The 72,089-nt window shown below is 35.6% G+C and overlaps 4 pseudogenes; 3 read left to right on the top strand and 1 right to left on the bottom strand.

The window, feature by feature from the left end:
* The first annotated feature begins 16,968 nt into the window (after nt 1-16,968).
* On the top strand, nt 16,969-18,945 carry LOC143641077 (E3 ubiquitin-protein ligase RNF139 pseudogene; annotated as a pseudogene).
* Nucleotides 18,946-24,929: 5,984 nt separating this feature from the next.
* On the bottom strand, nt 24,930-26,175 carry LOC143641106 (inositol polyphosphate multikinase pseudogene; annotated as a pseudogene).
* Nucleotides 26,176-50,225: 24,050 nt separating this feature from the next.
* LOC143641104 (testis-expressed protein 30 pseudogene) lies at nt 50,226-50,903 on the top strand (annotated as a pseudogene).
* Nucleotides 50,904-61,524: 10,621 nt separating this feature from the next.
* Nucleotides 61,525-63,194, top strand: LOC143641098 (mRNA cap guanine-N(7) methyltransferase pseudogene; annotated as a pseudogene).
* Nucleotides 63,195-72,089: the final 8,895 nt, after the last annotated feature.

Below are 72,089 nucleotides of genomic sequence, written 5' to 3'. Positions count from 1 at the left end.
TCTTCAGGGGATGCTAAAAGCTGTTTGCAGTTAAAAATGATTATTCTTGTGTTGTCTATAGGTAATCAGGTTGAACAAGAATTTGACTACCCTCTACAATTTCTCTTATCTTTACATAGTAATGACATTTTTAAAGAAAATATTGCCCAGGGTACTAAAAATTGAAATAATATATACAACAATGTTCTTATGATGCTTTCATATTATATTTTGTGGTGCTAAGAAGATATGTGACCCATTTCCTCACACGGGAAGGAAGATGTGTGGCTGCGGCATTAAGGAAGAAAATGATGAGGTACCTGGAGGCAAGAGGCTCTTGCTTCAAAGAAAAAAATAATCATATTTCACTGTCTAATTTGGATAATTGGGCTTTTTGCTTTTGTAAGAAAATATTTAATTAGATATTTCATGAATGATCATTTTATGAATATAGCAAATAAGAAACATCATCTGCTTCATGAAGAGGAGGCCAGCTAGTGACTAGACTTGCACAGCAAGTGCTAAATGTTGTGAGGCATGTGTCCAAAATGTGATAGGAAAGGCATTCAATGAAGTCTAGGAAGAAAATGAATCAAAACACCATTATCTGAGAAGTCATTCATCAAATTAAACTGAAATATAAGTATGACTTGGCTCTAAAAATAAGGGAAAAGAGCATGAAGTAAATACGTACTATCAGTATTCACTAAGAATTTTGACTAACTTTCTTCTTCTTCTTCAAAAAAAAAACAATTCTCTTTGATCTTAGGCAGGACACTAGATGTGACCGATGTGAGTGGAAATGACATGTTTTGATTGTGGACAGCAGCAATTAACGGTCATTGTGCAATATTTCATACTTTTTTTTCTTGGTACAATGAAATCTAAAGACTCAGCTTGAAATAGAAGCTCCTCACAACAATGCAGTTTCCTTACATCAGGATCACCTGAAAGTATGATGAGAACACACTTCACCATGCCTTGAATATGCAGCATTGGGAATAAAATTTGTGGCCTTAAGCTCCTGACATGTTAGAGGTATTTGTCAGTGTGGCTCAGCTTACCTTGATGGTTACAAAAATGACTTCTGTAAATGATGAATAATTCAGAAACAGGAAGTAGAGTGACAAGAAATACTGTTGGGACATCAGGACTAAATCATGAAACATTTTGCTTGCTAATTTTGATGAATTTGATTTTTATCTTGTGACTACATTACTGACATAAATTGACTGATGTATTGTTGGCATATATAAAGGTTCGCAATCTTGGCATTGCTGACATTTTGGGCTATATGTTTCCCTGATTTGAGGGACTGTCCTATGTATTGAGGATATTTAGTTACTTCTCTGGCCTTTGTATACCAAATGACAGTTGTGTCCTCCTTCTCACTTGTACAAGCCAAAAACATTCCCATACATAGCTAAGGATCCTTCAATGGGCAAACCCATCATCATTTGGGAACTAAAGGCATATAAGAGAAAAATGGATGTAAGATAAAAAACAAAGATTGACTATCATACCATAAAAGACCATTCACATTTTATAAACTAGTGGATGATAATCTCAAAGTTTTGTAAAGACTTCTTACATTATAGCATTGAATGTGGATTGCAGAGGGTTAATGTCAACCGTGAGGGTACTCCCTTGGAAGTGTATGGACATCCTTTGGTTGCCAAAGAATTCTGAAAGTTCACTTTGCTCTAGTACTGTTCTTACTTATATTTCCTACGAGTGTGGCAGACTTCTATGTAATAGTTGATTGTCCTACAATATTAAAACCAACCAGTATTCTGAATTTAAGAGAAAATTTTCTGAATTTATTATACATGGCTATTCCATAAAGAAACTTGGACTTAAATACATGAATGATCAATGGAGGGAATTTGAGAAGTGTTTCATTCATGCAATAGGGCTGGCTGGAATTACAGTCTATTTTAATTAGGTAAATGCTGATGTATCTTGTGACATAGAACAGAGTTAAGAACTATGGATCTGGATATTAATGTTGCACCTGCATTTATGTCTTCATAATTTTTTTCAAGATTTTATACTTCATTTCAATTTAATTGTTCATACAATAAGGCTAATGGTATTCTGTCCCACATGATTACTTTAAAAGTTAAGAAAGATAATGGTATGATTGATAAAATTAGGTCAACTGAATATAGATACAATTGTTTGCCTGTGAGACTCCTGGGATTTTTCAAGTATAATTATATTTAATTTGTTTAATACTTAAGTAGAGCTAAATTTTTTGGTTTTCTTATTCTGCATCTTATGTTTTGCAGGTCTTTGATTTTATGACATAAAAATATCTGGTTCTCCCAAAATTCCTTCTTTGCTCTAAATTACCTCTGCTACTTTGCTCTTATTTCTTCTCCTCTCACAGAGAACAAGGGATGGATAGATACTACATATCTTCAAGCAACTTTGGTATTTTATCCAATGGCATTCAAAAAGTCATTTAATCACAAGAATTCCACCCTATAAGAATATATAAGCAAAACCCCTAATTTTAAAAGATGATCTCTCTAACTAAGAACAGAGTAGGGACAAACAGCATGAGAAGAAGATTAACATTAAACAGGGATGAGAGGTGGGAGGGAAAGGGAGAGAGAAGGGCAATTGCATGGAAATGGAAGGAGACCCTCAGGGGTATACAGAATTACATACAAGAGGAAGTGAGGGGAAAGGGGACAAAAATATAAGGGGGAGAAATGAATTACAGTAGAGGGGGTAGAGAGAGAAGAGGGGAGGGGAGGGGGGAGGGGGATAGTAGAGGATAGGAAAGGCAGCAGAATACAACAGACACTAGTATGGCAATTTGTAAATCAGTGGATGTGCACCTGGCAACTGATGTGATTCTGCAATCTGTATACGGGGTAAAAATGGGAGTTCATAACCCACTTGAATCAAAGTGTGAAATATAATATATCAAGAACTATGTAATGTTTTGAACAACCAACAATAAAAATTAATTTAAAAAAATAAAAAATAAAAGATGATCTCTCTAGACTACAGAAAATAATCAATTAGATTATATTTAATGAAGGAATAAAAAAAATCAAAATGTGTATTTATTTAGCAAATATTCATTAATAATATATTAATTCAGGAAATTAATATTAGGGAAATATGAATTTATAAGTGTATCTCTGTTTTGGAAATACTAATGCAAACATTCATAAGTAGACTCTTTCTTCATTGAAGTTAACGCAACATGTAATGTCAAGACACCAACGAATTTTCAATAAATTATGAAAAATATTGTAATAGTTGAAATTCAAAAATGCTAAGGGGATAAAAAAGAAGAGATACTTACTTCAGTTTGTATGAAATGTAGGAGCTTGAGGGAGGTCTTCCTCTGGTCAAAAGAATAAGTTATTAAATAAATAATCTGATAGGCTGAATATTTTCATTTTGACTGGGATGCAGAGCATAACGAAAAAAAATTAGCAAGAAATTGGAAGGAAAATGTGGAAAGACTTTGCAATTCATACTGAAATATATTGGATTTTATCTGAAGGGATTTGGGAGACTTCAGGGCTCTTAGTCATTATAGTGTAGTAGTAATATCAAATTAAGAGGATGATTTTTGATGCGTGGTGGGAAATGATTGACAAGTGTCAGGACCAAGCCAGGCAGCCTAGTTATACAGTTGTCATGTACAAAATAGTCCCTCGTGTTTTACTAGGTTAAGAGGAAATGAACTTGTGGAATGTAGACAAGAGTCATATTGACATCATGGGTGATTTGGTGCATAGATTTAGAGAAAAAGAGGAATCAGTAACAAGATTAAGGTTTCATGATAGACCTGGGTTCATATGATAGAATAACAGAGAAAAGATGAGAGGCGGGGGTGAGGGAATAATGGTAGAGAACGTTGGTGCTTACTGGAATTTCAGATTGGATTGCCCATTATTGTCTACTTAGCTCAGACCTGGAAAAAAATAACAAAAATAGGATATTGATGATTGTAGTATTAGTATAGATGACCTGAGCAATGTGCATGATGAGAGCATATGAAATAAATAATGACATCATGACACATCTTGGACATTAATATAGACAACAGTGCATTGAGAGAGGAAAGCAAAAAGTCTGAATCCATTGATGGCAATAGTATCATAACAACATAAGTCATGTAAAAGGCAGTGCTTCTCTGGTAGGAAGAATGTGACTTAGGAAAATTCATAATGGTTTTCCAATTAAAAATTATAATTTCCCTTTAAGTTATATTTAGAAGTCCAAGAAAAAAGCCTTTATAATATCACTTGCATTATACTCTTACTTCATCTCAAATTTAAAACATTGAAATATTGTTCTGTAAATCAAGGATCTTGGACTAACAGTCAGATTTTGAATGTTGATGGGGAAAAAAAAATGCTCCACTGTTTTTTGGTTATATACATCATGTGTATTAAATGGTTACATTCATAATCTATCACTGAATGACCATCTTACACTGTATATGCATGACGACATTTGTTTTCCATTAATAAGAAAGAAAATACTTATATAAATTTTAAAACCTTATCTTAAAAAGATAGCTGTGTGAAATTCTGTATATTTTTTTAAGGTTCCTAACTCTCACAAGATCTAGGAACACTGTACTATCATCCTTTCCAATGGAGGCACATTAAAGTCATCATTTATCTCATTCTTCTCTACCTAGTAGTTTAGAGCAAAATGGCAATTGCTGAATATAGTACATATATCCTTTTGATGGTAATTCCTCTGTAAATTATAGATTGACAATTTAATTTTATTAAAAAGTAAGCTGTAACCTTGGAAACTTTGTATAACAAGGTGGGGGAAAGGTAGCAAAATGTAAACATGCATTGAAAAATTCACTAATGATGTTTACTTCATTACTTAGCTGCTATTAGATTACATTGGATCACTCAAAAAAAGAATATCTGTTCTGCTTTAATAACAGCATTTGTGTTTCTTTTTTATTGCAGGCATGGTGCAAGAGTGGCAATTTCACAGTAAGCAGCTGGACTGATGCTATTCATTAGCAATAGTACAATATATCATAAGAAAAAGTAATTTTCCATTTAACTACAAGTTTCAAAATCTTAAATCCATCTCTGCATGGCTCTCTTATACCTTGCATGCATGATGCCATTGATTTTTATTTCATTAACAAGGTAAGAAAGGAAGCATTTAAATAAATTTTAAGAGTTTATCTTTAAAAAGACAGCTGTGTGAAATTCTGTATATCATGCATTCTAGCTAGAAGAGAAAAAACAATCTCTCTCATTAGCTAGATTTCCTTCTCAGCCCAGCTGGGCCATTGCAGTGATCTAGGGAGTTGAGGTGATCATGAGCCAATGATTATTCAATTGTATGAGCAGCCACAATAACCTGCCAGTAATAGTTATCCATGTTCAGCATCTGTGCATAGACACTGATAGGGGTAATTGTGATGGCAGCCCAGATGGCAAAACCCAGCATGCTCTCTGCCTGAACACAGCTATTTGAATGAAAAAAAAAAAAAATTTCAAATTTTCTAACTGGGGCAATTACCAAGTGAATTTGACCTATATAGTTAGGGGCAGATTATGGTTCCAAAGTTTGGCTCAAATCTACTCTAAATGGATGAAAAATCTTATTAAGAAAAGTTGGATAAAAAAATATGACACAAATTTTGTGCATGTAAGCAGCAGACAAAATCTATTCCATTATTCTATTAGTTAGTGTTTTGAAATCATGCATGCTGTTGATTTACATTGTTAGAAACTAGAAAAATTTCTCATAGACATATGCATATATGTATATTCATATATGTACACATATAAATTGTGCAGATTTTTAATAAATAATTTAGAATGCTCTTGTTCTTACATTAAAGTTATCTTTCTCTCTAGATATAGATATGTTTTGTTTTTAAGTATATCTTTTCTTTTTTTCTTTTGGTAAACTTTCTTGCTTCTTTCTCTATGAAATAATGACATTCATTCATTAATTAATTCAATCATTCTCTAAACAACTGTTTATTGAATAATTTTTCAGCATTTTACTCTAGGTAAAAAATGACAACTGTTATCTCATGGAAAATTTGTGTACATTGGATGCCTGTGACTCTGACACTTCACATGCACCACAGTTCAAGTCACTGGTTTTCAAAACGTTTCTCCCTAAGGAGTACCTTATTTTCTTATTCAATTGATACATTTCCTGGCTCTATTAGAACAGGTTTTAAATCACTAGTTCTGAAATCCACACTTAGTATTTTTAACCTGTATTGTCAGATAACAATAACAGGATTATTGTGAATACCACCTCTTGAAAAACACTGAACTCACTAATTGCTATAATTTGACTGTGTGCCTCCCAAATCAGTTGCAACACAATCCCCTTGTGGTAGTATTGAGAAGTGCGGACTTTAGTGAAGGTGAATGCCTTATGAAAATGCTCTAGACAATTATCTTGGACCTTCTTTGCCATTCCACTCTTCTGCCTTATAAAGACTGTGCTCAAGAGCCATCCTGGAAGCAGAGACTGGAGTCTTCAGCAGACACTGAACATGCTTGCATCTTCCAAGTTTTCAGAACTGTGAGGAAATAAATTTATTTTGAAAATAAATTACACAGTCTCAGGTGTTTTGTTACAGCAGAACCAACACACTAAAACACTAATTATATTATACTACTCCAAAAAAGGGTATTGAAAGAGAGAAAGAAAAAAAATAGAGAAGAAAATAATCTTATGATGGATGAGTTCAGGCATTAGAAATTCTATTTAGCATTTCCAGTACTGCATTAAGTTTTTCCGTATAATAGGTGCTCATTCAAGTGCATATAGTATTTTTGTCTTCAAATAAAAGTTTTGCTCTGAGTGTGCTTTAATTTATAAAACTGCTCGATGCTATAGACTGAACTGCTTACTCTACTGTTTTCATTCAATGATAAAAGTAAACAGATGCCTCAATTAATTACTCAAATTATTTCTATGTGTAACTTCTAACACATTTTATCCATTTTCTCTGTGTGTCCTTAAGTATTCTTCTGCACAAACAATGACACATAGAGTATATCTTCCTAATACAGAGTTGCATAGTTTTTAGGTATAGGTGTAGAATTGCTGGTTAATATAAGATTATACAAGTTGTCTCCTGTAATTAGCAATATTCTCTTTCAGGGCATATGAATGGTGTAAGGAAGATGCAAATACTCATTAATTATGCTATAATTTATTATTTTAAAATGTCATTATTTATATGTTTGTTAAGGGATGTATAGAACTTAGACAGAAAAAATTTTCAAAAAGAATACATTTCAAGTACAAAGGAGGAAAAAGCAAAAGGGTATGACTTGTTCCTCCAACACATCAAAGTACTTTGTATCTGATGATGGTACATACGGAGATTTCAAGAGTTGGTGGGTGACACATGTAGATGGAAGCTGAACTATAAGAAGCCTTATAGAAACTGGGGATCCCTGTAAAGCATTTCAGTGAAGACTATCTGACATTGACTTTTGATGTTAGTTATCTTCCTGGGCAGAGGTTGGGTTAGATGGAGTAATAAGTCATATGTCAAGAATTAGAATATAAATAGTAATTGCACATATATAAAAGAACCACTAACATTTATGAACATTTACTAATTCTCAGGACCTTTGTTAAATGCATTTTAATATATTATCCAAAATATTCTTACTCTAAAATAGAGAGATAGTTATTATTTTATGAATGAGGAAATAGATTCAGAGAGGTGGAGTTATTATATCCAGGGCATGCCCAATGTTATGGGGTTTGAATATTATACAATATAAAACTTCTTTAACAAAAAAAATAATTGGAAATGATAGATTCAAATTAGGAATATATATTTCTGATAAGAAAATTACAGAAAAATTTTAATTTTACAAAACTAACACATAACATAAATATCTTCAAATCACACACACAAAAAATAGTGTTCACATCACTGAAATTGCACATGCTATAATAATAAATACAAAATTGTGTTTTCTTACAAGGTTCTTTTTTATATTTTGGGATTACATGATGTTTTATCTTTGTTTTGAGTGATCATTTTAAAAAATACTTTCTCCAGAGAAAAAAAATTTAATCGTAACTACTAATCCCAATTGCTATAAATGTGTTTGTTGTCCATTTGTGAGATTTCTATCAATTTTTTCTACATGAGTTATATGATTTGGAAGTGTCGGTATTCAAACTGTTTTAGCAATAAAATTCACTCCCTACACTGTTTACCATGATGTTGTGTGAGTTGGCAGAGTTTGTGAGAGTGAAGCAGGGGTGAGGGGTATTCCTATAGTAGCAAGGCTAGCAATAACAGAATTACAGTGGAATTGACTGTGAACCACAGAGCTCCCTTCCTCTAAATCACAACTAAATGTAACTCAGTGAAATTTTTCTTAAGTGGAATCTTTGAAACTGTTTTCTTCTATGTGATACAAAGGGCATGGTAGAGAAATGAAGTCTGAAAGAAAACAATAAATTAATTGTCCTTAACCAATTTCATTAACTTACCTGATTTGAAAATTTTACATAAGTAGATCACAAGCCTGTGAATGGAGAAATTCCATGCAACTGAGTGTCCACAGAGCTTATGCTGCACTAATTTCATAGTAAAGGATGCTATCACTCCCTCATTCTAATGGCCCAACTAAATCTATGCCTATGGCTAATGGGATAGGAATAAATGATTGTTTTCTATCTTGCTAGATAGTATATTTATTACATTTTAATCACTTACTTATGTTATATTTGTTTTAAACAATGAAAATTAAAATAAGAAAAAAAAACTATCACCTTGCTTTGCTAGTCTAGGTGTTCAGGTTATGATTTATGTGAATAATAAGTATATTTGAGAAATATAGCAGAGTTGTTATCTCAGTACACTGTCTATTATAATACAAATGACTAAAATGATTAAATAATTACAAAGGGAGGAGCTACACAGTTAACTCCAGGACCATAAATCACTGTTGTCAGCTCAATCTTCAGGGACAATCTCAAAAAGAAGTAGAGATTTATTGTCCTAAGATTTATTGTCCTTTCCTGGCACCAAGGATTGAACCCTGGGTGCTTTATCACTGAGCCATATCGCCAAACTTTTTTAATGTTTGTTTAGAGACAGGGTCTCACTGAGTGCATAGTAACTCACTGAGTTGCTTAGGGACTGGCTAAGTTGTATAGGCTGGCTTTGAATCTGTGATCCTCCTGCCTCAGCCTCCTAAATCTTTGGGATTACAGGCATGCACCAACATGCTCACCTCAAGTATTGTTTTCTGTATTAGAAACATATAATTCTAAATGTTTGAAAAAGTCTGAATATAGTTATTTATTTATTTAAATTAACTGTATAGTACAAGATCATATAAATATTATATTTTAATGAGTATTGTAGTTCATCTTTATTGAACCAAAACAATGTTTTAGAGCCTGCACTAAAAGACTTATAATTTTTGACCATTACATTTTCATGGAATCCTCTTAAGAACTACTGCAATCTATTCAATAAATGAGCAAAAGGAGGCGCACAGATGGAAAGCAACCTGTTTGAGGTAGTCTTCATAAATGATATTGGAGAAAGTTTTCATATAAGAGTCTTCTGACTTATGTTCTTGGTTCATTATTTATTAAGCATAACTTCAGCACTTTCATACAAATGGAATTTAGCTTTGCCTTCTGTGTAAAAGAAGAATAGTGATTTCATATCAGGGAATAATTTTTAAATTAAATATTATTTGCCATGGACATCCATAAGAAATTAATATTCATATCTTGATTTCTGGGATAAAAATGTGTATGTTGAAAAATGAAAATTTCCACTATTTCCATAGTTATCTGTTTTTGCAAAATTAATAACAGTTTATTCATTATACAATTGGATTATTTTAAAAAGCATTGTAGTCAATTTCGCATGGCAATTGCATGATCTTTTTCCTTTGTTTATGGGATATTGTTTGCTGCCTGTGGCAAAATATAATTTATAGCTTATGATATTGGTGAAACAATCTTATTCCAATGTAATTCCATTTTTAAAATGAGGTAATTAAGTGATTTATATTACATATGTGCATTTCTAATGTTTTAAGTTTTTTTCATCAGATGGTATAATTTTTGTATTTTTGTTATAATGAATTTCACATGCATTAAAAGCATACATGCTTTGTTTAAGATGTAAACATTAAAATGTTAAATTTTTAAAAATGCAGTTCTGTTTATGAATTCGTTAACCCTTTATAATTTCTCATTTTATTTGATTCCTCTAGTTATCTCAGACATAGTTCTTCAATTTGCTAAAAGTGTTAGGGAATTCTTTTCACTTTATAACTTTTAAATATTTAATGAGAACTTTAAAATTTAATACTCTCTATATTAAGAAGGATGTTTTTACCTTTGAAAAATAGTTTACAAATTGGTCTTCTTTCTTTTATAGCAGGTTTTATATTTGAATCATCAATGTACCCATTTGAGCATAATTTATTCTGGAAGGCTTTTAGATGTTAGCAACAGATCTGTTTAACTATAAATATTTTGTTAAGTGGCGATATTTGTAATTATCTCTTCCAAGTAGTACACATATATTTTTAATGTGCTGTAAACAGGAAGCTTAAGTTTGTAGTGAGAAATACAAACTTGAGAATTGTCATTTGCTGGTTATCTGATCTTGGCCAAGTGTCTTTAACTCTTTAAAACTCAGTTCAGTCATTTGTTAAATAAAGATGACAATAACAAAACGGCTGCCTGCGATGCCTATGGAACAAGTTTACATATCCTTACCCAAGTGACCTCTCAACCTAGGTCAGGTGTCCATCTTTTATAGATACAGCATCATACTGTTTCAAATATTGAAGAAAATGGTAAGGAGCATGCTAATGATAATGCGGGGGGGGATCCAAAAGAAAAGAGAATAAGATAAAAAGAGAGACATATAAAGAGTGATGCTAGTAAGAGAATATGGAATTTCAAACGGAAGAGGGTATGCTGAAATTATGTCAGGATGAGATGTCTACATGTTGGATTCATTGCTATATGATGGAAAATATTAGAAAGTAACAGGTCACTTTTGCACAAAAATAGGCAATTCCTCCCCCACTCCCCATTTCAGAAATTTCTTATAGGAAATTTAAGAGCTCCTTATATCTTTGCCTACTTGGGTGGCTTGTTTTCGTTATTGTTATTTTTATGTGAAACTATTAGTACAAACAACTACATTTAAATATTACAGAATTCAGGATATATAATAGCTTTAAATATATGAACTTTATAAAGAAAAGTAGAAAGCAAATAAAGTTGTTCTGTTGCTATAAAAATTTTAAAATATTTTTTGGTGTGCAGTCTGATGTTAACTATTTTTATTTTATGTACATTGCAAAGTTATTTAAAAGCATTATCTATAAAATATTAGCAATGTCTGTTCCTTCTGTTAGTGTTTTATATTTAAGCTACTGAAAATTAACACCTTAGATTATCTGCCTTTTAAATTTATAATTTTATTAACACATTAGAATGTGCTTAAAAATGTACATATCTGTGGCCCTTACCACCAATTCTTTAGATTAATTTCATTGGGATATTTTGTATTACATTTAATTTGCATTTTAAAATTTGAACTCTTTTGCTATTGTTTTAAAATGTAAAAATGATTTTAAATCTGGAAAAAAATGGACATAAAAGTAGATTTGTTTGCCTCTGAAAGACTAACTAGGGATAATTTACTTAAATTATTTTACTTGTAGTCATTCAAAAATTCTAGGTAGCTACATGCTAAGCATGCTATCATGGTGCATGGATTTTGCAAGGAACTGCAAGTTCCTTGCCTCAGTTTCTGCAAGTATCAAAATCTCTTCCCTATTCTATCCCTGCTCAGTTTAGAGATTTTGACACAGATCTTCTCTATTTGGCAGTAAGGTTAGGAAGACAATAGAGTCTTACCTACTAGAGTTAGAAATCCACTGTCTATTTTGGGGGACGGGGATTGGTACCAAGGATAGAACTCAGATGCGCTTGACCACTGGGAGCCACATCCCCAGCCCTATTTTGTATTTTTTAATTAATTAATTAGTTTTAATTAGATCTATATGACAGCAGAATGCATTTTGATTCATTGTAAACAATTGCAGCACAACCTTTCATTTCTCTGGTTGTACATGATGTAGTGTAGCACCATTTGTGCAGTGATACATGTACCTATGGTAATGATGTCCATCTCATTCCACCATCTGAGACAGGGTATCACTGAGCTGCTTAGCATCTCGCTAAATTACTGAAGCTTGCTTTGAACCCATGATCCCCCTGCATCTGCCTCCTGAGTTGCTGGGATTACAGGATTGTGCCACCGTGCAGGGCTACTGGCTATTTTTATATTGAATTTTCTTACCTCCAGACTAACTTAAAGAATCCAGAAGCTAAGAAAGAAGAACTTCCCAGAGTAAGACTGGAAAACCACCAGAGAATTACCTTTCAAAACTAGAATTTGGGATTTGGGGGAAAACTAGAATCTATTTTTTTTTCTGTATCAGATGGGACTATTAATTGATGGCAGTCTTTACATTGCCTGTCAATCACTCAGTAGAGTTTGTATTTGTAATAGACTCCATTTCATGCTTTCAACATAACTCTTGCTATTCTGCAACTGAGACTTATTTTAAAATTGACTTAATTTTTTTCCTTTCCATTCTTATCCCCCTCCATAACCTTGGGAAAAGTAAGATTACCCTTCCTGCCATCCTAGATAGAGTTATCTATCCTTAAGTACACACACACCAGTACTGAAGTAATTTGGATTTGGGGATGGCTCCTGAAGACTAAGAAATGGCTCTCCCACAAGTCTACAAGTGATTCATGACCCCTGAGAGGGTACAGCCAGAATGTGACCTTAGACTCACCTCTTTAAAAGCTCTCTGTTCTATTGATGGTCAAAATCACAGCCTCTGGAACAGAGTCTCCTGTATTTCTCCTTTGCTAGCAAAGCAATAAAGTTATTTTTCCTTTTTCTCAAAACCTTATCCTCATTATTAGATTGGTCATGGGGACAAGGACCAGATTTTTGTTAACATATACCAGCATGTTGCACAGCCTCCAATATAAAGACAATAATCTTCATCTACAGGACACAGAAGAGAACTAGGTGACCAGGGCCCTAAGTCCCACTGCAACTTGCTTCTCTGTGGTGCTTTCCTTTGATCAGTCTGCTATGGTCATATCAATCTTCTTGTTATGCAAACATCTTTCATATTTTCAGCACTTGATTCTCCCTTGTCTTGGATTTCATAAGGGATATTCACATATTCCACTCACTCATATATTTAGGTTTTTGTTCACATTGAGTTTCCTTGATATCATTGTGGAGTACCTAATTCGAAATAAAATATTACTTTCTCATTCTCTATTATTTTATCTAATTTTATTTTTTGAAACATCACTTATCATTACATAACATATTTATTTGTTTGTTTTATGTAGACTTCTGCTAGGATATAGTTATGTGAGGACAGAAAGACACTTCAATATGTTCTGTTTGTTACTGTGTCCCTCATGATAAGAAAAAGGCAAACTGCAAGCACTAATTCATAACCAAATGAATACAATTATTCATACAATGACAAAAATAATAATAGCTATGAGTTTAATGGTGCTGCAATCCTAGCAATTCAGGAGGCTCAGGCAGGAGGGTTAAAAATTCCAGGCCAGTCTTATGATCTCAGCAAGACCCTCAACAACTAAGCAAAACTATTGCAAAATTAAACAAAAAAATAAAAAATAAAAAGGGCTAGGGATATAGATTAGTGATAAAAGGTTCCTGGGTTCAGTGCCTAATACTGGAAACAAAATGATAAAATGATAATAACTACTCACCAATTAAATCTCATAACAACTAAAACAACCTCTTTCCTTTAAAAGCAGTTTGACTTGATTAAAAATTATTCCTATTTCTCCTAGAGGAGTCTGATTTTCCTCTGTTAAGAGACACTTTCATAATTTACCTTTTGACATTTCCCAAACTAAAAATGTTCCTTCTGCCTCTGTCATTCATCTGTGACACAAGAAGTGCCATTGGTAGTTGTACTGTCCTCACCAACATTTTGCATTATAATCAATAAAATCATATTCCTGTTGATCATAGGGTAATTTTAATCATTCATTTTAAGGATGATGTTCTATCTAAATATGTGATATATTCTTTAAACCTTTTACATTTTAATTAGCAAAACAATGCCCATTCCAATCTAGATGCAGAAGTTAACTTTGAACAAAGGTTAATAAAAGCTGATAATGGTTTCACTTATGAAGGATGTCACTATAGCAAGAATTCTTGTTTGATTTTATACATTTTTTTCCTTTTCTATTTCTCTGTGTGTGAGGGATAGGTGGTTGTATAGTGTATAAATACATTTTAATAGGCTGGCATCTTATCCTTCAGTATGCCTCAGAAGATGCCATTGAATCCAGAAAGGGAACTAATAGGGCTTTGGGTTAAATATTTAGGACACTATTTTTATTGCATCCTGGATGCATATGTTAAGAATACATCAACCATAAAAAGATAGAATCAATATTTCTCTTCATATCTTTTGATCTAACCTAGATTTTTCTTTGTATCAGGGATTGAGATTGAACTCAGGGTTCCTTAACCAGGTACCAATATTTCCAGCCCTTTGAATTTTTTAAATTTCTGAGGCAGGGTTTCACTAAATTGCTTAGGGCCTTGTTATGTTGCTTAGTCTGGCCTTGAACTTGTGAGCCTCCTGCCTCAGCCTTCATAGTTGTTGTGATTACAGGCCTGCATCACCATGCATGTTGTAACCTAGGGTTTTACATATCATTGTTGCTTTTAAATATGATTGGGAGACAAGAAATCAAACATTTTTTGAGTGTCTCTGTTTTCTTTTTTTTCTGTTATTCAGAGACAATGATGTTGCAGTTTGATAGAGGCATAAAACAGTATCACATATGAGACTGTGCTTGTGTATTGAGCAGTGGCTATTGTTAGGTATATTTTGTGTTCATGTGACAAAAGAAAAAATGTTAATATTTGAAAGCAAAGTGAAGTTTACTGATTCACATTATTGGGATGTCTGAAAAAGAATATCTTTAGATATTGTTAGAAAAATATTCAAAGAAATCTTTGAGGATCCAGATTCTCCCTTCTACCCTCAATTCTCCTTAGACTGGTTCTTTATTTCATGGTCCAAGATGGCTGCGGCAACTTCTAATATTACTTCCCCCTGTGGCTTGTCTAAAATTAGATATTTTTCCCAAATTTTGGGGCCCCTGATCTTGCTTTGCTTAGAACACTTACTTTTTGAAAATTGCAATTGGAAATTATTTTTCTGCCCTTTTTAGATACTGTATTATCAGGGTTCTCTAGAGATACAGAATCTACAGGAAGTATAATTATAAAAAGGGGACTTAATAGTATGGCTTACATGACCAAAAGCTGGATAGACCACAATGGCCATCAGCAGACTGGAGAAGTGGAAGAACCAGTAGCTGCCAAGTCCAAGAGATTAAACCCTCAGAACAAGAGGAATCAATGATGCTACACTTGTTTGAGACCTAAAGCTTCTGGGGGATCACTGGCAGAGTCCATTTTTGAATAGTGAAGAAGTGAGAGTCTGATTTCCTCAGACAATCAAGGCAGCAAAGAAGAACCTGTTCAAGAAGAATCGAGCTTGCATTTGCTGCTGCTTCCTTGTTCTTTCACGTTTTATTCCATCAAGCATCATCCTCTTGGATGGTGCTGCCCACACTTAAAGAAGGTCTCTTTTTCACTTGGGTATACCACATGACCATCATTACTAGGCACACCCTCATTGATATACTCGTATGCCTCTTGATAATCAGCTTCTGTTAATCCGATCAAGCTGACAATTCAAATTAACTATTACAGATACAAATCTTCTACCAGATTCTTTCTTTCTTTCTTAAATTCAGAAATATCTTTCTCAAAGAACTAGAAATAATTCCTTTAAAATTTGACCATCAAGAAGGATAATGTCTTTGTCTGTTTTGTGACTATGGGAGAAGAGTCTAACTCACAGAAGCAGCAACTAGCAAGTACAAATGGTGTCTAATCCCATTGATAAATCCCTCCCCTTAATGCCTTCCAGTACTTTAGGTGATGGGTTACTGCAGTACTTAAAAGTTTCCTTCTTTTGTTTCTATAGGGTTGAGTTCAGACTTTCTTTTTTTATTTTAACAGTCTTGAATAAAGTTTTCTGTACCTTTTTAAATTGTCTAACATAAGGAAATAAAATAAATTCCATGATTGCTAAAGACTAAGAGAAAAAAAAATCTGAATATTATATTCTATCTCAATGACAAAAACGAAAAACAAAAACAAAATAAAACAAAACAAAAACCCACATAGCATTTTTGGCAGGGAGTTTTGGTAAAGTGCTTGCTATAAAATGGCACAAGAGCAGGTGATCTAAAGAGAAGGGTATATGAGTCAGAGAGATGGGGTTAGAGGTAGGTAATGTAACCTTCTTATGATTTGCCAGTATTCTTACAGATTTAGCCCTCACTGTTAAACTTGGAGAGGATTCAGATGACTTTCAAGATTTTCAACAAATCCACCCTTTTTTGGTAATAATAACAATGGATGAGAGAGGAAGTGGGGTATCATAAGACCTTTCTTTCCCACCTTTTTAAAACTATAACTGCTGACAAGTAGGGATGTTGATTTAAAGATATGAAATGAAAGAGATAATTCTAAAGAGTTTCATGTTGGAAATAACGATCTGTAAGTTAGTTGGTGTCACAAAAGAGGGAGAGGAGATTATTGTTTATTTAAAACTAAGAATAATAATAGAACAAGAAGTAAGAAAAATCATTAATAGCTCAGCCGTGGCCGCCTCCGCTGCCTGCTACAGCTCCGGAGACACAAGAGGGCGGTGGGGCCAGCTAGAGACAGGAGGGAGGGTGGACAGGAGGAGGGAGGGTGGGGGCAGAGTCTCCCGCCTCGCCGCCATCCTGGGACCTGTGTGGCAGGGGCTCATGGTGGCGGTGGGGCCTCCGCAGCAGCAGGTGCGGATTGCCCATCAGCAGGTCTGGGCGGTGCTCAAGGTGGCGCTCCTAGTGCCCTGCCTCTACATCATGGATGCCATCTTCAACTCCTACTAGGATTCCAGCCAAAGCCGGTTCTGCATCGTGCTCCAGATCTTTCTCCGGCTCCTTGGTACATTTGTATCCAGTATTGTTCTTATTTTGTCCCAGCAATCACTTTTCAAGTTTTACATGTACAGCTCAGCCTTTCTACTAGCTGCAACTTCAGTGTTGGTGAATTACTATGCTTCTTTGCACATTGACTTCTATGGTGCCTACAACACATCAGCTTTTGGAATTGAGCTGCTTCTTTGAAAAGGGCCCTCATTATGGATGGCACTCATTATTTTACAGCTATCATTTGGAATTGGATACATCACACTACTCCAGATTCATTCCATCTATTCACAATTAATTATTTTGGATCTCTTGGTTCCTGTAATAGGCATAATCACAGAACTACCCTTACATATCAGAGAGACTTTAGTTTTTACCTCTTCATTGATTCTCATATTAAATACAGTGCTTGGCTTAGCAGTGAAACTTAAGTGGATTTACTATTCCACAGGATATGTTTATCTTTTAGTGAGGCACATGTATCGAATTTATGGATTACAATTATTAATGGAGGACACATGGAAGAGGGTTCATTTCCCAGATATACTTCGAGTCTTCTGGCTGAAAAGGATTACAGCTCAGGCTACAGTGTTAATGTACATTTTAAGGATGGCAAATGAAACTGAGTCCTTTTTGATTTCTTGGGATGATTTCTGGGACCTCATTTGCAATCTTATAATTATTGGATGTGATTCTACTCTAACTGTCCTGGGCATGAGTGCTGTAATTTCCTCAGTAGCCCATTATTTGGGACTTGGAATATTGGCCTTTATTGGATCAACTGAAGAAGATGACAGGTGGCTTGGCTTTGTAGCACCTGTTTTATTTTTTATTTTTGCTCTTCAGACTGGTTTAACTGGGCTAAGACCAGAAGAGAGACTTATTTGCTTAAGTAGAAACATGTGCCTTTTATTAACCACAGTCCTACATTTCATCCATGGAATGACAGACCCTGTATTCATGTCTCTCGGTGCCTCCCATGTATCATCTTTTTGTAGACATTTTCCTCTTCTGTTTGTCTCTGCTTGCCTGCTTATTCTTCCTCTTTTACTTAGTTATGTTCTTTGGCATCATTATGCACTAAATACATGGTTGTTTGCAGTTACAGCCTTTTCTGTGGAACTCTGCTTAAAAGTAATTGTTTCTCTCACTGTCTATACACTGTTCATGATTGATGGCTATTATAATGTCTTCTTGGAAAAGCTTGATGATTATGTCTACTATGTTCGTTCAACAGGCAATATTATTGAATTTATATTTGGAGTAGTAATTTTTGGAAATGGGGCTTATACTATGATGTTTGAGTCAGGAAGTAAAATTCGAGCTTGTATGATGTGCCTACATGCCTATTTTAACATCTACTTACAAGCAAAGAATGGCTGGAAGACATTTATGAATCGTAGAACTGCTGTGAAGAAAATTAATTCACTTCCTGAAATAAAAGGGAGCCGCTTGCAAGAAATAGATGATGTATGTGCAATTTGCTATCATGAGTTTACAACATTTGCTTGTATTACGCCATGTAATCATTATTTCCATGTACTTTGCCTTCGAAAATGGCTGCACACTCAAGATAATTGCCCAATGTGCCATCAAAAAGTGTACATCAAAGATGATAGCAAGGATAATGCAAATATTTCTAACAACAATGGCTTTACTGCACCCAATGGAAATGAAAATCCAGAGGAAGCTATAAGGGAAGATGTGCTGAATCTGACAGGGAATTGAACAGACTGTGATGATGATGTTCAAAGAGAAAGAAATGGAGAGATTCAGCACACAGGCACAGCAGCTGAAGAATTTATTTACTAAGACACTGACTGATTAAAATAGCATTTACTAATCATTGAGGTATTTGTTTAAAATTCAGTTCATCCAAAATGGAGTAATATGCTTCACTTCAGTGTGTAACCAAGCACAAAAACAGTACCAATTTTGAATCTGTGAATGGTTTTCCGTTTACTGTGATGTGCTACTGTAAATATACCTCTTTAATTACTTCTGGTCTCTTTGGTGACCTATTTCAATTTGTGTACATTATTGTACACAGAATAAAATGTTTTCACGTTTTTATGAAAAAAAAGAAAAATCATTAATACATATTTTCAATGTACTGAAAAAAATTTTTGTAAAACAATATAACTTAGTGTCTAAAATAGGTTTTACTTATGTTCAAAAGTTATTACTATTTCTTTCAATTGGTACTATAAAAAGTCAAAAGATTGGCTAGGTCTCCTGAGAATTTTCTAAATTTATTTTGCAAGGAAGAACACCTATTATTATGATTTATATCTAAATTCTTTGTATTTAGCAAACCTCAATACTTTATTTCATATTTGTTTTCTCAAAGTAATCATATCATGCTTAGATTCAAAAGAAAGGAGAATTTTGAAAATGCAGTTAGAGGTTTCACATGCAATACCTTGCTATGATAATATTAACCTGTGTTAAATTATATATAATTAAAAATTACATAAAGAACAGAATTCAGGATATGTTTAAAATATCAAGTGACCAGGCATAAGAGATATAAGTATTATGATGGAACTGAATTAATCTTCCTTTCTGTATAGGGGTTATTTAAGGGAAAAAAGAGAGAATTATAACAATGTGCCTGCAAATGCCTTTTAAGAATTTTATCTAAGTATACTCTTCATCACATGGTGATATTATGATAATCAGACAATATATTCTATAATTTGATAATATACTTTTTCCAATGTAGAAGCTCTCAGCTTTTGTGTTTCTTCTAAATAAAATAATGAATCTTTTTAAAATTCTATGTAAAAGAAGTAAAAACTGAAGGATGACCTCATTACCAATAATTCATGCTCAATCACGGTGTGTTGCATTTTATTAGAATATTCTTGTAGACTTATATGCTGTAATTATACCATTAGAATATGAAACTTGGAATTATTAGAATGGAATCAACAGATCATACCCAGATGTATAGTGATTTATTTCAGTGGAACTATTAGGATTGCAAAGCTGTCAAAGGCAATCACTAAAATTCTCAGTCTTTTCTTTTTCCAATGCAAAACATTTTAATAGGTTGTCAAATATACAGTTATTAGAATTATCTAAATATCACTTATAAAAATTGGTATATCACTTTAGATGATTCTATAAAACAAAAACACAAATCACACATTGACAAAACCCCTGCAGTCCAAGAATAACCCCAATCAATAGTACAAATTACAAACACACTAAAAAAAAGAAAAAAAAAAGAAAACTAAAGACATTACTTAGACATTTAAACCAAAGTTACTGTGACTAAGTACATTCATTCATCAAGTACAAGAAATTTAGCATTGCTGCTTATAGTCACTAATAACACAATTTTAGGTGCAATTTCACATGCTTTCATAAATCTTCCAGTACAGTTCCCATAGTAAAGTGTCTGTGTGCACTCCATTTTCATTTATATGCAGGTGTATCATACATCATACTTAAGATTATTTCACTTTATAATTACACTGTTCATATATATTTTAGGTGACCACCAGGCCAAAATTTAACCCCAATGATGACATTAAAAACAATTCTTGAAAGTTGCCAATTTGTTTAATTGCATGAGTACGTTTTCCTCTTACTAGAATCCATCAAATTAAGCAATAAGAATTTAAAACATTAACAAAAAATGATGATGACTCTAATTTTCCTGAAATATTAACAATTTTCCTGAAATATTTAAAATTTCAATAAAATCACTGAGTCAAAATGTTGATTTCATATTTAAATTTTTTTTTGTAGTACTGGGGATTGAACTCGGGAGTGCTCTACCACTGAGCTACATATCCCCAGACTTTTTATTTTCTTTTAATTTTTTGAGATAGGGTCTCCCTATATTGCCTGGGGTGGCCTCAAATTCATAATCCACAGCCTCCAAAGTCTCTGGGATCATAGCATGAGCCACCACAAGCCCCTACTGCCAAATTTTAAATACCAGTGATTTAAGATTGAGGCCTAAAGTTACTTGTACTAAACTGTAAAATACAATTTTAAAATGTGCAGTTAATGTGCTTATGAATATGTAATGGAATGTTTTCTTCACAGAAATGTTATGTTAAACACTACTCTAAATGGACAGTCTAAGTAAACGTACCTTTACCACCAAGAATATTGAAAAATTAAGGCTTTTTTACACTATCAATAGCTACTACCCAAACTCAAGAGTCAAATGAAGTTTACAAAGCTGCAAAGTTATCTAAACTTTGTAATGGTTAGTTGCCTCACCTTAATTCAGTACTTATTAATCTTTACACAAACTCAAATGCTAGTTATCTTTAAATGCATTTTTCTCTATATCTCTATTTAAATTGAGTTCCCAAACCACTTGTCCTAGACAGGATGCTTAAAATAGTTAGGGCCTTGTCTGACTAGTTCAAACTGTATACTAGGGGTAGGGATTACAAATGCTTGGCACACGTTATTCATCTGATACATCTGATATTTTTGAATAAACTAAGAAGCCTGGCCTCCAAAGGAAACTGTACTTGTTTCCCAAAATATTAATGAGTAATTACTACATCTTCAGATAGTCAAACTGGCAATTTTTTAAGAAGAAATTGATGCCTCCTGGGCTATTAAAGACATTATAAGATACAATAGAAAGGAAAACTGAAGCTACAAATATACCAAATCAAGGTTAAAGGCATTGGATAAGGAATAAAATTACAAAGCACTGTAAACAATTTTTAAAGCAAATCAAGTTTAAATGTCAAACTCTAAGATAAAATGGTACTAAAAAGATGACAATGCTTTAAAATAGTGGACATGATTTCTGTAATTTTATGATAAAATTATTTCATTGTTCTAGTTTGTTTATCCTATAATATTCCAATATCCTTAAAAAATAAAATTAAAAATGTGTTTCCAGGTTCCTGAAGCAAGAAAACTACAACTCAAAGAACTATGGAAATTAATTCCTTTTCAAATATTATAATTTGGTAGAGACTTTACAGACATGATAAGAATATCTTGGAAATCATAAATACTAAATTATACTTAATCCAAAATTCTTTAAAAGTTCTAATTCAGTATGTCAGTTTTGAGGACCACAGTAGCAAATTGTAGTGTAAAGAGGCATAATAAGTACAATCTTTCCAGACACATAAAACAAAGAATCATGAATACCAATTTGAAATACCACAAGTTCCACGTTAGAGCCATTTAATATACACATTTTCATAATTATTTCTTGAAGAACTCTTTAGATAAAATATGTATCATTTATCGTGGATTTTAATTTACTTGAATCTATGCAACTTCCATCCATATTAAAATATCAATTAATGTAAATACTTTATTATAAAACTATTTTACAATTTAAATTTCATTTGAGAAATGTATTCACATCCACAATTTCTTAAAAGTCCTTTATATGAGTGCATTTCATAAGAAATACACTAACATTATTATTTATGCTTCCTAGGGGAGAAAAAAATTAATAATCCTATTAATCCAAACCATATCATTAATTTTCTTATTTCTTAAACATTTACATGTTCAAACATGTTTGCTGAATAGTGATCACAGTGGCATACTTCCGCATAATCTTAAGACAGGACTAGATAATAGTCACATGTAGATTACAGAAACAGATACTTATTCTGTTACATACAAGCTTACTTATAAAGTAATAACATAAAATGGTCATTGGGTAACAGTGATAAAAAATGTAAACAAAAAGAATTAAATGTTAATTCCTTCCCTGAAAAACAAAGATAAAAGCACTTCTTGTTTTATTAAAACAAAACATGATCTATTTTATCAGAAAGGCAAGACATTTACTTTACAAAACTCTATTTCCAAATACAGATAAAGAAAATCTAGAATAGCTGATTCAGACTTTATTGAACTAAAATGTGCAAATAATCTGATAATACTTAAATTTATTAAATTTAATGTACATAGGCTGACAAAATCCCATATAAAAATCCTCTGAAGATTCAACATAGTGTTCATTTATATGAGCTTAACACTATCTAAGTAACAACAACAACAACAAAAGTCCATATTGAAGGGAAAAAAAGTAAAATTAAAAAAGTTTCTTATTAATTAAGACTTGAATTTCATTCCCACAAAAATGTATGGCCAATACCCACTTGGGAATACAAAAAACCATTACATCCCAAGGAAAAATATTTTACACTAATTCTAAATAAAAATAACAAAATGCATATAAAGTTATACCAGTTTAAAAGATCTGCTAAGTATAGTATTCATAGAAATTTATCTGGTGACTTTGTTTGGACTCAGATATTTGCAAAGTACCCTCAGTGAGAGTTGGGAAGCTAAGAAAAAAAATTTCTTCCATACCACATAAAAATGGCACTTGGATTTAAAAGTTTAAATTGTGATTCTGAGGTAAAAAGAGGAGGAAAAGCTCTTAAATCATAACTTCAAAATGTGTTCCAGGAATATGATAAAACTGCTCAACAACTTAGATGTATTACTAATGAAACAAAGTGCTTTGAAAACATTAACATCAAATTATTTTCAAATTTAATTTTAAAGTCTTACAAGTTTTCAATGAAAAATACCTAGTTATTTTTTAAAAGGTGGTGTGTGTAAACAAAGGTAATATTTACAAATCTGTTTTTGCCTCTTCCCCCAATAAAATTAGTTTCTCTTTTAATATGATCTAAAGCTGTTACGAATAATAGTAAAACAGAAGCACAGATTTAGATATGCGCCAAACCCTATACAATGTACTAATTTACACACAGTATTTTTAAAAACACTTATATGATCAGATGCTGTTTTTCACTGCTTAACCAAATTCTGAGAAACACTATATTTAGCAACAAATGTTTATACCACTGCTTAACTAAGTGGGACCACAAATACATGAATTTTAAAAGCAAAACACTCTAAAACATTGTTTAGAGGAAAAATAAAATTTCAATCATTCACCTTTTTGAAGCCTCTGTTTGAGAAAAAGTATTATATATATACCTCCATATCATGTAATGTCTTCTCACATTGTAGTAAATATAGATTCCATTTTTGTCACAAAAGAACTTGCAATAAAAGTATTTTAAAGAAAAAATTTTGTTTCTTGCAAATAATTTCTCTCTTCTGACCCTGGTAAAAACCATCAGTGCCTTTAATTTCAGGATATTTGTTGTTGTTGTTGTTCTTGTCCATTTCCGCTGTGTATTTCACAAAGTACAATATTTTGTATTACATAGATAAATGGAAATTAAATGGAAAACCTGCTTTTGGAATGCAACAATTCTAAATCATTTCACTAAGAAGCACCTTTTGATATGCTGGTCTGAACTTTTAATATAAAACCTAAATGGTACTTATTTCTGAAGTAGAATTTTCTCCAGTTTTAATAACTTCATACAGAGCAATACTAAGGATATCAACCTGTGGTTTCTAGATTTTGATGGTGTTCTAATTATGTCATAGGTTAGATTTGGCTCATTTTCAAGGTTGGGTGGACAAATTTCATGATACATTGGCTACAGAAAGCTAAATAAACTCTTACTGAATAATGGTTTGCATTTTGCTTGAGCCAAATAGATGTTTAGGCCATGTACCACCACATTCCCTGCTTAACATTCCTGTTTCTTTATTCTTCATAGTTTTCTAATGAACAAATTAGTATTCCTGAGTAAGATTATTAAAAGTTAACCTTTCTACCAAAAGTATAAAGACAAATAAAATGTTGACTCACAATACAATAATGTTTTTACACAGCATTACAGGTGCATAGATAATGACTGCTGCTCTTTATGATGATTAGTCCACCCTTTAAAAAGACTGCAACAAAAGATTCAATTGTCTAAAATACTTCGAAGTACAGTAATTAAATAGACCATAAACATATCCCTCATCTATTGGGTTGCTAGGAAACACATGAGCAAAATCTATCATTTGCACTTCTACTTCCGCAATCTCTTGGCAACCAGTGGGAAGATGGTAGAAAACTTTTTCCAGTTGGCAAAGTACATTTCCATTTAAATGTTCCTGTGACATGATTTTCCACCCTTTGTCTTGCTCCATATTTTCAACTTTCAATGAAGTGTGACTGTGATGTTTTTTTGAATACATTTTTCTGTGACGAGCATACATCTTGGATAAGATTTTGCCTACTGAAGCCTCTATTTTTCCATTTGCTGTGGAACTTAACACATGAAAGTTATTGTTGTACTCCAGTAACTCTGTGTCTGACAATTGTACTTTGGACAAAAACTTTTCTGCCAAAGTTCTGTCATTTGATTTTGTAGTAGTTGGCTGAGATGAACCTTCATAAACAAATAGTAACGAACTTGCATAAAAGCTAAGCTGCTTCTGGCTTTCAAACCACTGCAGAATTTTCTCAATCTTCTGAATACTGGCAGCAATAGCATCTTTTCTTAGACAGAACCCATTAGGAGAAAACTTGGAGACTCCATCCTTTATAGTTTCTTTTGTTAAGCTTCTTCCATAGTGCTGATTTTGTGTCTCATAGCTATCAGAATGAACCTGATAAACCCTCATGCCAAGCACCAAGAACCCAATCTCTTCCATTAATGGGTACTTACTGACCTTTTGCTGAATCTTCTCAGATAAGGCAAAAGGATCATAGCTTTTTCGCCCAATCTTTACATCCATTATACAGGGCTTATTAAATTTATGGGTCACATCTTCCAGTTTTAGGTATAAATCATTTGGTGCAGTGGGAGGTGACCAGATGCCATAATATTTTGGCAAATATTTTTGAAGCTCTAGAAGAACACCATCACTACAATCAGCAGCATAAACCATATTATAAAATTCCAGCTCTCTCGGGCCCCTTGGAGGTGGCTGTAACTGTTTCAAAACTGTGCCATCTGGGTGTTGCAGTATACCCACTTTGTCCTTTCCGTACATGTGCCAGGCCACCTGATGCGACAGGGGCACGCAGCCGTTGAGGAAACGCAGCCTGCCGCCCGCTGGTTGAGGGGCGCCTTCAGGGGCGGCATCGCTCACAGGTGGGGTCCTCATCTCTGGGGCGCCGGGCGCCTCCAGCCGTAGGCGGGATGGCGGCTCTGTTGCCATAACCTTGTGCACAAGCGGTAACGGTGGCGAAAGGAGGAAAAAATAGGGAGTAGGGAGCGAGTGTCTGAGAACCCGGGGGTTGCTCAGCCTCGGCTGCGCGGAGGCCTGGGGGTTCCCGCGGCTGGTGCCCGCTGAGGCCCGGGAAGGGGGCCCATGACGCCGCGGAGGCGCGGGTGCTCCCCTACCCAACTCTGCGGACCGCGGCTCCCAGCTCCCGCCCCTCCGCAGCCGCGGCCGCCGGTCCCGCCGCTGCCCAGGAGACGCAACCCAGCGGAGCAGCGGCGGCAGCAGCGCCTCGCGCTCCCTAAATTCTCAGTCTTGTGGTTAAAAAAAAAAAAATAGCTTGCCTTGAAAAGAAAAGTATTTTCAGGAGAACAAAATCATTTAATGTATTTTCTATTTAATTATTCTTTGTTGAACCACATTTACAATGTTGATGATTCTTTTCACTAGCAAGCTTTTGATAGAAGGTGCATGGAGGTTCAGGGGGGAAAAGCATAATTTTGACGAAGTCCTTGTTTTTTTAACCTCTTGGCAGATTTAATCAAATTTTACCTGTATTTTAGGGCTACCGGGACATTTAATTTAATAGAACTGGCCACAGATATATTTGCAAGTTTTTTGTTGTTAAGATCTCCTATAATGTATTGATTAATTCCTCCTGTAGCTCTACAAAATTTAGACATTACCTTTGATGTAAGATTTATAGGATTATACTAGATAAATCAGTCAAAAGAAGGACTCTTTGAATGACAATGGGTACCTATAATTTAAAATTTCTTCTTTTTCCTGTCACAATCACATTTCTGTTTTTCTTTTCTGACACATGTTACTGCACACTTTATGGCCATATTTTTATTTTGAAAGTGAAATTTAAAGTATTATTTCACTTTTCTTTTTCCTCAAAACTTTTTGATTGAGAGCTTCTTTTATCATAGCAAAATTCTTCTTACATTAGGTTTAGACAGTTTTTCAGCATGTATATGCCATTTCAAAACTTCATTAATGTAGAAATTATGGTAGAAATATCACTCTATCCCAGATGAAAGTTCCCCTAAAGGGAAACCTCGAAAATTATTAAATTATTTTATCTATTTGCTGTGGTGAAAGAAAGCAGTGCATGTACATTTTTATCACTTTTGAGTACATTTTAGTTGAGTTTTTAGTGTTCTATCAAAATATTTTGATATTATTTAAATGGAAATTGTGAAATCCCTCAGAGGGACATCATATAGTAATACTCCTCACCCTCACCTCTTCTGACTCCCACAAAACTTCTTCAAGGGAAAGCATGAGCTTCCTGAGAATGGGTTGGATTAGGGCGCTAAGCATGTTGCAGCTCAGCCTTATGCTTTGGAGACAGCTTGACTTCAGGAAATAGATATGCCATGTCCCGTTTCCAAGGCATTCTGCCATGTTGAAAGATTGTCTGCAGTTAGTTACCAGAGACAGAATCAATATTTTTTCTAATTTTAAGATTATAATTAGTAATATTTTACTTAAGAGTCACCAGTAATGCAGATGAAATGTTTATCTGTCTTATTTTATCTCTGCATTGGTTCAGAAGTCAGGTGGAGAATAGTGTGACTTTATATCTTAAGCCTTTCATATTACAGTAATATTTCCCAAGCAACCACAAAATAATACATGTGCTGCTTAGTTTTCTTCAGACCTAAGTAACAGATATAAAACAGAACCATGGGGAGGAGAGATAGAAATCATAAAGAAAGTTTATTCATTAAATCATTTGCAAAATATTAATGATGAAAAACATATGTGTTTGCAACCCATAGAGTACAGCATATCATAAATGAACTTTATGAAAATGTTTCCACTTAAGTGACATTGATTGGTGTATAGAAAATGAATAACTACAAGTTAGAGGTAGCATCAATGGAGAAGAAAATATGTGAGCCATAAGACAGAGGAAACTATAGAATCAATAAAAATCCTGGGATAAGGCTTCAAGTAAGGCATGAAAGACCTTGGGAAAATAATATTTTATGGTGCCTCAACCTATATAAGCAACTTCAATAAAAATATTAAAATGTATGCATCTCTGTGAGGGAGAGTTATTTATCAATGAAGATTAGAATAATAGGTAGAGAAGAGATATTTGTTTTACTCAGATCAATCAAAGTGCACCAACACCATTTTTTTCCTGATCCTGGGCCCAGAAAGCCATTCTTACTGTTAGTTGTAGTTGCATTCACAATTTCTAGCTAATTTCATATCTCTCGTTATAAGAAAAGATGTCAAGCATGTATGATTTCCCAATTCCTGGCTAAATTCATCTTATTAGAGTAATGATTGTAGCACTGTTGTTGATCACAAACACACAGTTCTTTGAAACTAGTTTGTATTAAAACAAAGAAGACCTTCTTACCTATGTAAGTATTTTGTGCTGGTTATAGGTCATTACTTTGTCATGATACATCATGATACATTGTCACCAAAACTCCTGGCTAGCAATGACTCTCCCAAATGTCATTACTTGGATTTAGCAGTAAAGACTGCAAGTGCAAATCTTGCCTGCAATATGAAGTAAAATGTGAACAATGGTTTATTTTCTGCAATGTTAAATTAACCATTTGGAATTTTTGAAAAAAAACAGAATAACACATCCTTCAATTCTTTGGGCATTCTAGAATGTGATCTATTTCAATACTGACTATATCACTTTCTTTCACATGCCACTCCTATTTCTGCAGGAAATAACTTCTCTCACCTGGCATGCTAAAGCCAAACTGAGAGAGTGTGATATTTCCCCATAGATCAGAGAAAAGAAAAAACATTAATCATAAAGGTCTGTATGTAATAAGAAGAAAAGACTTTATAAGCCATAAGAAGTGATAGGTATGACCTCTTTCAGAGGATTACTTGACATATGGCAGAGGATCTGAAAAATGGATAAATTAACTGTACTGCATGCCAGTGGTGGGGATTCACAAAAAAAACTATATATTCATAACCCATTGTGTTATAAAATCCCAATAGACCAGCATCTAAGAACACAGAAAGGCAAGAGGCAGGAAATGTAAGTCCAAGTTAACTGATGGATTCTAAATTATATGATTGTTCTGGCCCCATGCCTAAAAATGACTAAATGTAACCCCAAATCAGAATGTTCTCACTAATCCAGCGGTACAATTTCAAGTCATCCTCTGAAATAAATAACATATTGAATAATGAGAAATATCTGCTTTTCAGACTGTAATCTAAAAACTCTAATCCATCGGTTTGCAGATCAGGGCTCTTTGGGTATCTGGTCAACCTCATGTTAGTGTGAATTGAAGGATGGCATTTGAAAGCACCCTAAAGGAAAGAAATAATACTAGTGACCAGATATGCCACTACTTCTTCTGATATGTTCCAGGTCCCAAAGTCAGAATCCTTCAAAGAAGGTGCTTCAAAATTGCTGAAAGTAAGAGGGAGACCCAAGGTGCATATTTTTTAGCTTGAATTAAACATACATACACAAAACACTGATTTAGTTTTAATTCTAAATTTACAATTTATGAAACAAGATAACTCAAGCTGATACCTACCATTTCAATGACTTTTTAAAAATCCTTTACTATAGAAATAATAGCCACTTGGCAAAATTGGTGGCATGAAGAAATGAAAAAAAATGCATTAAGTGGGTGTCTGATATCATCAACACTCATTAAAATATAATAGGGATTCAAGTTAGCTCAGACAGAAAATAATGCTGAAACAAAAATCATGTTATTTTGATGAACTCTAAGGAAAAAATTAATGAATATTACTGAAAGGAAAAGGATCTTTGAGATGGACTGAAGAACTTCACTCAAGTCTATGATGAAAAAAGCCCACTGACTAGGTAAAACATTTCTTATATATTGAAGTCCAAGAGATCTTTCAGCCTAAGACAACACAGGATACATAAACACGGAGTTACTATAATGGAATTATTTACTTTGTTGTATCTTTTAGTCCAACAAGTTATTTTCCCTGTTTTGGAAAACTATATGATTTCTTGACTCTATTTTTACAAATTTAAGGATTCACATTTTGGTCTTGGGAGAGCATACTAGTTATTTGTAGGAGATAAAATTGTGTCGTTGTAAAAGAAATGCTATTTAGTTTCACCAAAATGCAAAGTAAAAGAATAAAAAAGTCACAGTAGAATATCATAGTAATTGGGCAATTACATCCTTTAAGCATCTCTATTATGCCCCTGAGAGGCTAACTGCTACTACTATTATAGTGAATGAATGTAGTCATTACACATTTGAAGACTTTGTCTGCTATTTATCTTTCCTTTGTGTGTATAAAATATATGGATAATATATATGTGTGTATAACATATATGTACATATATATATGTATGCCTTTGCATATACACATATGCATCTAAGTGTGTATACATATTTGCTTCTATTTATACATGTAAAGAATTACATGGAAATAGCATTATCATATTATTTTTGAACAAAAATAAAAGTGTCATTTACTTGGCCTTATTTTTCATACCCTTAGAGTCAGACAATCTAACTTAAAATGTTGTCTGAATATATTGGAAGAACAGGCTCCCATTGTGTCTTAAATTATATGAAAAAAAATGTTGGCAAATGTGTATAGCTCATTTGTTCATACAGCTAAGGGGTAACTATTTATCCATTAATTTCTCCATTTTGGTTTTGTATGGAATGCACTTAAAACTGGCTATAAAATACATCAAAATGAATTAGCTCACTTTGTTATCTTTCCTGGGTGCCTACTACAGGAGGGCATCACAGACTGGATTGCTATGGATATTTAAGAATGCATAAACTACGTTTGCTTAAGGAGGCATAAACTTAGTATCCTTTATCAAAAATGCTTGTACCAAAGTATTTCAGATTTTGGAATATTTTCAGACTTTACTAGTTGAGCATTCCTAGTCTAAAAATATAAAATCCAAAATGATATAAATGCATTTTGGGTTTTAGAGCTTTGCATCAAGAATGCTCAACCTATATAACATAACACTTATATTTTTAATTTTAGAAATGCACATTTCTTTGTGTTTTAAAGTCTGGAAAGACACCTGGTTCTCTAGTATCAAGTGTCAAGTATCAAGACTACACAGACAAAAATGAAGCATACATAATTGTCTTTTGTTACTCTTCATTAAAGAATACATACTCTGGCATGGTCTGGTAATATATATTTTTGGGGGGATAAGACCCAATGGCCAGAGAGATGACATTCTTTGTATTTCAAGTTATATTGTGAGATATCGGTGTGTGTGTGTGTGTGTGTGTGTGTGTGTTTGTATATATATATATATATATATATATATATATATATATATATATGTATGTATATATGTTATAGTATATACTAAACATACATACACCATACACCATATCCCATATTGGGAAGATGCTTGTGATTCAGACCAGCACTTGTCACTGAAAATATTGGCACACATTTATGTTTTAGGGATCTATGAAAGAAAAAACGCAGGAGTAGCTTGTATGGAACGAATATTAAAACAGAAGTAAAGAGATAGGGAATGTCACTTAAACTGATATGCAGATTAAATAAGATAATTGAGAATATATTTTAAAATGCAAAAAACTATAATCTACTAAAGAAAAACAATGCAATGGATCATTTCGTAGGTAAGGGAGTTGTGGTTGTGAAGGATGCTTATTTTCCCCCTAATTTATATGATTATATTGCTAATATTACAATACCATACTACATTATTCATCTACTTGACTGTCTCTTAGTGACTCCATCTTTACATTCATTTTCAATTTCTGTACATCTTATCATCTATCCATCTTATTCTTTCTTCTACCTCTCTTTATTTTACACTTATTTATCTTTCACAGCAATACAATTTATAGAGGCAGTAATTTTTAAACAGGCTCTTCTCATAGGAAGCCTAGCTTTGAAATTAGGATGATCCTAAAGATGGACACTTCAGACAGGTACAGAAACATGCCCAACAAGAAGTATTTACTGGCTCATCCCACCTATAATGTAAAGGTCATCTTATGAAAGAATAATGAATATGGAGGAAAGGTGAGCTGACAATGTGACATAAAAATTTGATCATTTTAAAAGCACAATTCATATGATGTTAATAAAAAGGAAGTCAGTTATTAAAGAATTCCTAATCCTATGTCAATTCTCATCTTCAGATTGTATTATTTCTAAAATTTTAATTCCAAATTATGACAAAATGAAAATGTTTTTATACTTGCATCTTTTCTTTTTGCTTTTGTTATGTATTGGTCTCTAAAAAATTATGAGAAAATTTTATATTTTCCCCCAATAATTGCTTTGCATAAACAACATGATTTTCAGTGCCTCTACCTAATAAGGATAATGAGCAAAAGTAAAATGCAAATGACAAGATCTGATGCAACAGTGAATCATCTAAAATGCCTGATTCCCTTGACTTAAACCTGCTGTTGCCATAGAAGCAACTATTAGCATTCTGACAGACGGTGCCAGAACCCATTGTCTCTTTCAGTCTCTCTTGCCTTCTCCTTCCTTTCCCTCCTCCCCTTCCCACTCCTTCATTTATGACAAAATTATTGTGCTTGAAAGTGCTAATTCCTTTAACAACATCGAAACTCATCACAGTTGGATATTTTATTGGCTTGGGAACAGCCAAAAAAGAATAGATGTGGTTATTGAACACTGACTATTTTTCTTTTGTTGCAATATGCAGCGTTTTCTTTTCTCACCAGTAACTGGGATTATATCTAATATGGTAACTAAGAATAAATGTACATTTGTATTTCTTTCACAACTGTAATTTCTTAAAAATTCTCTAAAGCCTGACGGGAAAAGTAAGGAGGGTATATACTACCCACGAAAAGATCTGAATTGTTTCCCGGATAAATCTTTCTTCTCCCTCAAATAATAATAACAAAATATCCAAAAATTTATATTTAAGTTCTTGACAAATTTTACCCAAAATGATTAACTCATTCAAACTTTACTGCAGTGTTCCCATTCCCGTTGAAGATGTTAAACTCCTTTGTTCTAAGTTCTTAGTTTAGTGGAATGGTTATCATGCATTTTGTATTTCTTTATTTACTAACACATTGTCAAAATTTTATTTTCTTCAAGTGTATACTTGCATGTAATATAATGGACCATTTTATCTATTTGTGTATTAATTTTCTATAGTTGTTATATGAAATAACACAAACTCTTTAAAAAGTGCACATTTATTATTTGAAAATTTAATATGGATCTTACTTGGGTAAGATTAATGTGTTCACAAGGTTGTGTTCCTTCTGGATCTCTAAGAGAGAAGCTTGCGATGGCCTGTTGAATATTTCACATATTGCGTCACTGTGAAACTTATTCTTCTATGTCCCTTTTCCATTTACTGAATCCTTGTTATTATATTTAAACCAATCAGATAATCAACATACCATGTCTATCTCAAAATATAAGAACATGCTAAAGAGAAACCTTAATTTTATTTCTAACCATAATGCCTGCTTGCCTTGTCACATAACATATTTTCAGGTTTTGGAGATTAGGTCATAGAAAAATCTTTGAGGGGTCTTTAATCTGCCTACCACTATGAATAAAAACAACAAAAAAACCCTATAGTCCATACACATATGTTCATATTGTTGCAAACATACAGATATATGATTAGATGATCTGCAATAGAAATTTCTAAATGGTATGTGCAGCTTGAAAACAAAGTCATAAATCCGTTTATCTTCATCAAGCAAAAGTAAAAATACAAATGACAAGAGAATCGTATTCTTAATATATATTACAATATTATTTTTTTCACATCCTTTTTCCTTAACAATAATCTTAGAGTTGGCAGGTCAGATTTTACTATATTTTTCTGATTAGCCAACAGATATAAATTACTAAAAGTTTCCAAAATATTACTCATTTTACAATGACTACTCTCAAATTATTTTTCTCCAATTCATAGGGAAACAAATTTCCATCTTAAGGACCTGACTGGTTTTCATTAATGTATTTTTTATGCTTATTTATCATTCTTTTCATTACACATTAATCTCATACAGATGACTTATTTAGGTTTGACTTTGAAAAGATTATGGCCTTAAGAAGGCAAATTACATAGGCATTTTCCCCACATAGCTATTAGCCTACCATGTTAATCTCCACACAATTCATGCATTTTAGTAATACACCTGTGTTTAATAAAGACTCTATAGAATATTTTAGAAGGTAAATACAGGTACTTCACTTGCATCTTTTACTTGAAAGCTATTTATGCATGATTATTGATTATTCTTCCTTTCACTTTTGAACTAGCTGATGCTAAGCATAAAGGATGGACTAAACCTTTAATTGAACCCATCAGATGTGACCTTTGGTTCTGGATTTTCAATGATGAGGTAGGTGACAAGACTATTGCAGTAGGAACATGGGCAAATTAGGAAGACCTGGCAACAAGCCAAATTTGCAACTTTAAGAATAGTTGCCAAGTCTCACAATGAAATTTAGTCTTCTTGAAAAATGAAGGTATAGAGTAGCTAACTTGTGTAGTCACTACAAGGATCAAGAAGATGTTTCTTACAAGAAGAATCACCCAGAACATTCTTTCCTCCACTGTGGTGACATTTTTTTTGGGCAATTAATTCTTATTTCTTGCTACTCCCTAAATTGTAAAGGGTTGTGAAGTCCTCAGGTTTAATTACTCTAACACCATAATGGGTATCAGGCACATGCCCATCATGTTGTGTGTTGAAACGAATAGATGTTCAAAAACTTAAATCATGAAATATATTGATATTCATACATGCAACAATTTTGAGGATCAAATAAATTATGATAAGTATGATCACTAAAGAACTATAAAATAGGGTTCCTCTGAGCCAGCAACTTGTTCTGTTCATAAATGTAAATGAAGTTGGAGATCAATTAAATCCCTGTGGAGCCTATGGCTCTGTGGAAACAGTAAGAGCCCAATCCATATGACTCAAAATCTTTTCACTACTTTTATGCTCAGCTTTCTTAAGTTTTTAAAATTGATTTAATTATTTTTTTAAATACTCCTAAGTTTTTAATCTAGATATTTTTGCTTCACCCTAAGAAGCCTTGGTATTTAATTGTTGACTGAAAAGAGAATAACTTGCTTCAGATGCAGAAAGCAGAAAGTTATGGATGCAATTTTCAGGGTTCTGAGTTCCCTTGTGAGATTGGACCAAATATACCCTACATATGACTTAACACTCCACCCTCTATCATTCTATTTTCTTCTTTCACCACCTGTTTACCCTCATATACTTTCACATGAATACCTTTCTCAGTTATTTTCCATTCTCAGGGAAATTCACCTTACAGTAATGACTGTCTCATATACTTCTGTGTTTTCATACCACCTACAAAGGACAGCATATATGTCTCTTATTACTTCATATTTTATGCTCTAGGAGTATTGTAACTTAATGCAGTTCTCCCTCCATTCCAAGCTTTATGTCTGTCTTTATTGTGTCAGGTTCTGTTGACCATGACTCCTTGTTAACTTATTTAACACTAAAATCAATGCATTCTTCCAAACTGAAGTTCTAATTCTTTGGAAAGCCTCCTGGTCAATTCCTAAACTTCAAGCTGATACCTTCCTTCCTTAGATGCTTTTCCAGAGTATCTCCATGGTATGTGCACATAGAATTCATTATAGTGCAATAAGCTACATGTGGCATCTTAGAAGCAATACAATATAGTATTTAAGAGAAAAAGGATCTCAAGTCAGACTATTTAAATTCCAGATCATCTACTTATTTGAAATGAATATTTGGTAAGATGCTTAATTTTTTATATCATAATGCTCCCCTTTTTTAGGAGAGAATCATATACTTCTAACATAGTAAAATTACTGTATTGATTAAATTAAATAACATATGTATCTTGTTTAAGAGAGTGATAGACATGCAATTTATATATTGGAGCATAAATTGCATTATTTGGGGAGATGTTGTGCTTAACTTTTTTTCTTAACCAAGCAAATGGTATAAATTGAGATTTTTATCATATAAGCAGGAAAGACAGTGAGAGGTAAAAATTTTGAAATGAAAATTTGGCTATATTACATGGTAAGAATGGGAGTACAGAGAAAAGTTATCAAAATTGAAAAATGGTAGTATGAAGGGGAATACAGAGGAAAGTTCTACATTAGAGACAAAATTAGAAGGTAGAGACATAGAATAAATTCTTAAAACATTAAATCCTACAGTGGAAGGTTGGGGAAAAAGAAGGAACCACTAAAGACGATGAAGTGAGATAAAGACCAGTTACTACAGCCATAGACAAAAGGTCCACAAGTTATTATTCAGTTTCTTAATATCCTCTACCAGAATAGCAAGGCCTTGATCCAAATTGACAGTGTTTTCTCTCTTAAACCCCACTAATGAAAGAGGAGAAAAATCTATGTTGCATTTTTCTTCTTTTCCAATACTGTGCTCACCATAATGCATAACACAGACTAGAAATTTAAGTATAAGAATGTCATATTGTGTCTGCATAGAACACAGGTGCTGGATTTTGCTCCCATTGCTAAAGAGTCACATTTTGCTTTAAAAATTAATAAGAAATAACTCTATTATTTTGTGTATACATCTTTTGCTTTTAACTAGTTATCAAACCTATTTAATCTACAAATCTATCTTATTACCTACATTATCTACTAGCCAGGAAAGGTCAAACCAGAATATATCACTTAAAGAAGAAACTAAATGTTTTTCACTTCTTTTCCATTTAGACTCATTTCTCTTTGTGCAAAGTTTCCATCTTAAGAAAATATTTCACAGTGAATCTCTCCACAGAGGATATCTACAGGTATTGACAGCAGGGGAAATTCTAGCAAAGGTATCATAAGATCCTTCTGGCCATAAGTATTTTAAAATGCTGATGCTCCAACCATGACAGGGGTCCCATAGTTTCCTATAATAAGTACTTTATTATGAATAGTTTTACTGGCATTAATTAGATATCATGGCTGAAATGAATTTAGAGATTTGTATTGAAATTACAGTTATAATCAAACACTACTTAGGTAACCTTAGTGAGTTACTCAGATTATCTGAACTTCAACTAAGACAAAATGAAAAAAGGTAACACAATGAGCTCTGATTTGAGAGCTGGGTTTGACACCTGAGTCACCTGCTGGATCTCTGGAACACAGTGTTCTCATCTACATAACTATGTACAAATTATTTAATTTCAATTTTCTCTATTTTTCCACCTGTTAAGTAAAAACCTAATAGCAGCTACTTTAAAGGACTACTGGAATATGATCAAGGACCCAGTTCTGTCTGGAAATGCTCCTACCTCCATGCTTTTCAGTCCCTAGCTCAGGCAGGATGCTTCCTTATCTGGAGATCCTGGGCCAATGGACAGTCATACCTCACCCCCTAGGAAGAATTAGGGAGCTATATTACCCAAGATCAGAGGAAAAAAATAAGGGCAGTGTGATTCAGGGAACCACAGCAGATAGCTTAGCTCTATTCTTGAGCTGCAGTGGCAGAACATAGGGGCCATGATAGTGTTTTAGTTGGTAGAAGTCAAGGGAGGGTGCATAGGTACTCTTGGAGATAGTGACTTCCATACTCCATCCACTCAGCACTGGGAGACTGTCCCAGGGGCACTTTCATCTTTATTCAGTGTACTGGAGTTCTTCATGGTCCTGGGACTCCTATATCTTTTTTTCCACAATCCTATTTTATCTGCTATCTCAACTCCTATATGGGATAGAGAGATCCAATTAGGACACCAGTGTCCTCATTTCTGTTGCATAAAGCTCACATAAGACATACAGTGCACCCCCCACACACACACACACACTTATAGTATAGATGAGAGGAAAGAACAACTTCATCATAGTTATATGAATGAGGATGGGGAAGATCTAAGTGCCACCCAGAAAATGAGGAGGAGGTGGCAGAGTCAAAGGTAGCAGGGAGTCTCAGACCAAAGGAATACCATTGCCAAATGTCAAAATGGACAAGATAGCTGGGTGGGGAGTGTCTCAGGCTGGTAATGAGCAGAAGGCAGGTGGGAAACTTCTGGGCTCAGGTGCTGAGCAGCCTTTGAAGTTCCTTCAGAGGAGGCGATCTCCTCTGATCAAGGCACCTCCAAGTGGATGAGATACCCCGCTAGGTAGCCTGGCACCTGCAACCTCAAGTCTCCTAGGCTTATAACAGGAATGTCCAGGAAAGATCCATTGGAAACACCACCATCTGCCATATTTCCATATCTTTGGGCAGAGAAAAGACCTGTGATGATTCTTGGTGGAGGTCTTTCCTTACATTAGACACCATCATCTATTATCTGCATGGTGACACTCTTGAAATGACAGCTTTATGCAGTGCTGCAAGGATCCACAGTTGAGGAGCTGGAGACCTGAAGGTCTAAATCATGAGAAGCCAGTCCATCCAAGTAACAAAAGGCATCAGGTACAGCCAGGGCACAGAGTTGGATTCTGTGTGGTGGGAATCTGGGCAGTTCTTGTTTTTTGGGTCCCTCATCTATCTCAGGAACAATCAAGACTTGGGTCTATCATTAAAGATTAACTATTAAAGGTAATACTATGAATAAACGTCTGAACAATTAATCTATATAAACAGATAGTAATAAAATAAATGTAATTTAATATAAACAGGAGCCTTGAATTAAAAAAAAAACAAATTTGAAAACACTATAAGCTTACTTGGAACAAAATTTGAACTTTCTAGATTTAAAATACTTTTTCTTTAATTGTACATATATATTCTGTTTATAGTTATAAAGTTATATATGAAAATATAAAAACAATTCAGAAAAAAGGTAACACTTACATGAAACTACTGGGGCAGAAATATATTTAATACATCAAATAACTGAAAGGAACTCTTGTTTTATTAGAGTGTTTCTAAAAGCCATTACACTACATAAAAATATTTCATTTCTTTAAGTTTCCACGTAAAGCCTCTACAACTACTTTCCTAATATCACTTTATTCTTAAATAGATTATATTCTGGATAATATCAGAGCTTAAAAGCTATCTATCACATCCCCTTAGCTGATATGATTAAGGGCTTTCCTTAAGACAAAAAATAGATTATTTCAAAATATTGTAAATGTATTTGGAAATGAAAGAGTTATTCATGTCATAATTTCTATGAAGAATATACCTCTGTCTGACATGTTTTTTTTTATATATTTCCTGAAGTTGAATCATCCTTCTATGTCCAGGAAGATTTCAAAGACAAGCTCTTTGTAGTAAAGAAGCAGAATAAGAAGGTGCCTTCTATCAATTTGGAAGAATAGTAACCAAAAATCATGCTAAAGTCAAAATGATTGATGACTAGGGAAAAATAATATAGAATTGCATCTTCAGGAAAAGTCTTCCATTATAGAGGGCCTCAAAATTATTCACCATTATACCTGTGTGAAAGGGAATTCTTGACCAATTTGGTCTTGTCATCTTGCAAGTGCTCAAAAGTGGCAAATAGGGTATGATTGAAGGAATGATTTTTGTAAGTGAAAGATGAGAGTCTTGATTAGATGTGTTGGACCCATTTGAGCCAAATCTCTATCAATAAAAATAAATTGCACATCAAAAGATTAAAGTCCATCTTTTAGGAGAAATCTTGTTGTGTCATCATCAAATGCCATGAAGCAAGACTCAAATTTAAGGTAGAAAAACTCATAGAAACCAAGAAAACTCATGCAGTAGCCCCATGTAAGACCAAATGAAGCTGGCAAGGGGTGAATGACTGAAAAGGGAGTGGAATCTGGCTAGTTTGGAAACCTCAAATTTTTTCACTTGTGAGCATCTGTGAACACCAACAATACAATGGGTCAATAAAGGAATTCCGTATGCTGCTGTAGATCTCAAAATAATGCTGCCAATTTTGTTAAGATTGGCAAGGTATACCTAGATTGAACTCATTCTTAGGGAAGAATGTATCAAAATTTCAAGTAAGGGCTGTGGTTGTAGCTCAGGGGTACAGTGCATGCTGCACTGGGTTAGATCCTAAGCACTATATAAAAATAAATAAATAAAATAAAGAGATTGTGTCCATCTACAACTGAAAATAAGTAAAATTTTGATTTCAAGTAAAATAAAGCCAGGCCCAATAGAACCTGGTATTTATGTGTGAATCAGTGCTAACATCAGACTATGTACACCATTCTATGCAAAATATTGCAACTTCACTCACTCTCACTTTTGCACCACCTTAAAAATTAAAGCACAAAGGAAAACTAGACATTACAGTTAAAATGTTTAATAGAATATTCTAACAAACTCACTTAACAAAGGCTTCCCCCTCTTGAGGGTGAGATGTCATACTTAATGATTTTATTTTATTGGGTCAGACATACCATTGATGTGCAGGATCATGACCTTTCAGAGCACTTCCAGTACTGAAATATTATAATTCTCCAATACTCTGGATGCATGATTCTCTCTTTACTTGTACTAGTCAGAATGTTTTCTCTGCCAAACTGAAATATGCAATTATAATCATATGGGCAGTCACAGTCAAGGCCTTCCTAGAGAATATGGCCATTACAGAAACAGCTGCCCTCCTGACTATATACAGAAGCTGGGCAAAGCTTAAATGATTCTTCTTGGATCATTTTTATTTATTTATTTTGTTGTCCTTGGCTCAGGTGCCTCATGAGCCAAAGGGTGTGGGAGGGAACCCTCTGGGCAGACAGAAATATGTGGGAAGTTGTTCTTTCCACCTAATGGGAAAGTGCTGGCTCTGCTTGACGCCTTTATTAAAATTAGGGTAGTAGGAGGGCAGTTAAACTAAAACAAGGATTATGTAAGTAGCAACCGAGGCATCCCAATTCCCTAATGTGATCAACAGAAAGTGCATTTTACTGGTTGAAAATGAAGAGTCTATGGAACGTCTCCGGGAATGTGAATCCCAGTTCCAACTTAACCAGTTATATAATGTTTGGCAAATTATTTAGATTTTATAAAACTCAGTATTTTCCTCTGAAAATGGGATGTAATTCTAATTACTGGTTATAGTGTGTGAGGCAAATACTTCATAAGCACACTTAGTGCCTGGAGCAAAATATACATTTAATGTAATTAATGTTGTCTTTAATTATTTTGACTCATACACATACAGTTATCCCTTCACTGGGTAATAAAGAGTTGAGAACAGTTTGAATGTGGTTATGAATGCCAGAGGACATATCTAAAACAATCCTGTATCACTGTGACTCTGTGCATAGGAGTTTCTATTGCCTTGTTTTAATGAACACGTTTGATTAGAAATTTAGTTCCTAAAGTAGATTATGAAAAACTTGGAAATTAAAGATCCTTATCTACATTTATACTTCACATAAAAAAATTGGTACATAGTTTGGATTTTTTGGTTGTTTTTGCAGTGCTGAACATTGAGCCCAGGTTCTCCTAAGTGCTAAGCTTATGCTCTACCCTGAGCTAACCCCCTACCAATAAATAGTTGTTGAATAAGGGTATTTTAGTGGGTGCTTTAGACTTCTAGCACTTTTCTATGTAGTTAAGTGTAATGTTCCTACAATTGAGAGTAATTGTGTTTAAATAGTATAAATGCTACAAAGTATTAATGAAAAAATAATTGTTTATTCTACTATCCTTTGGGCCAAATTTTATCAACATAAGTTTGAAAAACAGACATATTTGAAGAAGAATAAAGCACTTAGTAAACGTGAAATGATAGATAAATACTAGAAACATGCAAAATTTACCCAAGAATTTTTTGAGTAGTCTCTCATCTGTCAACAATGTACATCATTATGTAACTTACTGTTGATTTCATTAAACACCCTGCTCCTCAGAAAGATGACAAAACTATAAGGTTAAACTGCCAGTGTGGAGTAGATCTGGTGATGCATGCTAATTAACTATTTTTTTTTAAAAAATCAGTACACTAAAGACGGAAATGGAAAACTGTTCTGCCTGGTTTTCAATTAGTGTATTTTGCTCCTTGCCATTTGTACACAATTGTCTTATTTGGACTAAACCTTACATTTTCCCTTGCTGAGTTTTTTTTTCTTAATGCAGTTTTAAATTAACCTTTTATCTTCTGTTGTTAACATTATAAAAAGTGGCTTAATATTGAGCAACTATATAACTTCATTTATGAATAGTTGAAGTTGTTGATAGCTAGTCCAAATAAAATTGCAAATGATTGTGCAGTGGAAATGCATTTTATTTGCTGTAGCATTTTCATTAGGTTGAGCTTTGAATCAAATTGAAAATCAAAGAATAAAACCTGCCTCATATGAGAAAAGATCATTTTTATTGCAGCACTATTACCCCTTTTTCTGTCATCTTTTCTGGCTAATATAAAATCATATTACTGCTACATATAAATGAGGATTTATGATATTGCAATGCTTGTTAACAGTAACCTCTTTCTTAGTTTGAGATCAACCAGCATTTACTTCCTTTCCCTTGACTATATTTTTGACACATTCTTGTCATTTATTAGGAGAACATTTTGGATGGGAAAATCTCAGAAACTGGCATCATATTTTGTGACATTACATTCTATTTGACATAATGAACATTTTCCCCTCTTTTGCTGAAATCAGCACTAGGAAAGACCAAATACAGCAAAGTTTTTTAATAGTTTAAAATTGCCCCTGCCATTATCTTGTCAGTTACATGAGACCTTGAGTGTGCAGGGCTATGGAAATCTTTCGAGACAAATTTTCTAGAAGCACTGTTAGGGAAAACTGTTTATAAAACCTAAGAACTTTAATCTTTAGAAAAGATAAGGGTACCAAAGTGTTACTGGTGATGACCAGAAAGCACTGTGATACTATTTTCTAATCATAGTCAGTCAGGGACAGTTTCAGAAGCCTGGTCATTCTATCACTTTTTATTTTTATTGTTCTCAACATTCTTTCCACAACTCAACCTTTACAATTAATAATCTAAAATTCTTAAAGACAGTCATTTATGTTAAAACCTGTATTTACCTTGCTTCTTTCAGAGTATTCCATCTGTGTTACCTTTATTATAATTAGTAAAAAGAAGAAAATTTTGAGATAGAGTAATGATTTATCTTTGATTTTTCTTTAGAAAATATTGACAAGCTAGGTAAATTTAGGCAACCTCCTTATCCTTTCTTAACCCCATCCCTCTATCTAGCAATACTACATGATCAGTAAATGATAATATTTCCAGTCTCTGAGACTTATCAAAATTCAGAGCTTCATGTCAATTTCCTTGTTTTTTTTTTTAAAAAAAAATATATAATTTCCTCAAATTAATCTGGGGTAATGTTATCACTATAATTTCTTTAGCTATAACTTGACAAATTGATACTTTAATACAATTAATCTTATGCCTTTATAATTCCAAAGGTGAAAAGAGCAATTTGGCATAAGATTGACTAGTGTTCTATCCAAAATACTCAAGCATCTAGAAACTTGTCTTATGATTTAAATATCAGTACTTTTATTTCCATAAATATACTTCCCCATTCCTCCATGTAGGTTAGTAACACTACCACTGCTTTTTACCAAAATCCTGAAGGGCAGGGTTTCATGGAATTATTTTTCCTTTATTTCCTATATTTCTGCTAACACTCTATCATGTCTTTCTTCTTCTTCTCTATCTTTTGAGAGACTGCCTCCATTTTATATCCAACACTATAAGCTTGTCTGGATTACAATCATTATAGGTATAACATAGAGAAACACTATCATAATTGCTTTATTTCATTCAATTTATTCCACATTCAAACATTGGGCCACTTTTCTAATTCACCACTTTCATTATTTAATGTTCTTGTCCAATACCTATTGTTAATAATTGTGCCAATTTTTAACTTCTGAGGACAATCATTTCATAAAATCTTAATTTAATCACTCAAGAAAATTATTTTAGAATGTGCCAGCGTAAGATGAGCAAGATGCATTGTGTGATATAAAGAGTTAATGATCTTTTGAGTGACTGCAAGATTATCAAAACAAACATACAAAATATTAAAGGAACACCTAGGCTATTGAATGAACTGACCATTACTAATCAAATGTAGTTTCCCTTTCTCATTGTTGAACATTATTTATTGTCTATATTTTTCATATCCTTTTATAAATTAAGATTTCTAATTTCACAGAATCATATGCTCTACCATATTTTATATTAAGCTATAATTTATTACTTTAAACTAAGTGTTGAGTCCTTGCATTCTTCAAACAATTTAATATTTATAATAACCTTAAGAAATGCAAAGTACTGGTCCCCTTTTTCAGAACACAGGTCATGGCTATAAAAATGGAAGTGCCTGTTCAAATTCAACTAGGTTAAATATCTCACACATAAACTTCAAATCTAGGTCTATCTGATGATACACTTCACTCTTAAACCCAATCTGAGCTCTCTGACCTCACAGAGCTCTCTTCAATTCCATATTGTTCTGTCCAAGATCTATAAATTTTATATTTACCCTCTTCAAGGATCCTGACATCCTTAAGTGGCATTGATTTCTTTGTTCTCTAAATACTTGTGTTCGGATTATGTGACAGATTTTAGAGATTAGTGAAACTAAAAACACTTGAAAAACCTTAAAAGCAGGAGTGAATCTGGAACAATTATGAAAGCTGAGAGAGAAGAGTGACATAGTAGGATTAATTCACCTTTCACCTGGGAAGATCAAAAACTAGTAGGTGGCGACTGTGGTTTAGATGTAGGTTCCATGCCACACCTGAGGCTGCACACAGCCTTCCCCAAAGACTTTCCCAGAAGGATATGGAGTTTTCAACATAAAGAATCTGTATAGAGTAGACCACTAAAATCCAAGCACTGAGATGAATCAGAGGTCAAAATGTCTAGAGGAGGAGATATTTCTCAACTTAAGGAAATGCAGACCATACATATCCCCAAGAATAAACACACACACACACACACACACATGAAGAAAAGCTAACATTGAAAAATTTGTCCTGTCTGACAGATTCCACAACTTTCATAGTACTATAAATGCATCTAACTCAGAAATATTGCCCTTTACTCTGAAATCTTTACTTTTCCTACCTCCCAAATTAACAAAGAATGTTTATTAAGGAAAGAAAAAGAGGAGCTAATAATCAGAGCCAAAGGAATGAGAGGAAGACAATACATGGCTGAAAAGACTTTGACCCCACTATGGCCTTCCAGACCTGAATCAAGACATAGCCAAGGAACATTATAAACTAGAAATAGATTGTTCCGATGTCCTGTTTTACTTTTTTTAATATTTATTTTTTAGTTGTAGGTGGACACAATATCTTTATTGCATTTTTATTTGGTGCTGAGCATCGAGCCCAGGGCCTCCTGTGTACTAGGCAAGCACTATACCACTGAGCCACAACCCAAGCCCATCCTGGGTTTTGTAATGCCTGAATAAATAAGTTTATTTGTTGATACAATATGGTGGCCCTGAAATAAATAGGATTTCATTGAAGTTTAGAAACCAAAAATTAAACCCAACAAATTTAAGCAGCAATGGTAGAGATGAAAATAGTGTTCTGCTCAAAGCCCATTTTGTTGTGCTCATATAATCTAAAAAAATAAATAAATAAAAAATAAAAATTTAGATCCCTTATTTGAGCTTCTTATTTAGAATGTTTTTTTATTTGTTGATAGACACAATACCTTTATTTTTATGCAATACCTTTAATTTATTGATTATTTTTATGTAGTGCTGGGGATCAAACTCAGTGCTTTACATGTGTCAGGCAAGTCTGAGCCACAACCTCAGCCCAAGTTTTTGTTGTTTTGATTTTGTATTTTTTTTAAATACAAAATCAGCCTTCCATGGTTAAAATTACCTTTTTAAGTCATTTCTTTGCATTTTCTGAGAAAGCCTGAGCCTGATTTTTGTTTTTTCTTTAATCCCAGAATTTTGAATCACCATGGATTGAAGACTAATGGCAATCAGGATCACATGAAGGAAGATGTGGGCTGATTTAGCAGGTCGGATCCTTTCAGAATCAGTTGGGCCAATATAAGTGTGAGTTCAACAGTGAACTATCAATAGAGCAAGCTGGCATAAGATTGACTAGTGTTCTATCCAAAATATCCTAGACTAGTAGAGACTCAAGCATCTAGAAACCAAAAGAAAGTGCCAGATGTCTGGCAATGGAAAGAGCATCCATAATAGAGATGCATATACCCCAGATATAAGAACTAAGGGAAACTGTTGCCATGAGAGGGTACTTTTTTAAACAACCCATTAGAAAGAGGTTGTTTTAATCCCTGTTATACCCAGAAAATAGAAAATCATGCAGTCTATACCTCATACCTTCCCCACCTAATATGAAAGGGTTGCAATCAAGGAGAAAAGACATAAAGATTGTGCTGCTTATACAAATGCCAAGAGGTGCTGATTTCAGGCCATAGCTTTGGGAACAGTGTGCATTCTCTGGGGATTTCTTAAAATTAATAGCTATTGATTTCTGTCTTCAAAAGGCTAAATTATAAATAGAAGCCCTCTTTGTACCACCAAGAGGGAATAGCAATGCGTACACTGTATAGTTTGGGAAAATTTTTAGTGTTCACTCAGTGGCATGAATAAATTTTGAAGGGGTCAAGGAAACCTAAATACATGCATTAATATCAAATTATATTTTGTTTTCATTTTAGGACTTGTTTGTTTACACTACAGCAGTTGCAATAAGGCAGTAAGTTCTTAATTATTGTTTCTTCCATGGAAAATGAATTTTGTGGGGGTTTTCAGAAGTTCTTTTACCCTGCTATATAAATAGGGTCCCCTGTTTTCAATTCCCTGACATGTGCAATGTGTCCTCCCAACTTCTTCCCTTCCCCAACTAACCTAGGCCTATTTTATGCATGATGAAGCACTTTCAGCCTCTTTCTAGTGAATGTTCCTTAAAAATCCAGTTAAGCACTGTACTCCTCAATATCACTCAAATCCTGCTGCCAAAAGACACACAGCTGATGATGTCCACTATCATCAGTGGAAAAGCAGCTTGTTTCCTTCAGGACTTCACAGGTATGAACAAAGCAGAGCACTCTTTGTTCCTCAAATATTGGAGTACACATGTAAGCTCTCTGAATTATTCTATATCAAAAAATCTTTGCTATTGGTGTTTTCTGTACTCTATGAATATTTTTAAAGATCTTGGGGTTGATTAACTGACTTTATGAATTTGAACTTGGAACACAACTTGCTAGCATTTATAATTCCTAGATCATGATATTTTGTAAGGGGTGGGAGGAGTTGCTACTTAAGTAAGAACTTAAAGTTTCTTGCATTTCTTTCTGCATTTATTTCAAATCACTCTAATTCTGGTTCTCCCCACAAAGCCATATTGGCCTCTGCTTTTCCTCAAGAAATCCAATCAACTTCCAGTTTCAGAGCTCAGGATCCTCTTGTCTAGAAATTTCTCCCCCTAAATCCTTTATCAAGTGTCATCTCCAAAGAAAGCTCTTACTAGGTTCCAGTACCAATAATCTAAAGATCTTTTCTTCTTCTCTTAATTCAGGCATGTGTATCTTTGCCTTCATTACATATCCTGTAGCTACTGTTTAATTTCTATCTCACTCACTGATACTTGAGTATCAGTGACAATGTTCTTGCCTTGGACTAAGGCAGAAATAGAGGAAGCAAAGAGAAGAATTGCTGGGGTGGTTAAAAAGAAATATTCCACCTGACTCTCATGTAGCATGAGAGGAATTCAGCATGGCTCTATTTTTATGGCTTAACAACTAATTAAATAATGTTGCTACTCAGTAAAATAGGAAATATGGTAGAATGGCAAAGTTTGAGGAAAAGGGGGGCATTTGGAAAGAAGACTCTGAGGTATATGTATGTACTAGAAGTGTTGTCTGGTGGGCAAATAATTATTTTTTTTTCCTGAATGCAGCAGAGAATTTTTGATAAATGGTAAATGATTCTGGGAATGTCTGGCACATAAGTGCTAAACCTCATATTAGATTTCATCCTTTATTGATTTTACAATTTAGGATTGGGTCAACCTATTCCTGTAGACTATCATGTTATAGGGGTATTGACAGAATCTGCAGAAAATGACGAAATATAAATCTAAGGTAGAAGTAAAAATAGGATCACCATTAGAGTCATGGAAAAAAGTTAAATCAAAACCAGAAATCAAAGAAAAATAGTCAGTATGAAAATCAGTGATCCATTTATACCCAGGTACTCTGGAACAGTGGATTTCCCAAAGCTCTTCATTCTAAAGACAGGAGCCAGGTTTGGTTGAGGTTACTGTCAGCTGCCAATGTCACCCATTAAAGCTCCTTATTAAAGAGCCAGAAGTAGATGTCAGACCTGCTTAATTATATTCTGTAACTGCATTCAGAGGCAGCAGGTCAATACCTGAATAGGATTTTTCAAGAACTGATGACAATGTGCATGTATAATTTTGTACTCTGAAATTCATATACATCCTTGAATATTAAAAGGCACATTTACTTCTATCTCTTTTCATGACTCCAACAGAATCTGTTCCTAATTAGTATCCCCCTTTTTCTAAAGAAGGACTTGAGGCTAAGTATTGTTAGAGAATTTCCCAGTGTCAAACAAAATGTAAGTAATGGAGGTAGGATTAGTGGTTTCACTCAAAATCTCATGTTCTTTCCACTTCTAGCTGGGCTGAAATAGAATACATGAATTTATTCTTGTCATACCATCTTATTTGTCCCAAATATTATAATTCAGGTTGAGAAACCCATAACTGAAAGAAAAACTAGCAAACTCAGATGGAAACCCCCCCCCCAAAAAAAAAAAAAAACCACTTTTGTTTTAGACCCATGCTAATCTGTTTTCTCCTAAAAAAAGGTGCACATATACAGGGATATTGTAATCAGCATACCCAGTGGAATTCAACACTCATTAAACTCCTCAAGCAGAGAGCAATATAAACTAACACAGTGGAAATAAGGTCAGTAAACACAATGAGTGAAACACCTTACAAAGGGAAATTGGTATGCAGCATTGAAATCCTCATTTTCTGCAGTCTGAGAAAATGTGTCTAGCTGCTAGTTTGGGTTACTGCTGTGTAGCTGTGGGCATGGCATTCAGAAGTAGAGAGCAACACAACTAAGTCACTAGGAGGCACAGGTGGGTCAAGAGAGTAGGTTAAATGCTAACCATTTTCCAATTACCTGCAGTTCTCTTCAGTTACGGTTCTCTTTTAAAATACTCACTCCCAAATCCTTCACCTTCTCTTTTACATAGAACTAACACAATGTGTAGGAATGAAAGAATAGATGGGCAATCGGTGATGAGAATTTGATATGAAACAACACAAAAAAAGTGATTTGTGGTTTGTAAAGTGTTTTGTTAGTGCAAGGAGTTCCAAATCATAAATGCTTCCAATCTTTCACAAAATGTTTTAAGTAGCTCTTAAGATCAGATACTATTGCATCACTAGGAAAGAGGATGCATGCACTGTGCAGCTTGCCCACAGGGTCTATTAGTGTTACAGAAAATTGAAATACTTTTTGTTAAAACTTTAATTGTGATATGAATGATGTGCTACAGGATTACACAAATTTTCCTGTAGAAACATGAGAGAGTGTTCATTAACGGGCATCATTGGAGATGATGTATGGATAATGGTAGGTCTTGGAAGGACTGGCAGAGAGAGAATAGCAAATACCAACAATAAAACACAGAGTTGTGAATTGTGCAGAGATTAATGAGTCCTGGGTGATTATGGTATGGACTGCAAAGATTGTTGATTAAGTTAGGCATAGTGTGTGTGCTTATTATCCCAGCTACTCAGGAGCTTGAGACAGGAGCGCACATTCTAGACCAGTAAAGAAAACTTAGTAAGACCCTAACTCAAATAAAATTTAAAAAATAGTTCCCGCGTGAGTGCGGCGGGGATGGTGGACACCACCACGCAGAGGGAGGCTTCCCGGGGAGGGGAGTGTGGGCTGCCGGCCTTGGCAGCAGGGAGCGGGTGGAGCGCGGGAGGCTTGCTGCCACTCCTCCTGAACCAGGGCACCCGCAGGGCCACCTGGGGGGCTCAGCGGACAGCGGCGGGGAGATGTCCTTTGCTTCTCAGATGTAATGCACTTTAAGTTTAATATTCAACAGTGAAAATGAGTCATACAGAGGTTAAGTTAAAAATACCTTTTGGAAATAAGTTGCTGGATCCTGTTTGTTTGGTACCTAGCAAGAGTTTAACATACAGAATAATTCTTACACATGGAGCATCAGGAGATATGAATGTTCCTCATTTGATGTCATTGGCATCCCATCTTGCATCTCATGGCTTTTTTTGCCTGAGATTTACCTGTAAAGGCCTTAATATTGTGCATAGAATTAAGGCATACAAACCAGTTTTGAATTACCTAAAGACCTCAGGATAATACAAACTTGCAGGTGTTTCCCTTGGAGGTCGTTCAATGGGCTCAAGAGCAGATGTTTCTGTAATGTGTCATACTGAGCCAGATGATGCTAATGGTTTTGTTTGAGGTCTCATTTGTATTTCTTATCCACTGCACCATCCAAAACAACAGCATAAGCACAGAGATGAAGATTTCTTTCGTATAACAGATCCTGTACTGTTTGTGTCAGGCTCAGCAGATGAAATGTGTGAGAAGAACTTGTTGGAGAAAGTGGCACAAAAATTGCAAGCTCCCAATAAAATCCACTGGATTGAGAAGGCAAATCATTCCATGACAGTGAATGGACGGTCAACAAATGATATTTTCCAAAAAATAAATACATAAATTTTGTTTTGGATCCAAGAAATCACTGAAATGGACAAGAAATAATTGTCATTAGTTAAAAGCCATGTTATTTTGAATACAAGTACAGTTAATTTGATAAAGAATAGTATACCTCTCAGCATTATGAGATATATTTCAGACTAATGTTCTTTAATGTTGCCCTATTTTTGAAACACATTTTAATTGTGAAAATAATATTCTTTCCAAAATGTCTTGTGAAAGCAGTAATAGTTGTATGAAGATGATGTACAAATATTAAAGGTGGTCTAAATATAATTTATTTTCACTAGTATAGTTAAGCTTTGAAAAAATTAAACTTTTGAATTTTGTTACAAAAAATTTTAAAAAATAAATAAATAAAAGGCCCAATAGTACAGTGCTTACTCGGCATGTGGGAGACCCTAGGTTCAACAGATATTACCACATGTACACACACAAATATTTTCTATGAATCTAGAGAAGCAGGTAGAAATCAGATGCAAAATTAAGTAGTCTGTACTTCAAAATTTGTTTCACAAACTGGGGTACAAGCTAATTTAAGTACAATCCAGGAAAATCATATTTTGAATGGGGGAATGTGAGTGGACCACACCAGGCAGCTCAGCCAGCAATCATACCACATCTTGCCTTAAACTTCCAAAATAAGCAGATAAAGAATGAAACATAACTTCCACTTGGGAAATTGGTGTTCTTAAAAAAATGAGTGAAACTTTTTGGTTTTTCTCATATCCTTGAACATTCTCTCAAACTGATTTTATTCAATAACAGTCCTCTTAGGATTTTCTATTTGATTACTTTTGCATGGGGAATAGTCTTGTGAAAGAGAATTTTTGACTAGAATTCAAATTAAATTATAGACTTTGTTTCTGAGCAAGTGGGAGTAAGTTTTCAATGTTATTTAATTTTTCCTTTCATTACTCTCTTCCTTAATTTCTTCAGTTGTGATTTGGAAAAGACATCTGTCATACTTAACTTCAACACTATGTTTCTTATTGCCTGTGTTTTAAGAAAATGGGTTTAGACGAACATAAAATGATGAAAGTCTTAAGCTTTTATATTTGGTAAAATTGCCATAGTCCTATATTTTCCCCTTGGTTAATTTCAAGTCATAATATAATTAAAAGGAATTAGAACTATTAGGGATTATGCTGGGTATAATCAGTGTTCATTAGAATTTCTAGAACTCCTCACCTGCCTTCTACATGCTTTCTTAAATAAATATGAGAGTGTCACTGTGACTAAAAAGGAGGGTGGGGAAGAGTCCATAATGACGCAAATCACATTCAGGCAAGATCAACCCTATTGCAATTGTTTTTCCCCAAATGCATCATCCAAAGAAGCCACATTTTCAGAGGATATAACAAAAGGAACTCCATCACTGTCACCACATAGCTGCATGGAGGAGAGAAGTGTAAGAGGGTTAGAGTTTCCACGATCTCTAGAAACTTTTGTATAAACTTAAATTGTCAGGTGGTTTTTATATTTCTCCATTATACTAACCTGGCTTTCTTAGAAGATGCCAGAATTCATTGAGGTCCCACAAGTTTGCCTAATTTTCTTAGTGAGAAACTAATTTTCAGATACATCAATTTTTTTTCCATAGATTGAACTGTGTGAAGTCACAGGTCAGAAAATTTATAAGCAGAATCAATGTCTATCTAAAGTTTTCCTGGCTTTTTCCTCTAACAATTAATGATGAGGAGGTTTTGTTGTTATAAGCATGAATATCATGTTTGAAATATATATTATATACATTTAAAATATATATATATATATATATATATATATATATATATAAAATATATATATAATTATAGTAATATGTAAACATGAATAACATGTTTGAAATATATATTATATACATTTTTAAAATAATAGGATTATTCTACCCTACTTTTCAAACTACTTGTTTCCAGAGAGGACAGTTCTGCTTATATTTGTGAGAAGGTAAGTCCACCTGGAGACTTGTTGTCTCAAATGTGCTTATATAAACCAAGTGTGTATGTAATGAGATACAGTTGAAGAAATATTCTCCTTAATCCCTCAGTAACTGGTTTTAATTTTCTTATCCAAATATCAAAATTAAGGGAAATTATCAGTAGATATTTTGGCCACACCATGCCTAAGAATCTCAGAAAAGTTGCAATAGCATGAAGAGAGCAACTTTCTCTTTCTTTCATTGATCTTATCAATCTGGTATGTACACATATATTCTTTATTCTCTTACATCTTTTTTCCTTGTGAATTTTTTTATGCCTCCCTTGGTCTTAGATATGATTAAAATATAATAGTGTTCAATAGTTCTTGTAAAACCCTTCATTTTGACATCTGAATTCTTAGAAAAGGGTAGTATGTAATCATAATAACAGAGGAAGTTATCCTGTGTTCATATCCCACTTGAATCAAAGTGTGAAATATGATATATCAAGAACTATGTAATGTTTTGAACAACCAACAATAAAAATTAATTTAAAAAAAACCTGGGGATATAGAAAAAAAATAAAAAAAAAAGAAATTCCGGAGCCACTAAGATTGAAGTAAATGACATAGAAAACATTCTTTCCATCTCAGAAGACCAACATGCAAAAATCAGCATTGCTTGAACAATTGAAATCTAAAATCCTATTTGAGTGGAGTTTTTCTGTGGACCATCACTGAGATTCCTTGTACAAGGATTGCAAGCAAAAGGTATTAAGGCCATGTAGTTACTAAAGTTGTAAATTTTTTCAACTTGGCACAAAAATGCCAGAGGTAAAATTTCTGTTAAAAAATCTCATCCTGAAACAGAGATTGCATTGTCTTAAACTATTTCAATCTCCCTGAGGATCCACATATAATGATGCCTCATTTATTCAGTTCTCAGGTAATGAAGCTACTTTATAATAGTCAACTAACTTTTAAAAAATGGTAAAAGAAACTTGCACAGAGCTGCAGAGCCTCCTAAAGTGGACAGTGCTCTTGATGACAACAAGAGCCAAGAACTGCAAGTCCCCTACCTATCTTATCAAACACTCAGCATCAGCATTGCTTCAGAGATGCAGGTAGCCATGATTCACTTCATCTTGGACAATGTCCCTGTTGTAATAATTTTTTGTGGGGGACAGTGCTGGGGATTGAACTCAGGGGCACTCAACCACTGAGCCACATTTTCAGCCCTATTTTACATTTTATTTAGAGACAGGGTCTCATTGAGTTGCTTAGTTCCTCACTTTTGCTGAGACTGGCTTTGAATTCATGATCCTCTTGCCTCAGCCTCCTCAGCCACTGGATTACAGGAATGCACCACCATGCCAAGCAATGTCCCTACTTCAATATTCACATTATTAGTCACTCATATATTTATATTTCAAGGAGCAACATGAAGCACAAAAACTCAATTCATTCTGTCCATAGGAAAAGCAATCATTCTGGTAAAAAATATACTGTTTATAATGAATAATTATGTGTAAAAGAAAACATAATACATTTAGAATCTGGCTTTTCTTTGAATACATAGTTTATCACTTATATAACTTGGGAAGAGTTGACTTAAAGTCCTTGAGTTCCATCTGTCTCTGGAAATAGCTATAGTAAAAATTGCCTATGTTTTCTGGGAGGCGCTTGTAAATGTAAGTTTGTGGGAAAATGCAGAATAAGCTTTTCTAACTACTATTATCTTCTCTATTTAATATAACATTTGGTATATATAATACAAACAACTTATGGCCTCATTTTAGCATTGAATGAAAGCTCAAAAATCTGCTGTGATGAGATAGGTTTCCCTATTGTGTTGTTAAGAATTCCAAGAATGATCCACAACGACCTCAGCTTTCAATAATATCCTCTTCTTGAAATCTTGGTGAAACTGATAAATAGTATAAACATTTACTACCATGGTTATTTTATATAACACTTGTACTTAAGATAGAAAGATGAGAAGGCTTGATGCATTCACACAAGTTCTAAATACCCAGAATAAAATTTCAATTATGCAAGATGAGGGAATTCTAGAGATCTTTCATGATACATGCTATTTACAAACAATAATACAGTATTGTACACTTCCAAATCTGTTAAAAGCATGCACCTCATGTCAAGATCATTCTCACTACAATAAAATAAAATAAAATAAAAATAAATGAGATGTTCATCTGCTGATGTTGCAAGGGAATGAGAAGATAGATATAGAGTACTGATGTTAATACACTGATAAGTAAGAAGTTCTTCCCTATTTCTCTTGCTCACATTTGTTTTCACTGTAACATTGCAAAATTCTTCACTACCCAGAAACAGTCAAGCTTTAGCCATCTAACCAGACCAAATACCATCATATAAGAATTAAATTGCTAATGAGCATCTTTGTGGCATCGTGACATCGTGTCACACACATTCCTAAGAATACTTTTGAAATCTATAGTCAAGAGTGTTGCTCTATTTGAAGAATGTTTACTTTTCAGGCATTCTTCCAGTTATGACTCAGGCTGGATAAACCTTAGTTATCTGCTTGATTTCTCTTTATCTTCTTTATTATTTTGAACACTTATTATCACCTTCAAATTAAACTTAAAGAGTATGTTGGATTTCTCTTCCACAGTGAATCCTATAACTTTGGAATTTCATGTAATTATTATGTTTGTATTTTAAAAATATTTTCCTGTACAATAAAGTCAATGGGAAACCTGGAAAGAATATATAAAGAAGGTCACTGTTATTGTTGTCAAATCTTTTAATATCTCTTGTGGATAATGGAAAAGAATTACTGTGTTTTAAGAAACATTGTCTAGGTGACATTCAGAAAAGTTTCAGGTATCATAAATATGAGATTTGCAGCTAATTGAATGGATCTTTTGGTTCAGGCCTCTTCTTATTCTGAGAGAAGTAATTTTATCATCTACCAATTGTGCAAGGGAATTACAGAAAGGTAATATTGCAAAACTACTGTAATGTGTGATGTAGAAAATAGAAAAAATGAGTAAAAACCCCATATATTCTCTTGAAATTAATATTTACAACAACATATAGAAAATCCCTAAGCGTGAGCTATTTTGACAATATGTAGGACAAATTGATAAACACTGGTGTATTTATCTTGTGTCAGATCCTGTGTAAAGTATAGAGAGTGAGAGAAAGATACCCCAAAACAGACCCTTCCCAACATGTTCACTGGTATTGAGTTATCTACCTCAGTAACTCAATTAATTACATTAGAGCAAGTCATAAATGCTTTGAAAGAAGGAAAAAGTGCAATAGGTTTAGAGTTAATTGGGAACAGTTGTTACTGCAGCAGCCAAGAGGTTCTCAAGGGAGAAGGAAGATTTGGTATTGGGCCTTGAAAGGTTGATAAGCCCAAGTTGTATTACAATGATTCTTGTCACACAAATTCTCATGTATGAATTGATGTAGGAATGTTGAGTTTTATGAAATATGTATTTTCTCAAATTTTTAAATTTGGAAATTAGACTACTGATGGTAGCTCCTGATGGTGCTTATGAATAAATGCTAAGTCCCAACCCACTTTTCTCCTGTACACCACACACGCTAGAACCATTCTTGGTGAGAGGAGAACACTGGCTCCCATAATAATTTCCCTTCCCCAATCTAAGTGATGAACTGCTCATCCTCCACTCTTCAGCCCCAAAGTTCCCATCTTCCAGAAAGTCTGTCTTTCCCTGGTGGACTGACAATTCAATCCTTCACATCCCTTGTGCACCCTGGTCCTTGCTCAGTCCCAAGATGATGGTGTGTGCCTGGTGTGGCGTCTGCTTCTGCCCACCATGAGAACCTTGGGCAGCACCACTGTACCTGATCTGACACCGAAGTTCCAGGGCTTGTCTCAATTTATGGGACTTGGAAGGCATTCAGTGAATGCTGAGTTAAAGAGGAAGAAGAGGAGCAAGGACCTGACACATGACAAAGATGGATCAGAACGACCAGCAGGGGCTAGAGAACTATAGCCCCTGGACTTTTCAAGTGTCTACTGTACAGAATCCATTGAGGACAGTTTAGTATACAGATGAGAGAGGCCTCCTACACCTTAATCAAAATGGAACCAGGGGCTGGGTTTGTGGCTCAGTGATGGAGCGCTCGCCTAACACGTGGGAGGCACTGGGTTTGATCCTCAGCACCACATAAAAAAATAAATAAAATAAAGGTATTGAGTCCATCTACAATTTTAAAAAAATTAAATGTAACCAAATCTTCACAAGGTTTTTTCCCCTTTTTTCTCTTTTTAGGAAGGTTTGTATCTTTAATCAAACACACACACACACACACACACACACACACACACTCATTAAATCTGATCCATTTGCTCTCCACATTCTTCCCCCATAGCTGTGACTCCAACTCTGTGCCCCATGCACTACCACACCCGCCCCATGTTGCCACCTGGTGCCCAAATGCAAGAAAAATACCTGGGAGATGAAAATGATTTTTGTTTTTAGGGTAATAAATATCATAATCTTGAGGATATACTGAAAGTTTAAAACATCATATATCTTGACAAAAATATATGGTCACAAGCAAGATTAAAGATACAAACCTTCCTCAAAACACAGACTTGTTTCCACTGACATCTTTATAAAAACAAATATGAATGTTTTCAATCTTGTCAGCTCCATGGTCTTCTCCCATGGGTTCAACATTTTAAAACCTTTTCAACTAAATAAAATATGTTTTACTAGATAAAAAATCTACTAAATAAAATATTTTGTCATTTGCATATATAAAGTCAAAATTTCCCACTTGAGACACTACTGAGCCTCTGACAGCCAGAAATGCCATTCATGCAGCTCTTCCGTGTGCCCCACCATGACCAAAGGACTGCTCTGTGACTCCTCTCCACAGAGTCACAGAATCAATATCAATTCAACCAAAAGAGCTTGAAGCTTCTCTTGCCTGTGGAGAGGAGAGTAAGCACACATTTTTATTAGGCTAATTTTTAATAGAAAAAAATAAATCAAGGTCCCTATCACTGCCCTCAGGAAGTTGGGGCATCTGAGCCTAGGAGCCAGTGGATGAGAAAAGGTATGAGCAGTGAGTGAATTAAGACTTGAGTCAATGGTTCCTGACAAAAGGTCTCACATGTCTGCACTGAGCTCAGATCACCCTGCACTGGATTTTAAATGTCCCATCAATTGACAACATATACTGATGACACTTCTATTGTCATAGAACCAAGATCCAAAAGATGCACAACTGAAGAATAATAAGAACTTTGTACTTGAATTGAGTCATTAGAAAATCATCAACTGACTTTCAATAATAGGAAGCAAAAAATCACACCTCAATCAGATTCCCACTAAACAGAACAACAGAGTTTTCAAGTTCCACCAGAAAATGGGGAAAATTATATACAATATAGTGAGCTCTTCACTTGTTTTCTTCTGAGCATACAGTCATTTTATTTTTCTTTATGAAATGAACAGTCAACAGAGGGCAGGAGGTTCATTTAAATGCCCTCACTTAAATATGTAAATAAGAACTCTCATTTTTAAAAATAAAATTTTACTGGTAAATAAATTTCTATAGTCTGCATAAACAAAAGCATGAATATTAAATAATTTCAAGGAAAAAATTATGAGCCATTGAAAATACCTGACTTTATGTTATCTTTCAGAGTAAATCTAAAGCAGCATATTGATTTTCAAGTGGATTCACTAAATAAAAGCAATTAAAAAAAACAGAAAAAATCATACTCAAGTTTTCTGCCCTAATATTGTCCAATTACAGAAATAAGTATCAGCACTCTGTGACATCGCCCTTTTCTGATCCACGTTGTACTCTGAGTGCTAATGTTTCTTTAAGTTCCTATTTTATGTCACTTTCTGGCTCCAAAGTCAACAGAGAGCTCTAGGATTTAATTCATCTCTCATGATCTCTAGGTTAATAGAAAAATAATCATATCAGTGACTTTTGGAGAAGTCTAACAATGAACTTGGAGGTCACACAGCAAGTTAATGGTTGTGTAGCCTTGATGCTTGGGCTTCTGAATCAGAGAAAAAGAAACATATTTTTCTCAATCTAAATATCATGATGCTTAGCTTGAAGCAAAATCCATTTCTCTTTCCCAGTCTTTCATCCTCCGTTCTTTTTCCCTTTTCTCTCACAACAGCTTTTTGGATTGAGCAGAAGTATTTGGTCACTTGCTCTTTGACCTCAGAGCCTTCTGAGACTATATATTCATTTGGAGAATGACTCCCTTTAGTTACCTAAAGTGTCCTCAGACTAAATTGTTTCCAGATGTTTACAAATATTTCAAGGAAATATTCACATAGCATTTATAGCTGAGTAATAAAAGACTCCATAGTGTCTGTTCAATTATAAAATAAGATCCAAGTACTTATTACAAAATAACTTTCATTTGACAAAGATTAGCTACATGCCAGGCACAATACTGACCACAGTCAAGGTATTATCTCATGTAATGCCCACAAGAACACACCCAGAGGGAGTCAACGGGGCTCATTTTAGAGAAAAGGGAAGGGAGGCTCAGAGAATAGCTCTGCAGAACAAAAAAGCCCAGGGAAAGGATGTTTCCCAAACCCACATCCTGCTTCTCCCACAGAGCCAGCTCGTCCACTGTTGGCGTAAGACAGGAAAGAAAGGAGAGGGTTTGCAAAAGTCATGGGGCACCCTGAGTTCCACAGAGATGGCCTCTAGGAGGCTGGGGAAGGAGATTTGCGAGCAAGCATCCTGTGGGTTTTTCTGAAGCCTAAGGGTCTTTCTCATATGGGTTTAAAGTGTTTATATCCTCACTCACTGTACTCTGACTTGAGAAAGAAGAAAAGAAAGAAAGAAGGGGGGGGGAAGGAAGGCAGGCTTGGTGACCTTCAAAAAAAAGCTGTTATTTTAATAGAAATTGTGCTTCTTCTTTAACCTTGGGGTTACTCTGAAAAAAGGCAACTCTGAGTAAGAAGACCTAGAAGACCTGCATTTGGGAATGGAAAAGTGTCTAGTGAATTCTCCTCTATTCCAAATAATGGAGAGAAGCAAAGCATAACCATGAATAAACACCCCGCGAAGGCTAGTTCCACCTCCTTAGACAACAAAGGGTCAAAAATCTTTGTGTATTGATCCTTAAAAAACACTCTGTAGTTTCTCCATTTTTATGAACCTGGGTTAACATTTCTCACCAGTTTTTCCTGGATATAGTTTGCAAGTGGTATTGGATTCTCAGGGTGTAAACTGATCATGAAGAAGCTACAGAGTGTGTAAGTTAGACATGTCAACTGTGGATTGTTAAAAGAATCCATGAAGTGGGAAATCTAGATGCAGGCAATTAAGAGGGGACTCTGTTCTGGAAAAGTCTCTCCTGGAATCACTGCACAAGTGCAGGGCTGCCTGTCTCCTACCTTGTGAAATGTCATCTATTCATGCCACCTCTTCCTCTGTTCTCATGAAATACTACCCCCCTAAGGCTAGAATTTGAATCTGTGTCAGGAATCTTTACCTTGGCAAGTCACATTTTCTTAGTCCCAGTCCCCAAGGCACTAAAGAGTTCTCAGACTTTTGACCTTGCTGAAAACCACCGGATTTCTTGAACGGGAATTCTCTTCTCCACTTGTCCTCCTTCCCTCCTTCTCCCTAATCTCCAAGGCTGCCATAGTTCCTTTTAAAGGAAAACAGGGTCATAACGCAGAGCTTCCCACCTTTGCCCCTTTAGGAGTCTGGTCTTCTGGGGCCACATTTTTCCCAAGATGCCATTCTCCACTCACCAAACTATATTTTGAAAAAAATATCTGGGACACAAATATAAACTTGTTTTATTTTTGCCCTTAACTAAAAATCTGCCAGGCCTTTTCTTTTTTCTTAAATGTAGTGCTGCTTCAAATCATTTTTAAGTGAGTTGAAAGCTGGTGAAAAGTATCTGATGGGCAGCCTTGGAGGCAGAGGATATAGAGTCTTAGCTGTGACAGAGGGAAGCTAGGCCAGCTACTGACAAGGTCCCAGCTTCAGCCCCAGGAGGGCTCTCATGGGACTGAACAGGTATATGTCATGTTGAATTTGCTTCGCTGGTGTTTGCCTTATTCTTAACTCACACTGTTCTCCCTTGTTACAAAGAAAGTAAAAGGGAAAGCGGAAGTACCGGGATTGAGATGAAGAAAGCTACATTGTATGCATTTAAGAGTTTGCCCAGGGCTGTGTAGGTGAGTGTGGCCGGCGGAGCGGTGGCCGCCTGGTGCTGTTTTGTTGTTAGCCTGTCGGCTGGAGGAGGCAGCAGAAATAGCGCGCCGACTCCAGGCCGGGCTCGCCTCGCACGAGCCGTGTGCCCCCCGCACCGGCCGCGCGGAGCCCCGGGCGCTCGGCAGAGTGGGTGCTGCTCGGGGCGTGCGGGCTGGCTATGGCTCCTCCGCAGCGCGCGGGCCCGCGCGACTGTCGCAGAGCCGCAGCAGCGCGCGCCCGAGGCAGGCCCGGCGTGATGTCCGGAGCAGGCTCGTTTTCTCGGAGCAGCGCCCCAGAAGCATGAATCCAGGTCCAGCGTTAGGCCGTGCGGGTGATGTAAGGGGATCGCGGCTGGGGAGGCCCTTCTGTGGCAGCCCTTCTGTGGCGTGGTCTCGCGCCCAGGCTTGACAGGCGAGCTGGCGGCCGGGCGGCGAACTGGTTCCAGGAGGTGTAGGCCGGCAGCGGAGCCGGCTCTGGAGGCGTGGTCCACAGCCTCGCTCAGCACCCCGCGCTTCCCTGTTGGTTCATGAAGTTTTATCATCGATTCAAATAATCAAGAATAGAAAATTCTGCAAAAGCTGAGGAATATTAAAAAATGGCTCTTGAACAGGCAAAAACATCAGTAAATTCTGAAACAGAGACTTCATTCAGTATTGATGAAACCACAATAGCTTCTGGGACTGGGTTTTCTGTAAAGACTTCTGTCTGTGGACAAGTAGACACACCAAAGAAGAGAAAAGAATTTGAAGATGATCTTGTAGAGGAAAGTTCCAGATATGAGGAAGACAGTCCATCCAAGAAAAGAAAACTTGATGTTGAAATTGTCCCAGAGGAAAAAGGTTCTCGTGATGTTGAAGGTGTTTCAAGGAAAAGGAAAGTGGAAACTGATGATCTGAAAGATGAACCTTCGACTAGAGATGGCACTCAGAAAAAGAGAAAAGTAGAACTTGAGGATGTTCTTGAAAGGCAGAAGAACTTGGAAGGAGGACACAGCTCAACAGTAGCTGCCCACTATAATGAGCTTAAGTAAGTTGGTTTGGACAAGCTAGTCAAAGTCGTATTTTTTACCTAAGAAACTTTAATAATTGGATTAAAAGTGTGCTTATAGGGGAATTTTTGGAAAAGGTACGACAGAGGAAAAATCGCGATATCACTGTGGTAAAGGTGAAGATTTGCTAAAGTGGAGAAAGGGAAGAATTAGCAAGCTCATTTGTACTGATATTGCTGATATTTCTGTCAAACAGTGTCAGCAGCGGTACGAGGACATGAAAAATCGTCGTGATGAATATATTTTTAATGCAGAATTTATAACTGCTGACTGTTCAAAGGAATTTTTGGCTGACAAAATTCGTGACCCAGAAGTGCGCTTTGACATCTGTAGTTGTCAGTTTGTCTATCATTACTCATTTGAGTCCTCTGAGCAGGCCGACATGATGCTCAGAAATGCCTGTGAGAGACTCGGTCCTGGAGGTTATTTTATTGGTACAACTCCTAACAGCTTTGAGCTGATAAGACGCCTTGAAGCTTGAGAAACAGAATCATTTGGTAATGAAATCTATACTGTGTAGTTTGAGAAGAAAGGACATTATCCCTTATTTGGCTGCAAATATGACTTCAACTTGGAAGGTGTTGTGGATGTTCCTGAATTCTTGGTCTATTTTCCATTGCTAACTGAAATGGCAAAGAAGTACAATATGAAACTGCTCTACATAAAAACATTTCTGGAATTCTATGAAGAAAAAATTAAGAACAATGAAAATAAAATGCTATTAAAACGAATGCAGGCCCTGGAGCCTTATCCTGCAAATGAGAATTCCAAGCTCATTTCTGAGAAGGTGGATGACTATGAACATGCAGCAGAGTATGTGAAGAACAGTCACGTAAGGTTACCTTTGGGAACCTTAAGTAAATCAGAATGGGAAGCTACAAGTATTTACTTGGTTTTTGCCTTTGAGAAGCAGCAGTGAGCACTTATGCAGTGGCCCCAAAGCAATTCTCCACCCTACACAGATTTGAACAATCCATCTCATAGATCTGACAGCTCTCTTGTTTATTTTAATTATAAATTAATTGTAAATGTACAGAATGCTGCCGGAAACTCCAGTGTGTAAATTCAGCATTTGCTGTCTGTGACAGATTAACTTGGTGTGTATAGGTAAGAATGAATTGGGACCTTTGTCTTTAAAAATCTATTTTCAGGTAATGTTCTAAGAATTCCATTTGCCTGTACTTTCTTAGCTTATAAAAATGATAACACAACTTGTTGAAGGAGCTGAATTCTTCACAGTGCTGAGTTGTCGAGTGTTGTGTACATGTCATACTTGCTGCAGCTGCGTGGTGAAGAGGGCACATTCTGGATTACCAGTGTGGGCTCATTTCCATGTTTTGTTACATATTAGTTTTCAAGATTAAATGGATTGCTTTCTGTACATTTGAATGCAAGTGTTCAATATATGTTGCTAAAGTTATAAATTTAAAATTTGATTTTAGATAGTCATAAAAGTTTCCTAGCTAGAATTTTTGTCAACTGCATTTTGATATGAATAATTATTTGTTAATATGCTGCAATTCTGAAACTGTTTAGAACATTTTAGATAGCAACATAGAGTTATTTTAGAATTTTAATTTCCTACAATAGCATTAATATATCCAGTTGTCAAAATTGTAATTAGACGTTTACCTTTCTTCATTGAACAGTGATGCCATAACTAATTTTTCTCAAGATTTATTTAGTGAAAATCCCTTTCTTGTAAGCCTGTTGGAAATTTTTTCAGATTTGTATATGTAACTGCAACAGGCACATAGGACTGTAGAGAAAGTAGATGCTTAGACTTCAGATTAATCCTCACTTATGTTAGATCCAGGTTCCCATGCAGAAGTAAGCAATTTCAGAACCATTGTAATTTGTCATTAAAATTGTCATTTGTATAATTGACTACTCTTCCAAAACATGCTTATATGAACTGTTGTCCTTATGTTATGCCAGCATTCAGGAAACTTGCCAGTGTTTGGGTGAACTGAGAAACATTAAGATCAAAGTAGAGCGATTGTGTATTCTTTTTTAAATGGTTTATTTAAAGCATGGCTTACAAAGACATTACTTTCTATAATTATCTACAGTACTTGTTTTAGAAACATAGATTTTAATTGGTTTATATGTTGCTCATGGTGTTAGAGCAGCAAGCTTTTTAGCAAGAGTTTCCTTCCTTATTTCTATTCCTTCTGCAATCTGTCATTTTTACAAAAATCAAGTCTTTTTGCCTTGGTGGTAGCTTGCCTTACATCACTTGGAAAACTAGCATTACTGTATCTGGCTGGAGACCACTATTGGACAGCAGAGGTTTGGTAATTGTGCTAGGGAGATGTGGGAGGAGCACACTGTGCTCTTATTTAGGCAATCACCCTTCTCCCATGAGCTTTGTGTGCTACTCTGCCTTACCTGTTCTTCCACTCCCCTACCTTTCCTTGCCAGAGTTGAGTGTCTGGACAGTGACTGAGGATGATCCTTTAGGGGAAGGACTGGAAAAGGCACCCCGTTCATCATTACCCATCACCAGAGGAGAAAGCTGGAACATGCCATAGTCTGAATGGTTGATTCAAGACATATCCAATGAGAGGGGCCTGATTTTTCCCTTTTGGGCCAGGAAGAGCCCATTGAGGTAGGCAGTTCATGGGAGTGGCTCCAGGGTATTCACAGACCTGCTCAGTAGTTATCCTCCAAGAATGAAATTAGAAATGAAGATCAAATCAGTTATTTAGGAAAGACACAACCTGAGAAGTAGATAATCGATGGCCACATTGTGGTGCTACCAAGAACACTAACATTGAATTCTTTGGGCCTAGAATCTACTCAGGTAAAGATGGTGGCCACAGTGTTCAGGGAGGGGAGCTAGTAAATTCCAGCAGTTTCAGCCACACCTCTGGCATTCTCATTTGCAGCGGGTGGCAGACCTGACTTGGCATAGTGTTCTGGACCTTTCTGTGCCTGAGTCCACTGTGTTTCCCAAGAAAACTTTAGCCTAGCTTCAGTGGGAAAAGGCATTGAATAGAGGCTTTCGCTTAATGTTAATGAGCATGTAATGACTGAAAGGTTTATGGTCAGTACAGTGGGTTCCTTGGCCCACTCCTTCACCCCATGTTGGAAGTCTAGGAAGTGTGATCACTGCCTGACTTCACGTGTTAGATGATCAGAGCAGCAGGTGTGAGTGAAGCAAGCACCTGGTCAGGTAGGGTGCAGTACTCTGATTTGCATTCAGGTTTCCCTTTTTTTTTTTCTTTTTTGTGGTGCTGCGAGGCAAGCACTCTGCCAACTGAGCTATTTCCCTAGCCCTCAGGTTTCCTTTTAATGAAGATGCAGCTTCTTGTGTAGGCCTACCCACAGGTTCAGAGTGGCAGTGTGACTCCTCTGGTGGTTTTGTTTCACAAGCTGACTTTCCCTCATCTACCTCAGGCTTTGTACGTAGGTCATCTTGAGCCAGTCACTGCAAAGGTCTCTAGACTTGCAAAGTAGAGGCCATATCCAGGGGCCTGGACCCTGGAATAGAAGTTGTACCAAAATGCCTGTGATGTTTAGGCCCCGGTGGTCATATTACACCATGTGTCTGATGGTACCACCTCGCTAGCTGCTGTTACATCAAATACTATGCATCTGAGAAATGTTTTATGTCCCTCCCTCTGATAGCAATGGTCCTGATTCTTTGATATCTGAATGCAGTGGCTGCATGTTTACTTAGTAGTAGATCCATGTGGGACTGGGCCGGTGATTGTCAGCTTTTCTGCCCTGCTGTGTTTTACAGTTTCTCTCTGTTCCATTTAGTCCTGACGCATGTACCTGTATGCTTCTCTGCAGGATTGATACCTGGAAATGTGCCCTAAAGTTTGGCTGTGGGGACTCTTGGGTGAATCCCAAGCCCTCTACTCTCTAGACTCACCCTGGATCATCCTTCCTTGGGGAGAGCACACCTTAGACAAAACCAAAGTTGACAGCTCACATTTATGAATCTCCTACCTTGTGTCAGTTGCTTTTCTAAATGTTTTACATAAGGTAATTCATTTTGATCCTTACAACAACTCTTCATCGTGTGAGCACCATTATTTTCCTTTCAGTGAGAAAATTGGGTTAGAGAGGATACAGATTTGCCGAAAACAGAGGCAGCAATTTATCACCCCATCCAAGATGTGCCTGCAGTCCACTTGCATGTCACAAACCTCCAAAGGTGTGGTCCAGATGATCCTCGCCCATTCACTACCTGAAGCCTGAGGTGTTAGCTGTTGGGGCTCCACCATTTGGGCTCAAAACTTGAGTACTTAATTGCATGTTTCCTGAGAAGAGCATTGGTTATTAAAGGAGAGGCTTGTGGAGAGAGGTAGAGAGCATGCTCCAGTACTTGAACATGCTAGCAAGGAGGAAAGCTGGGCTTGGACTCACAGGGTGAGGCTTGCTGTCAGCAGCCAGACCTGCAGGTCTCTGTGTTGGGGAGCGCTGCTCCTCACACCACCTGCGAGGCAGCACAAGTAGTGGGCCTTGGCTGACCAGAGAATGCAAGGGAACATGTCTGCGGTCTGAGCAGAGGAGCCAAGCAGAGGCAGATGGTTTTGTTTTCACTTTTTATGGAAGGAGGACATCTATACAGACCTCAGTGACACTTCACTAGCAGAATACATACATGCACTCACACCTAGGTTCCTCTCAGGCTTCCTTCTGACCACTGTTCCCCCACCCCCCTCATGATAACCACTATCCAGCTAGAAGAGCATAGACTAGTTTTGTCTTATTTGAGATGTTATGTGAATGGAATTGAACATTATGCGTTCTTTGTATCTGGCTTCTTTCACTCAACAGTATGTGAATTTTTTATTGTAAGTATTTGTACATGGTTCATTCTCACAGTTGTATAGTATTCCATTGTGTGAATAAACCACATATTATTTATCTGAAAAAAAAGAGTTTGCCCAAGTGAACCCCACCAATAGGTAAAACTATAATGTACTAATGAATAAATTTTTTAAAATTTACTACACTCAAGTCCCATTCAAACACTGCCTCCTCCAGAAGCCTTTCCTTCTGCATCCCTGCAAGATGTGAAAAATATGCCCTCTGAGTCCACAGCAGTTTGTTACCCTTACATGACACTAGAACTTTATATAAATGTTCATCAGACCTCAAAATATACACAACCTTTTCCTTAATAGTCTTCCCCCTTGAGACCCTAAGATTATTATTTTAAAAAAAAAGAAAGAAAGAAATCAAGCAGGAATTATCATTTAGACAGTCATGGAGCAAAGGGTGGCTCCCATAGGCAGAACCAGGCAGCACTGAAATATAGATTTTCCAACTCCATATACACTAAATTCTTTTAGTCTCCTTCTATAAAAATGAATACTTTTCAAATTTCCAAGATTGGGCGAGAGCACTTCAATTCCCACATGCATGGTCTTACAGATCGCCCACACAGCCCCTGGATTCCAAAGTCTTGCAAAGACAGTTGAGATTGACCAGTTGGCTGCTACTCCAAACTTGAATGGCCCTCTGAAAGGACTTCCAAGTCAGATCCCTTGCTAACTGGCTTCTCAGCCTGATCAGCCTCCTGTGTCCTGCATTAGGAGATGAGTAGGCCTGGTGGGTCAAGCCACAGTGGAAACTGGGGCTCATCCTGACCCAATTTTCTCTGTTCCTGTTTTCATTGATGAAGACATCTGTGAGAGCTCAGAGGAAGAGAGTAAGGAGCCTCAAATAACCTCAGATAAGCTCTAACCTAAGCCTATATTTCAGCCTTAGGAAAAATATTGATTAAATTTTCTGTGCTGAGGAGTCAATAAACTGATAGTCTCTAAATTGTCCTTCTGAAGCCGGATGACTATTATCTCATTCCAAGGTTCAATTTAGATGAAGTCCTGCTTTTCCTTCCAACTACTGAACTTCTCTTAATCCATTGCATAATTTGAGGTTTATGCTGACTACAACTTGTCATTTGCCAAATTATTTTTTAAATCTTGGAAAGTGCTGGAAGGTTCAGAACACTGAGAAACACGAGACAGTAAGGCACTTCTTAACTCCTTCACGGCTCCAAGCTGCAGAATGCTTAAGATATCTGAGTCTCAAAGGCTTCTTGAAAAGCTGAAAAATAGTTTCTTCTGATAATTTCCAACTAGTGGCTTCTTACAGGTTGGAGTTTCTCAGTCTGGAACTACTTCAGGGACATAGAAAGTTCCATCTGTAAGCATCTCCAAGGAGGGATGTGACCGAGCAGAGGGAGACCAACCTAGATACAGGCACAGAGTGAAGAGGCTGGGATAACTGCTGTGCCAACTGTGAGCTGGGTCCAGGCGGGGGCTTGCAGTGTGTGGTGGCGAAAGAGGAGGAGCAGGTTCAAGGACCTGGGGGGTGGGTGGGGACACATGAGCTAGGCATTAGGTTTATCTCCCCAACCACATGACTGGCTGCTTTGGCAACAGGGTGTGTCACACACTTCTTCAAGATCCTCCAAAGTGCTGCACCCCAAAACACAGTATCTGTTAGCAGAATAGCCAGTGGTAGGCAAAATTTTCTGATTTTGAACCATCAAAATCAGATTGACTTTGACTATGATTTCAATTTCACTGTTTGGAGAAAAGACTTAATTTCTGACCTTTGGCTCCATTAACGCACATACCTGAAAGTAGAGGGGCTCAGGCCTAGGAAACACAGGTAACTTCCTAAGACATGTCCCTTATACTACTTCACACATTTGAACTGCCATCTTTAGCAAGGTATGTTCCCATGTTTTCATAAATTACAAAGAGGCTGCTTTTGCAGAATTTAAAACAGAATGCTTCTTCTAAGGAAACCCTAGGCAGTACCTGAATTGTATTCAACCGCTCTGCCTCCTCTGGCCAATACTCCCATGGAGAAGCTTATAAGTTTGAAAGAAAGTCTGGTTTCTATGTTTTGAGAGAAACAGAAAAGATGAGGCTGAGAAAATGAGTGGCCTGAGCGAATCCCCTGGGCCAGGCTGCACGTCCTGGTGACAATGGCCCCTCTTCTCTCCTTCATCTCGAAGCTCAGCCAGCTCCCTTTAGCCTCCTGAGCCCCTGAGTAATGCCTCCTTGGGGCGCCCCCCACTCTGATCAGAACATTGTCTTTACAGCTGGTTCAGGAGACTACCCTCTCTCCTGGCTTTTGTAAAAAGCCCTCGGCTGCCTCTCCTGCTCTTCTACCATCCACACTCCAATAGCAGGCAGATGGTTCTTTGAAAAACCAAAGCACACTACACACTACACAGTTCAGATGTCCCCAGTGGTACCCCATGCTGTTGCACTTAGAACTAGTCCTAGGTCCTCCACCTTCAAGCCCCTGCCACTGCCCTCTTGCACACTCTCCCTTGTCTTCTTTCCAACTCCCATTCCTTGCTCCGCTCTGGCCACCTTCACCTCCTGTCTGCTCCCTGGAGGGCTGTTCCCCCCCTGTGGCTTCTGTAACTGTGCAACATTCCCAGGCACAGACTTCAACCCAGGCCTCCCATTTGTTATAGCAGCAAGTCCCAGAAAAAAGGGCACACATGGGGGTAGGTGTGGTGTCTGTGTTCATCATTCACCCAAATGATGATAGTTCACGACAGGTCTTCCCAATTAGCTACTGTTCTGTGCCTATCTTCCTCACAGGGAACCCTAAGAGGAAGGTGAACCTCGCACACATGTCCCCTCCCGAGGTCCTCCTTCATTTAAGTTCACTCAGCCTTGTAGTTAACTTCAATTTTGCAATTCAACTGACATCAAAACATCTAGGGCCATCAGGGAGCTCCCCACCCCCCAAAGATATCATTTTCTGAGGACTGTTTGCATTTTTAAATTTGTAGCCCCATTATATAGCCTTGTTCCACAGATATAGTAGCCCTGTACTTCAATGAATAATGCCACAAAAAAGCAACTCAATGGAACTACTGCCTTCTGATTTCTAGGCACTGGAAGATAAATAAGAGGAAAATGGAATACAGTGTGCCAGAGAGGCCAAGACAAGTTCTGACTTTGTTGGTAGCTGCTTTTGAAGCTTTTGTCAAGTTAAGCCTCCTCTGAGCCCCAGGGTCCTCTTTATAAACTGAGGCTGATAAAATCCACCACTCAGTATAATTGTGTATAAATCACCCACCACTATTCCTTCTTCCTTCTCCCCTTGGGAGGCCCCAAGGCTCTGTTAATTGGAATAAATTCTGAGCTATTGGAGCCAAACACAAAGAAATCTGAAGTAAAATCCAGAGTCTCCTTGTTTTCTCAGAATCCTTGTCTCATTGATACCTCTGCGTACCCAGGGGTCCATAGGACTAGAGCCATGTTTCACAGTTCGGTTGTGGAAGTCAGTCTCACATGGGGAATTACTTCTTATGGAAGTATTAGGCTTGCTACTCAGAAAAGTAGAGTTAAGCCAGTAGTGTCTTTGGCAACTGCTCCCCAAAAAGAAGACTCATAGAGGAGGTGAGTTGACTGGGCTGACTTGCAACACAGCCAACCAAATGCAGCACCTGCCAGGCTGGAACAGGGGGCTATGACACTGGGTGACTCTGATGCACTCAGCCATGCCACAGGGAGGCCTGCAGGAGCATGAGCACACAGCTCCTGGGGGGCAGCCAGAGTGATCTACAAATGATTCAACCTAAAATAAACAAGAGCCCACTGTGCATTATGAAGCTGTAATTCCACCAAGGGGGCTCCAGTGACATCATAAACAACTAGAGCAAAGTTCACGTCACCAAAGGATCCCAGAGGGCGGAGAGGCCTGTAACTCAGTAATGGTTTAAACTGGCTCCAGGAGAGCCTTTTGCCTTGGTTCGGGCCCCTTTTTATCTCTGCAAGGGCTGTCCTTTCTTGTTCTCTTCCTCTGAGCTTAGTAAATCACCCTCCTCCTACTTTTCTAAACAGAGTACCTTTAAATTAGTCCAGTGGTCTATCAGTTAAGACAGGCCAACAAGTAGAACCTTTGGACAGCAGTTTGCAACTACACAGACAACATTAGATGCTACCTGATATTAAATAGAAAATAATAAGTTTATGACAAGAGCCCTGGAGCATACCATGAAAGGTGATATAACTAAGATATAACCTTAGTATGTGCCAACTTAAAAAAATAAATTCAATTGTCATTAAACAAGGTACATTTCCAAAACCTATGGCTAAATTTTATTTACATCCATTTTATAAGTCCACATCTAGAAAAGAGGTAAATTAAAAATTGGCTGTATCAGACCAGATAGAAAATAGGTAACCAAATTTCAAAATATTACAAAAGCTGTGCTTTATCAACCATCCAAAAGCATGGAAGTAGTTTATAAAATTGAAAATACTGTCCTTTAACTCATTCATATGTTGTACTTTGATCTGAGAACTTACACTTAAAATTAAATTGCAAACACTAGGATCCTTGTGAGAGATTGCCACTTTTTCAATATTCGATTTTTCTTCTAAGTGTTGAGATAGCCATTGCCTAACATTAACCTTGGGATTTTTACATTTTTTCTTTGCAATGTCCTTAGGACACTGCCAGGCACTTGTAAAGGCTGGGCTGATGCTCTTTATTTCTCACTTGTTGACTCATTTGTTCATTTATTCAATAATTGTTTGCCACATTTAGTAGGAAAAACCCCATGACAAGTGCTCTGAGTTATAAATTGTCTGCCTCTCTGCCATTGTTTTCAAAACTACATGCACTAAAGGCACAAGACCAACTCTTAGGGAGAGTAAAATAACAACAGAAGAACACACAAGACTTAGTTGATATCATAGGAAATACATATTCGATACCAATCATTATGGAAGAGAGGTCTGGGTCAGTGTTTTCAAACTTTGAGGTACATAGAGATCACCTGGGATATTTGAAATGCACACATTTTGGAGATTCTGGTTTACTGGGTATGGATGGGGCCCTGGAATCTGCATTGTAAAATGTCTCCATTCATTCCAAAGAAGTGAATTTGGCCTCACTCTGAAGACATAGAGGATTAGGACACAAGCACATTAGGGAAGGAATTGGGTGCTCTGTTACTTCTCTGTATCTGAGTCATGAGAAATTAATCACTTGCTGGTGCAATATAGACAGAAGAAAGTACTGAAGAAAACCAA

The sequence above is a fragment of the Callospermophilus lateralis genome, unplaced genomic scaffold (assembly GCF_048772815.1).
Source record: "Callospermophilus lateralis isolate mCalLat2 unplaced genomic scaffold, mCalLat2.hap1 Scaffold_84, whole genome shotgun sequence".
NCBI classification, from domain to species: Eukaryota; Metazoa; Chordata; class Mammalia; order Rodentia; family Sciuridae; genus Callospermophilus; species Callospermophilus lateralis.
This window is presented reverse-complemented; position numbering and strand designations above follow the sequence as displayed.